Below are 72,089 nucleotides of genomic sequence, written 5' to 3' on the forward strand. Positions count from 1 at the left end.
ATGTTTGCTAAATGAAAGAAAATAATCTGAAAAGATGGCTTATACTGTATGCTTCCAACAATATGACATTCTGGAAAAGGCAAAATCACAGAGACAAAAATGATCAGGGTTGTCAGGTGTTCGGGGATGATGAATAGGTAGACCACAAGGAATTTTTATGGCAGTGAAACTATTCTCTACAGCAATGTAATGGTAGCGCATAATATTATTTGTCAAAACCCGTAGAAGTGCCCAACACAAAGAGTGAAACTTTATGTAAACTATGGACTTTATTTAAAAATAACATATCAGTTAAGTTTCTCAGGATCCACATAAGAGTGAAAACATATGGTATCTGTCTTTCTCTGTATGACTTATTTCACTTAGCATGACACTGTCCAGTTCCATCCACGTTGCTACAAAAGGCCATATTTCATTCTTTCTCATTGCCAAGTAGTATTCCATTGTGGTATATAAACCACAATTTCTTTATCCATTCATCCCATGGGGGAGGGGAAGGAAAAAAAAAAAGTTAGAAAGGGAGAGAGCCAAACCATAAAAGACTCTTAAAAACTGAGAATAAACTTAGGGTTGGTAGGGGGTGGGAGGGAGGGGAGGATGGGTGATGGGCATTGAGGAGGGCACCTGTTGGGATGAGCACTGGGTGTTGTATGGAAACCAATTTGACAATAAATTTCATATTAAAAACAAATAAATAAAAGTAAATAAAATGAAAACATTCACTAAAAAAAATTTACAACTGGCTACTACATCATTTACCACCCCTTCTAAATTTGCATGTAAATAAAAGCATAGACTAGAAAAAAAAACATATATAATGTAATGGGGGTAAACAGTAAAATTGGTATTTAGGTCACATATAAAAAAATGAGAATAAAATAAAAATAAAAATAATGTATCAATATTGGTTCATCAATTGTAACAAATGTGACTCACTCATACAAGACTTTGATAATAAGGGAAGCAGTGTGTGTAGGGAGGGATGTATATAGAACTCTCTGTACTATATGCTCAGTTTTTCTGTTAATCCATAACTGCTCTAAAAGCTAAAGTCTATTAATCCTTAAAGTCACTTTTTTCATATCACACTTTCTAATATTTTTGTCCGAGGATGCACTTTTTTCCTTCAAAATAGTTGCCTCTGAAGCCTGGCAGTTATTCCAGTGTTCACGTGAGCTGCTGTCAGACTTACAGGGTGTTCTTTTCTACCTCCTGCATTGGTATGTCTCCTGGGAAGTTTTGACTTGAAGAGCAGTCACCAGTTTTTCTGAACTGAAACTGACGAACAGCATAGCTGATTGGATATATTTGTTTTTCTTTTTGTAAGGCCTGATTTTCTTAGTTGGCATGTAAAGTAAATCTGCAATTTGCCAAGTTGAGATGAGACAGAAGACCATTTCAAAGATGGGCTACATCACTGGAATATGGTTGTCGCCTCTACATCTGGATTTTCCCCTAAATACAAATACCTTCATATTATATTTCTGCCTATCATTTTAAAACTATACAGACAAAAGGAACATCCATTTAAATATTTAAATCCATTTAAATGTGCTTCCTCTTTGCCAATAGGGGGAAAAAAGTCAATTTTCAGTCTAAGTATTATTCTTTTGAAGGTAAGATGCCCTTTTTCTCTAGCTGCCTTTAGGATTCTCTCTGCCTTTTTCTCACCAGTTTTCCTGTGATGTGTTTAAACATAGGTTTATTTATGGCATTTATTTTGCTTAAGGTTTAAAACACTTGTGGAAATTGTGACTTGATGTCTTTTTTCATTTGGGGAAATTATTGGCCATGATGTTTTCAAGTATAGCTTCTACTCCGTTTCATTCTCTTCTACCTCTGGGACCCCAGTAACTCTGTGTCATATATTTTCACCATGTTCCATCTGTCTCGTATTCTTTTCCTGTATTTTGTGTTTTTTCTCTCCGTGCTTCAGTCTATTTATTTTCTACTGACCAGATTTCCAGCTTACTAATTCTGTTGTAAGTCTATCCAATCTGTTATGAAATTCATCTATTGAGCTCTAAATTAATATAGGTTCTTGTATTTTTTTTTATTTCTAGACTGTTCATATAAACTTTTTTATAGTTTCCTTATCAAAGTCTTCATTTTGTCAGCTAACTCCTTGAATATATGAGTATAGAGTTCACGTCTAATAAATCCAATACCTGAATTTTCTGTGGGTCTGTTTCTATTGTCTGATATATATTGTCTGAATATATCTATATATATATATATATATATATTCTGTAACCCCCACCAGATTGAGATACAATAGTGATTAACAATATATAAAGAGTTCTAACAAATCATTAAGATTAGAGAAAATCACCACAAGGAAAAATGGACAAAAGTTCTAAACGGGCAATTCACAAGAATACACAAATAAGCTATAAAAGAATAAATCTGACAGATGTGCAGGCTCACTTTTAATCAAAAATTGCAAGTTAAAATAGCAATCAGATGCTATTTTTCATACATTTCATTGAAAGTAATACAATACATCATTGATCTATGGTGGTAAAGCTGGAACTTTCATGTCTTAGGGAAGTGGAAATGACAAGTTTTGGTTACCAAGTACCTCTCTGTGTTTTAAGTTTATTGCTCTTTCAGCATTTCCATTGTTAAGGCTCTATCATTTCAGAAATTTTCATAGAAGCACACGAAGATATATTAGCTAATAATAATGTCAACATTTTTTCAGAGCTCACTATTTGCTAGACTCTTAGTGCTTTTTGAGTATTAAGATATAATTCTCAAAATGACATAGAGGCAATAGATATTTCCCGGTGTGAATGGTAAGTTGAATAGGACACTAAAGCTGAAAAGGGAATGTAGGGCTTGCTTTTGCCTCACTCACTAGGTAGAAGAAGCGAATGTCTTAAAAGGAATGGATGAGTGGTGGCTATTAGGCACAGATCAGAATGTCGCCCAGGTGGGTCACAGGGTAATGGCATGGAACCACGTAAATAAAGCCATAGGACTGGGCTAGCCAGGTCCCTAAATTTTGATAACTGTGGGAGAAGATTTCACTACCTCCACATCAAATAATGTCCATCACCTGCCGTCTCTGTGTGCTCCACTGTGCCAACTGCTGTGGGACTTACAAAAGAATGACAGGGCTTAATCTGTGTCTAAAAGTCTGGACGTGATGTAAGAATAGCGTGTACTCTGCTCCAGACTCTCAGAGAAGGAGCCCTGCCCAGATATCTAGCAGCATCGACAGCACACTGTGGGGATGTTCTGACACGTGTTTCTCTCCAGTGCTTGTCTATGTTCTTCCTGATGGTAACTCTCTATTGGATTCATCTCTGTTATCTTCTACACCTAGTACAGTGTCTGGCAGACAGTGGGCAATCAGTTCAATAAATGAATGATTGGATCCAGGGATAGGCAGATGAAAAGCTGAGTGGATGGGTGGAGGGGAGGGTAAGCGAATACCTCCTACCAAGTATCAACCCTTTCCTCATGACAAGAAGATGAGAGGGTCACCCTAGATAATGTCTAAAGTCTACTATAAATAGTTCTATATTCTGATCTAACTTGTGTCCATACTTCAGGATTCCAGTTTTGTGGAATTTATTTCCACCCTGTAAGTTTCATCATCAGCACAGAGAAAACTATAATTAAATCGGTGCTGTTTCCTTTAGCTGTTTTTTTTTTTCTCTTTTCCAAGCAGAAAGCTCTTTGTATTTATTGTTTCCTGTTTCTGAGAAAACAAGCACTAACAGCTTCAGGGATGAATATGAGAGTATCTGTCCACTGTCATATTAATTCCTCTCTGCAAAGAAAGTCTATTTCATGTTTATTATTTTTTATTGTTGCCATATACAATGAAATTCTGATATGTTTCAGACAGTCATCATTGTGAGCAAATCTCAACACAGGCATTCACAGCTGAATCAAGGCATCAAAATGGCATAGTAAGAGCCAGTGGGGCTTCCAAAGCGTGACTCAGGCTGAAGAGTCATCAGCTACCAGGGGCACGCTCTTCCCATGGTGGAGGGCTCGAGGACAAGAGGTCAGGCCAAACCATGCAAACTTATTCCAAGCCTCCACTGGGATGCGGCTTAGGTCATGTCCACTCACATTCCATTGGCCAAAATAAATCTCAGGACCAATCCCAATATCCATAGGGCAGGACAGCATACTGGGCTCTTGCTGGGGAAGGGAAGAGTAAATATTTGCTGAATAGTAATACAAGCTATCACAGGGGGTCATTCAAAAGTTAACTCTCAAACTCCCTGCTGCTTCCTTACAGTATCCTGGAGCTCTGCCCACTTTTTATGCTTTGGTGACTTTTAATTCAATGAGTAAAAATAACAACATAAAGAGTCATTATTTCTGGAGTACCCACTATGCTTCAGCCACTTCACATGTATCATTTGTAATTCTCACCACAGATCTACAAAGAAAGAGTTGTTATGCGTATGCTATGTGTATCGCATATGAGAAACCTACAGATCCAAGAGAGAAAGTATCACATCCAATGTCACGAAGTGCATGCCAGAGATAGACACCAAGACCATTCTAGCAGCCCAACTCACGGACCATGGGCCCTTTAAAATTTCTTGGGACGCTCAACCTCACTGATCATCTTATCTGATTTATTTATTTGTGTCATTTAAGACCACAATGAAATACTCCTACACACCCAACTGAGTAAGTAAATTTAAAGGACTGAAAATACCAAGTGTTTGGAAGACAGAGTATCAACAGCTCCCTACACTGTTGGCGGCAATGGAAATTGGCACTTTAGGGATCAATTTGACATTATCTATTAGAGTCAAATGCATATTGTGTTAATACCCAGCAAGCCCGCTCCTCCTAAATACACTATGTAATATGTAGACATATAGATGTAGGCGTATAGATATAAATATAGAAGTAGGTATTGATGTATGTGTGTGTGTGTGCAAGCAAACAATAATTAAAGAAAAGAATCCTCACTTAAAAGGACAAAAGAGGAAGAAATGCCCTTAAAGAAAGCCACGCTCCTGAAAGAGCAAGAACAGAAAAGTAACATCTGACAAAAAGTTGCAGAATACAAGGAAATCTGCTGCTAGGAATGTGAGTGTTGGAGCACCAGTAGAAGGGCTGGGAGAGTCAGAGGAATGGGCAATGGGCTCCCAGTAAGGATTTAAGAGCTGGGTAGGTGAAGAGCCTGGGAAGCTTGAACTTGAGGAAACAAGAATGCACAATGATACTGATCTGGGTGATCCACTGGGAGGAGGAAAAGGTTTCTGCTTTAGAGCCTCAGCTGGAATTGATTGGTGGTGGGGCAGCGGGGAGGGGGGGCGTTGAGGGGCTCAGGGCCAGTCCTTTAAGGAGACCACAGAGATTGAGACACCGCCCTTAGCACACACCCTGTAAATCATGCCGCGAGCAGAATTGAGGCTGAGGACTGAGCTAAATTATGTTTCCGTGGTACCATCCATGTGCATGATTTTGAAGCAAGGTCAGGGACTTAAATTAATTTGCTGCTAAATTTCATCTTTCCAGGTTAAGCCCATTTTCTAAGCCGCCTGAAGGATTTTTGGTTTTGGGTGGGTTTTGTTTTGTTTTGTTTTGATGTTTTAGGTTTTTCCTGTGGTTTACAAGTGTTTTTCAAAATTTAATAAATAAATAAATAAATAAATAAATAAATAAATAAATAAATAAATACATGATTCAAATAGCACAGAGGGCTTTTGTCTTAAAAGCAACCGCCTCCCACCCCATGCCCCTACCCACAGGCCTGTTCTCCAAATGCTCTTTTTACCATCACAGATAGCGGGTCTCCAGTTGGCCACATCATTTTTCTAGATAATATGCTCATTATCCTGGTTTGTGACTTGCCAACTTCAGACAATGCATTGACTTCTTGTAATGGTTACTGTCCATTTACCCATCTCCCAGACCCATTCTCCCCTACTCACACCCAGAGGAGGGACTTGGGGTGTAAAGGAGTAATCTTTTCTTGTCCTCCATCAACAGTCCCCCAAAATGCCATATTTTAGCAAGCTTTGTATTTGGCTTACTTGTACAGCTTTTTGTTTGTTATTCTGGGTTTTTAGCCAACATTTTTTTTTCCTCTGTGGAAAAGCAAAGTATGCATTCTTAGTTCATTTTCAGTTATATCCAGCTGCTCAATCATCTCATCTCCTACAGCATTCTCCCTCCTGAATGTCACCATTTTCCAGAACTCAGCAAAAGCCCTGGAACCTCACTGTCCTCCCTCCAGCCACACCTACTGTCCTCTGCATCCTGGGACTCCTCTGCCTGGTCATTCTCCCTTGGTCTGACAGATCTTATTTTCCAACAGCTTTCTTCTGCATAAGAACTAAACTTGTTGAGCCTTTAGATATCCAAAGACCTCTTATTCTTCTCTCATGATAATTTATTTATTTCTTTTTACTTAAACAAAATTTTAATGTTTATTTTTGGGAGAGAGAGAGAGAGAGAGCAGGCCAGGGTAGGGTAGAGAGAGGGAGACACAGAAGCAGAAGCAGGCTCCAGGCTCTGAGCGTCAGCACAGAGCCCAACACAGGGTTCGAACCCATGAACAGTGAGATCATGACCTGAGCCCAAGTTGGATGTTTACCTGACTGAGCCACCCAGGTGCCCAGGCATGACAGTTGATTTTTTGACCAGGTGTAAGATATAAGGTGTGAAGTCATCTTTGCCTCTTAACTTCTACATTCTGTATTTTTGATAGGCGTCCTGATGCCAGTCTGACTTGAATCTTCTGCAGAAGATGCCAGCTACCCTCCCCCACCCACCTGTCTGTGGAAGCTTTTAAATCTCTTCTCCATATCATTGCTGTTCTGAAATTATATAACACATAGTTATATATAATTTTTTAAATGCAGTCCTTTCTATTTGAAAACCTGTATACTCCTTTAGCTCCTCATGATTTCCTCCTCCTTTCCCCGCTCATTCTTCTCTGTCTTCCTTATACATATTTACATGTAAATTCCTCTCTTTCATTTTCTCTGCTGTTCTTTGAGAAATTCATATAAGTTGGACCTCCTGATCTCATCACTCATTTTTTCTCCAATTTTCTCTTGTTTTGTTCTTAGTCTAAAATTACAATTGCACCAAGAAGAATAGAATACCCAGAAGTAAACTTAGCCAAGGAGGTAAAAGATCTGTACTCTGAAAACTATAAAACATTGATGAAAGAAATGGAAGATGATGCAAACAAATAGATATTCCATGCTGATGGAATATAAGCATATATTTAACAATATCAGTATTGTGAAAATGTCCACACTACCCAAAACGATCTACACATTCAGTACAATCTCTATCAAAATACCAACAGCATCTTCACAGAACTAGAACAAATAATACTAAAATTAGTGTACAAGGGCAAAACACCCCAAATAGCCAACGCAATCTTGAAAACCAAACTAGAGGTATCATAATTTCAGATTTCAAACTAAACTGCAAAGTTGTAATAATCAAAATAGTATGGTATAAGCACAAAAGTAGACACATAGATCCAACAGAACAGAATTAGAGAGTCCAGAAATAAATAACTCCACACTTACGTGGCAAATTAATCTTTGACAAGGAGGCAAGAATATCAAATGCACACACACAAAAAAAAAAAGACAATCTCTTCAACAAATAGTGCTGGGCAAACAGGATAGCAACATGCAAAAGAATAAAACTGGATCCTTTCTCACAATATATCCAAAAATAAAATCAAAATGGATGAAAGACCTCATTGTGAGACCTAAAATCATAAAAATCCCAGAAGGGAGCACAGATAGTAATTTCTCTCACACCAGCCATCACAACATTTTTAAGGCCAGAGAAACAAAAGCAAACACAAACTATCAGTTATTCCTTCAGCTTTCACCTTCTTGATTGGATTTTCATTTTAGCCATTACCAATGGTCTCCAACCCATCATGGTTCAACCTAGGATTTTTGGACTTTATGATGGTGCAAGTAATACACATTCAGTATACAGAATTTTGAATTTTGATCTCTTCCCCGGGTGATGCTGTCTCATGATTCTGGGCAGTGATAGCTCCTAGTCAGTCACATGATCACAAGGCCAAACAACCCCCACACTTACCACCATTCCGTTTTTCACCTTCTGTACAGTAGTCAATGAATTATATGAGATATTCAATATTTTATGAAAAAATAGGCTTTGTGTGAGATGATTTCACCCAACCATAGGCCGGGTAAGTGTTCTGAGCATGTGTAAGGTAGACTAGGCTGAGTTATGATGCTCAGGAAGTTAAGTGGATTAAATGCATTGACAACTTATATTTTCATCTTACCATGGGTTTACGGGGATGTAGCCCCATTAAGTGGAGGAAGATCTATACATCGTTAATTGTATAATTAATCTATATGTTGTTACTGCTAATTGTCAAAAATTCCTTTCTCATTATTTGCTTTTTATTTTACATAGAACACCTCTCTTATTTTATGGTTTTATTATTTTCCCAAATTTCTGAGTATTAAAGTTCTGCCTTGTCCCTTGGTTTTCTTTAGATCCTCGTCTTATTTATTTCTGTTTCTTTATTGAAGTTAGCTTTTTTCTTTTGTTTGGCTTGGCCATGTTCTGGCTCTTGTATGTGACTTGGTTGTCATATACAGCTGTCTATCGATGCTTAAAAAGCAAAGGCCAGGTCGATCATTCTAAAGCGTTGTTAAGGATTCTCTCTTCCATTGTCTGAATATGTTTCCTGATTAGTCTTCCTTCTGGGAGGGAGAAATCTGGCTGGGAGATCTGTGTTTCTGGACTAAATGGTCTCTGCTTTAGGGTGTGTGGAAAAGACCTTCTTGACAAATCCCAGAAAGAGGAGGGTTTCACCAAAAGAGGCTCCTTCCCACACTAGTAGCCTTAACTCACTTACACAGTTTCTTAATTTTCTTAGGGACATTCACACGCTTTTGTCCCCAGGGGCAAACCTTTGTGGTTGGCCTGACATTTTGTACCCAAAGGTAGGGAAGCAGGGAGGAGTTGCTTCCACAAGGAATAAACTTTTAACCAATGTCCTTGTCTGTATTCTCACTTCCAAACCCCATGCTCCAACCTGCCACTCTGAGCCCCGGCCCCTGCGGCTCTGACAGGCTGAGCCCAACCCCCCTGCCCGCACGCACCATTGCGCATGCACACACACACACACACACACACACACACACACACACACACCGGCCACCCTGCAGCCTCCCCTGGGCTTCCCCTGTGCTGGAACCTCTATCTCTCTATTTCCTTCCTTGACATACTCCATACCCCATCTTCCTGGAATTCTGGAAATCTCATACACTCTGAAGGATCCCCTTAGAGCCCCTTCACTTTATGAGCTTATTTCTTTACTATACCTATAATGTAATTGTCATGTGCTGTAAAAAGAGTACAAAATACACTAATTCTGTTGTCTTGAGACTTACACTTGAAGGGACTTAAGATGAGAGAAATAGGTATACAGTCACCTGCATCCCTGTGGCCTGGACAGAAGACATGGTTATGCCTAGTTGTGTTCATGGCGTACTATGTCTCTCTGTGTATTACACATGATTTATTTTAATTTTTTTTTCTACAGTGCTACAACACTGTACATACATTTACATCTTGGTAAATGTGTGAGCTTCTGGGGGGAATCTGCACCAACCCCTTCAGAGCACATCGGATGTAGGGGTCATTAACCCCCTTTTGCACGTGAGAAATTTTGGAGGCAAAGTCACTGAGCAAAGTCGCACATGGTGAGCCAAGAATGAGAAGCCATTTCTGCCACATTCCAAACGCTGTTCTTTCTTTGTTCATGAGATTGTTTGGGGTATTACAAGAGATAAAATATGCAGAGCTCGTAGCAAAAGTTTGGCAAATGTAATTACCATTCTGGTTCCCTCTTCTTAGTCACAGCTACATACCCCAAATCCCTCTGTCTTCTTGGCCAAAGGGAATAAAAGCCACAGCAAAGACTCTAAGGAGGAAACTGCCTCCTCTCTTAGTGGGCCCCAGACCTCAGCTGGAAGCAGCTAGAGTACAATTTTTTAGTTCAGGTTCACACCAACAACTTACTCACAAAGGGAAAGGGCTGTGACCCAAACAGGACTCTCTGAAAGTTAGTAATTCATTCTCTACCTCCTGGGAGATAATAATTTCCTTATGTGCTGGTGGGAACCGTTGGAGACTCATTTAGCAACTCCTTGCCTCCTTCCCTTGTGTCTCAGGGTTGCCAGCATGAAGAGTGCCATCAAGCTGGGCAGTAACACCAGGGAGTCCACCAGGGGCACTTGGATCCTCCAGGGACACTTGGATTCTCCAGGGACATTGGGATCCACCAGGGACACTTGGATCCTCCAGGGACAGTGGGGTCCTCCAGGGGCACTGGGGTCCACCAGGGACACTGGATACATGGATACAGGAGGGGTGCCAAGGAGACTGAACTGGTAGAATTTCCCCCACAGCAGAGCTTTAGGGTTGGACAGTCCTTGTTCCAATTCTAGCTGTCACTGAGTAGCTGTGTGAGCATGAGTAGTTACCTCTCCTCTCTGGTCCTCAGTTTCCTTTTCTGTAAAAGGAAGAAAAGGGAAAAGGAAGAAAAAAAAAGTCAGAAACAAAATGCCACCTACCCTGTAAGGATACTGTGACATATCAGTAACTTCACATGGGAGGGCCCAACACAGCACCAGGCCTGGCACGTTCTAGGTCCTCAGGAAATTGTTACTATCTGTATATTCCTATGTCTGCTGGGATGTGTTTTTCTGGAAAAATCACACTTGCTTAAGTGTTAGAACCACCCAGACTGACTTATGTGCTGGCTGTGTCCTTTTCACTGATTCTTCCCTGCCTGAGATTCAAACCAACCCCATCCTGACATTTCTCTATGTGGTTTTTCTTTCTTTCTTTCTTTCTTTCTTTCTTTCTTTCTTTCTTTCTTCTTTCTTCTTTCTTTTCTTCTTTCCTTCTTTCTTCCCTCCCTCCTTCCTTCCCTCCCTCCTTCCTTCCCTCCCTCCTTCCTTCACTGACTCCTTTCTTCCTTTCTTTCTTCCTTTTTTTTCTTCCTTTCTTCCTTTCTTTCTTCCTCTTCTTTTCTTCCCCCACTACCAGTCTGAAGCCTCTTCATGTGTCTCAATCCTAGTCTGTACTAGGTGGACTCTCAGAGCTGTCACCAATGCATAAGATTTTGCTTATGGTCACTTCCAACTACCCCAGCCCACCCAGTGTTCCTGCCGGGTTTCTGTGCTACTCTTCCACTCTTAAAGATACTGTTAGAAAGTTACCAGAGTCAGACCATTCTGGATGCTTACGACCTATCTACTCCCGGATGAGGTGCTGCTATAAGCTAGGGGCCTAGGCTGCAGCTCTGGGTCTAGCATGAGTCCCACAGCCTCACTGACCTTGGGCACCCTCTGCTCTGCCTGGCATGGCCAGAGCCAGCCTTTAGTAAAGTCTAGACAGAAGACAGCCTAGCAGCTCAATCGTAGCAGACAGCCTTAGACCTTCTTTCTCTCAGCCTTCAAACATCCTCACTCATGGATTCTTCTCAGAAAGATGTGTGTCCTGAGGGGAAAAGGGAGAGGCTCTTGGCCAAGGCTGCAGCCATTGATGTCTCTGTGTTCCTCTAGACCCCACCCTCCCACCTCCCAGCCCATGTTCCTCATTACTCACAGCTCCCCCTGCTTCTTCTCTCCACGCCTCTTAAAATATGCAGAGCCACAGTGTGGTTTTCTTAAAAGCTGCCAACTTGCCAATCAGATAAGTCAAGCTATGTTTCTGTGCTAATCAGAAAGAACCAGAAAAGGGCCCAAGGAGAAAATGTTCGCAATACACATGAAAAGACGTTGTTGTCTTTTGTGTATAAAGAGTTCAAGGAAATCAATAAAAAAAAAAAAAACATAAAACACCTTTCTGAATGAGAAACAGCATGAACAAAACATTCAGCCAAAAGAACATGCACTTTGTAAATAAGCATGACAGTATATTCAGCCTCACTAGTAATCAAGAAAATGCAAAGTCGAATAATTACATATTTCCTGTCCACAGAATTATCAATGATTTAAAATCTAATGCTTGATTCTGTCAAGAGGCTCTGAGAGGAACGCTTGACTGGGGAGAAGGTAAATTGTCACAGCCACAACTCATGAATGTATCAAAACCCTAAAACATAGTCCTAGCCTTTGATCCAGCCATTCCACTTGCTGGAATACAAGCTAAGGAGAAATATATGAAAAGTAGATATTTATGTGCATATGGTTTATCCCAGCAAAGAAAAGGAAACAACTTAGTAATTAAATCAAAGAGCTTTTATACTTGTATATGGGAAAATGGTCATGGCATAATGTTTGGTAGTGAAAACACAGCACTTAAAATCACACATTCAGTAAAATCTCAGTAATATAAAGCAAATGCCCACAAATGTGTAAAAGAGATTAGCACTTAATGTGCTAGACATTATGAGCAATTGTTAGAGTTTTTTTTTTTAACCTCTCCATTACATTTTTTTTAAACAAAGAACATCTTTTAATTTGATACAGGGCAAAAATTTTAATTAGAAATTTTAAAGGACCCAAGTAAAATCCGCCTGCCTCTACCTGTAAGAGCTCACAGACAAGGACTGCAGTAGGTCCCCTCCAAGAGGAAACCAGCACTATGCATGTGTGTGCATGTGTGTGTGGGCATTTGGGTGTACGTGTGTGTGCATGTATGTGTGTGTTTGGGTATATGTGTGTGTGTGTGCATGTGTGTATGTGTGTGTGCGTGTGTGTATGCGTGTGTGTGTGTGCGTGTGTATGCGTGTATTTGGGTGTGTTTGGGTGGGGATAAGTCAGGCAGGAATCCCCCTCATATGCACAACTCCCACCCTATGTAGTTCTGGGAAGGAAGTGAAAGTTCCCCTCTGGGGCCCCATCACACCCTCTCTGTCTGTGGTGAGCTCAGCAGGGTATCCCAACCACGTCCTGCACACATTACAGAGGCTGCCAGAGCTGAGTCCCAATCCTGGCTGCACTCCGTCAAACAAGTTCTTGTCACTGCTGCCAACCTCAATTTTCTCACTTTCAAATGGGCCGTTGGCAATATTCTCTTCGATGGTGCTTATGTGAATTAGATAACTGTTTTATTGTTATAAGATATAGCTGAGTTCTTGCTACTCCATTAATAAGCACCCAACACATCAAGATACACTGCATTTCTGTGACTTAGTATCAGACCCTTACCATAGAGTCTAATTTTTCATGTTATGATTTTACCTTCTCAAAATACTCCTCATTTCTTTAAAATTAGACACTTTTAGGATTAAACCTTCTAAACTATATCAAATGTTTCTCTGCTAGCTAAATGACTACTCACTATTAAACACTATTTATCTTCTTTTCAGAATGGCCTGAAGTCCTTACTATAAAGTGTGTCCATCAGGGGACAGGACCAATGTCTTCGATAACTTACACTTAATGTCTTTAACTTATTTGTTGAGTAAGATATTGTATTATTACATTATTATCTAATGCATCAGTCACAGCGACCTCACTTTGCAGATTGTTCCAGTTTCACAGATGAGAAAACTGAGGCTCAGAGTATTTGAGTAAAATGTTGAAGGTCAGCCACATAGAAGGCAATGAGGACTCAAACCCAGATGGAGTCCCAAAGCCTCAGTTCCTTGACGGTCCATGGTGCAGTCACATCCTCCACTTATGGCTGGATCCAAGAAGCTTTCGTTGTATAATAAATGCTACTCTGTTTTTGTATCCGACCTTAGAGTTTGTGGAGCTACCTTTCTTTAGTTTTTTGGCTTCCTCTCTGTAAAGGATTCTTGTTACATTTTCGTGCTTTAAATTTTTTTTTAACATTTATTCGCTTTTGAGAGTGAGAGAGACGGAGCATGAGTGGGGGAGGGGAAGAGAGAGTGGGAGACACAGAATCCGAAGCAGGCTCCAGGCTCTGAGCTGTCAGCACAGAGCCTGATGCGGGGCTCGCACTCACAGAAGGGGAGATCATGACCTGAGCCAAAGTCAGACGCATAACCAACTGAGCCCCCCAGGTGCCCCATTTTGGTGCTTTTAACCTGTCCTACTTTGGGAAATGACATAAGCAAATGTCTTATGATTATATCTAAAGGCCAGTTGGCTGTCAGTGAGGATCTAAAAGTCTCCCCACAGGTGTTCTCACAAGTGAGATGCAATGACCTGGGGACTTGTTCTTTGGTTACCTAGTGGCTCTTTTGGCCTCCTTTGGGCTCCCCAGCTGCATTTCAGATCATTGAAGTTCTTTAAATTATGAACTCTGAATACAGGGGATTCTATCATCTAACAAGGACTTATATGCTAAATTGTTGCTAGTTTCTAGTAAATGCCTTTTCTGTCCCACTGTTATTTATAGACATTGCTTCTGCAACTTTGAAATGCAAGTGCTCCTGTCTGCATTTTCTAGGCGAAGAAATGGAGACTCCAAAGTTTCCACACCTGGCCCAAAGCATTCCGTTGAATAGTTCCCTTCACATCAACATGTATATGTAGCATGGGAGTCTCACTAAGGATTTACAAGCAGTGTGAGTTTCTTCATCATCTAACTAATGAGAATTATGAACATTTGCCCACTGTGTCAAACAGGCCGTCCTCATCTTAATGCCTGGAGTTGGTCTAGCCCACATAGAGCTGGGCAAGGAGTCTGCTCTGCACACCTCCAGGGGGCAGCCTTACATTGTGTTCAACCTGGTTGGTACTCCCAAGGGCATATACATCGTGCAGACATCTGAAATGGTGCCCCGGGACTGCAGCAGAGCATCCTTACCTGGGAGAAGGGGAGAAGGTGTCACAGCTGGTGCATTGGAGGACCATCAAGTAAACAACATGAAAAGCCCCACAGGAAGGACCATCAGACATGAGGACAGGATGTGTCTTGGATCTGAGATTTAAAACCAGGCTGACATGGTCTCAAACTCCCTTGCCCTTCTCCCTGGTGGGGAGAGGGGAGAGATCAAATTTTGCATATAACATAGCATTCCTTCTCTGTGAGGTAGGCAGACTCCATTTAACTAACCAGAGTGTCAAAATCCATCTCAAAGTTTTTAACTGTCCAAGTAAAGTGAATTCTTTACAAACTCAACTATGTCTGGAAGCCTCAGACAAAAGTGATCCAAATAAATCATACGACCTTTGTCCAAGCAATCCCTTTTTCTAAGAATCTTTTCCAAACATCAGCCCACGGATGGGGACAGCGCCCTTGAGGAGAGCCAGCCAGGCAGGGACTTCCCAGGCCAACGGTGCCCCTCAGCCCTGAGTGGCCACACAGCCATCGAGTGGCCAAGCAGCCTGCCAAGATTCAAACACAGGTCTGTCCCTATTTGGTCACTGGCCCTAACAGTGCCCTGCAGGCCATCCTGTCACATCTGGGAGTTTTTCAGTCCTCACCCAGGGGAATTCTCCACCACAACCTCTGAGTCTGATAGCTGCAGATGGAAACAGAAACACAGAAAATGTGATTCTTGCGCAGGAAAGTTGGAACAGAGAAGAGTTCAGACGTGGGCGGGTGTGTGTGTGTTTAAAAAAAAAAAAAAAAAAAAAAAGGGTGGAAACCCCACCAGCCAAGTCTGCAGAAAAAAAATAAATGCAGTCTGCCTATCTGGGGCCGGAGCCCCTCCCCTCGGGCCGCCGGAGACCGTGACACAGGTGCCGCTTCCTCCCGGCTGCTGAGGGTCAGAAGCAGGCCCGCGCGCCCCTCGCCACCGCTCGGCTTCTCAGTGCCCCTGGCCCGACCGGCGCCCCGCACCCGCTGGCGATGAGCAGTCTCAACAGCACGTCGCCGCCCGACCAAGGTGAGTGCCCGCCGACGCCCCGCGGGGTTGCGCCCCAAGCCCCCGGGTCCTGGCGCTCCGTTCGTGCCTCTGTGCGGTGGCCGCGCGTATCCGCCGCGGGAACTTGCCCCAGGCCGGGAAGTAAGGAACCCCTGCGCGGAGGGAGGGGACAACGCCCGCCATGTGGCTCGGCCGCCCCGGGACGTGGGGGCAGATTCCGAGTAAACTTCAGGAAACTCAGCCGGTGCCCTGACTCCTCTCTGGGGCGGCGGGAGGGACGTGCACGCGGCGGGGGCATCTCTGGCCTTGACCCCCAGGGCGTTGTAATTCCTCTTTCTTGTTAAGAAGGCACATGCTTTCCTGCTGACGGGAAAGAGAAATCGGATACCCCGAGCTTCTCTGTAAGGGTGTTGGGGGACCTGGCCTGGCCTCCCCCACCCCTCCTCTGCCAATGGGCTTTTGCAGTAACAATATCAACAACAACAAAAACTTAAAATTTTCTTCTTAAAAAAGTGAATGTTTATTCCTCTTATCCCCAACTCTGCCCAGGTCTGCTCATTAGAAACTGTCAGAGGAGAGACATTCTGAGTCAGTGGTGTCATCCTGTTAAATAATTAATGTGATAATAGGGGTACTGGGGACACCCGCTCCTTTACAAGTCTTTAACATCCAGGTGGTTCTGTGGCCTCACCAGCGGAACTGGAGCATAGTGTACTGTGGCTAGGTCTGTGGTTGTGCACTATGTGCCTGTGTGTGTGTGGCCACTGGCATGCTTGTTTGGGGGTGAGTGGGGACAGGAGTCCTGGGGGGAGGGCCCCTCCGCCTACATTGGCATCAGGCGTGCCACTGATTAGCCAGGGGCCTGAGGCAAGCCAGCCTCTGTCTTAGCTCCAGCACCGTCCTCATCATCCGTGAAATGGGAACATAGGATATTCTTCTTTGGGTCCTGGGAAGGAAGCTCTGTGTAAAGGTCCCAGCATGGAGATGGACCGCTAAGGGCCCCATAAATGTCAGTCATCTTCATTTTTCATTTTACAGGAGACTGGATCTGGGAGCTCATGTTGGCTCCTGTTTACGTGTGTCCGTGAGTGTGAGAGTCAGACACTAGTGTGTGTGTGTGTGTGTGTGTGTGTGTGTGTGTGTGTGTGTGTGTTGGGGCCAGGGGTGAAGGGCAAAGCCACTGAGGAAGTGCAGGCAGGCTGCCACTCCCCCTTCTGGAGAGGCTGGCTCCCTCCCCAGGAGCCCTGCCCCGCCCCCTCCCTTAAGCAGTTCTCTAGGCTTCAAGTTTCAGACCATGACCAATGGCTGCAAACACTTCCCTTCTGGAGCTCAGAAGGATGCAGCCATCACTTGCATGCCATTCTAGATTACCCTTAGGACTCCATTTATGGCAGGCTCTTTGCCGTGAGAGAACTGTGGGGCCCTCTCTCTTGCTGCTAACTCAGGCAGGATGTGTCTATATCCTGTGTCAGTTTACATCACTGCTTCTCAGAACCAGAGGTTAGGAGAGGACCGCTTGGGCTCTGCCAGGCCTGTCCCCTACCCTCTGGCCTCAGCCAACTCCCGTAAGCCAGAGTGCCACAGTTACTGCGTAGGAGTCATGTGCAGAAATCCATTGCCTTGCCCTTGGATGGAAGGGGTGATTGCTCAGTGAGGAGATGGTCAGGTTTGTAGACTTTATTCAGAATTCACTGCCTCCGGCAGAAGCGGAAAGGGTTGCGTTAAGTGCCAAGTGAAATTCCATCTCAGACGTTGCCCAACGGCTCCAGATATATCCATGGCAGGAGGAGTCACAAGGCATTGGCACAATCAGCAGCTGGACCTTTCCAAGGGTGTCTGGGGTTGGGCAATTATTCCTGGGTGTTTGGGCAACAGAGGGGTGTGGGGTAAGAGGCATTCTGTGTTTGCAATGGAAACACGTGAGCCCATCGATAACGAGGAGGAAGAGGCAGTGCAGGGAGGTTGGCACCCCAGATCAGTTTCCCTCTTTGCATGGCAGATATTCATATATCAAATGGCCTTCTGCAGCCCCAACCAAAACACCTTCCAGAGACTGTGTGGCCACAGTGAGTCCAGCAAGCTCAAACTAAGAACAAATTTGAACAATAAATCAAGAGTAAATAATAGGAAAGAGAAAGATACCATCCCACCTCCAGAGCAATTTATCAATTTGTGAGAATCCTTCTAAAGTGTTATGTGTATACACAGCTACTTTCTGTTTTACAAAATAAAACTCACTTTATATATTCTCCTTCATCTTGCTTTTTTCTCATAAGAATATATGTCATCGTCAAATATAGACTAACTCATTCTTCTCAGGGCGTTGTATGAATATATAAATAAATTGGTTATTTTATTTAACCAGTTCCTACACCAATGGGCATTTAGGTTATGGACAATCTTTATTTGATTAAAAAAAAAAAAAAAAAAACAGACACAGTGCAGCCATGACAAGCCTTGTAAGCAGGCTTTATGTATTTACACCAATAGGTATAAATACATGTGTTTGTATAAATTTCGGGCAAATGCCCTCACACACAAATTTGATTTCTGGGACAAAGAGTGTGAACATTCAAAATGTTGAAGATACTAAAAAAAAAATGCCCTCTAAAAAGTCACATGAATTTCTAATACTCACCAGTAGCCCATGAAAGTCATTATTCCCCGCCCCCCATTCACCCTGTGTGGTTTACCTCTTAGCCAATCTAGTAAGTGAAACAGGTTGCCATTTTTGAACGTGCCTCTGTAATTCTAAGTGAGGTTCTGCATGTTTTCATATCTCCATACTGGATTTGATCCCACCTCCAATACCTGTGGGCTTTGAGGAGGTACACACTATAGCAGAACCTCAGTTTTCTCATCTGTGAGTGGGAATAATAACAGTGGCTTCGCAGGGGTCACGTGATGAATGAGAGAATAAGGGTTTGGCATCATGCCCAAGAATGGTGGTGACTGTGGCTGCTGTTGTGAACAGAATTTATCACAGTAGACCTGACCTGCGAGTGCTGGTAATCTCCAAAGTCTCCTTTACAGACAGTTGCTGTTTTGGCTTCTGATAACATAACAAGGATATCAGTACCCACGTGCTGAGCCTTGTGGTAGGGCCTTACGTGGGTCACCTTTCCATAGCCTGGTCTCATGGGCATTTTCTTACCTGTTTTGCAGATGAAACACTGTAGGCTTGGGGGACGATGTACCCCAGGCCCCCCAGGCACTGAGGAGGGCACAGCCAGGCTATGGACACAGGCTTTCAGACCCGAGAGCCAGCAGGGTCCAGCCTGAGGGGTGTGTGCAGGCAGGGCACTGTGGGGGCTGTGCCTGGGAAGTCACCACTGTAGCTTTGCACACAGAGGAACTGCGTGTGGCACGGGCGCTGAGAACCTGCCAACCAGGCACAGTTCCTCGGCCGAGCCTGTGTTCTAACCACAGTCTATGACCTCAGTCTACCACTGCCTACTGTAGTTCCCTGTTCTGTGGTTGGGCCCGACCCACACCAGGCCAGCTGCTGCCCTTCACCCTGCCTTCCACAGCCTGCTGAGGCTGTCCCCTGGAGCCTTTTCCTGTGGACTATCCTGATGCCCAGACTGCCCTGCCTCTCTAGCTTCATTTCCAGGGCTCTCTGGGTATCCCCACCACACATGTACCCATGCCCATGCACACGCACATTCACACCCACATACACACACACAGCCTGCCTGCCTCACTCCTGTTCATCCCATAAAGCCAAGTTTATGACCCCCAACCTCCCTGGGCCTTCCCTGAACACTAGAAGACCACCCACCGTGGCCCTGGGGACACTGTAGCCACCCCCCAGATTCCTGGATCTGTCCTGGAAATTCTGACCTCCTAAGGGGCTCCATGACCTTACCCACTCCCTCCTTGAGGCCTGGTCCAGAGAGGTGAATGCTCCCAGGTCTGCATCCATTCCACACGCTGAAATTGCCTTTTAAAAATCATAGGGGCTCCTGGGTGGCTCAATCAGTTATGTGACAGACTTTGGCTCAGGTCATGATCTCACCTTCTGTGAGTTCAAGCCCCGCGTCGGGCTCTATGCTGACGGCTCTGAGGCTGGAGCCTGCTTCTGATTCTCTGTCTCCCTCTCTCTCTGCCCCTCCCCCACTCATGTTCTGTCTCTCTCAAAAATGAATAAACATTAAAAAAAAAAAATCATTCACTCAATAGCTCCTAGTCCAGCACTTGGCATATACATGGAGGTCAGTGACTAATAAGTTAAAATGGACAGAAAGTCAAAACGAAACAAACTCTAAGAACAGGACTGCTGGGCCCTGGCACTCACCGCCTGGCTCTTTCGCACTCCTGCACTGATTCTCACCTCCTGTTCTCCCCCAACACCCCAACACCTTGCCTAGGGTTTTCTCCACATCTCTCTGTCATCTGAACTTCCGAGGCAGTGCTGGTTCCTGCCTTTAGTTAGTATGCATTTTCACTCTTGCACATTCTTCCAGAACAAATAGCGTGCAAAAGTGTAGCCAATGGCAGATGCTGACAAGAGCGGTTTTCCTCTCGTGCCAGCAGGCGCTGAGCCCAGGACACTGGATTCCATCACAGGTCAGGCGGGCGTGGCAGGCTCTTTGCATGACTCCCTCAGAGAGCCTGCAAGGTTGTCACCACTGCACACACAGCCCCTGTGGCCCCAGCCACAGTGGCCCAGCGGCCCGGCACAGCGGTCTGAGCCCTTCCTCCCCGCCAGGCATCTTTACCCCTCTTGTTGGTAACTCTGACACTGACCGGTTGCTGGAGGCTCAGTGTGGACCACTCTGAGAAGTAGAAACTCCAGGGGGACCCGGTCAGAGGGAGCCCCCACAATTACCTCTGAGAGCGCGACCTGGTTCCCACAGGAAAGAGAGGAAACTTCCCTCAAGCTTCTTAGCCGGGGAAGGGAAAGGTTCACATTTTGATATCGACCAGAGCACCTGTTGTTAACAAGGCCTCCCTCAGCAGAAGCTACGGCTAACTCTTGAACACCAGGGCTTTGAACTGCGTGGGGCCACTGTTACGTGGATTTTTTTCGATAAATACAGTACACGCTGTAAATGCATTTTCTCCTACTTATGATTCTCTTAATAACCTTTTCCTTCCTCTAACTTTCTTTGTTGTGAGGAAACACTACATAAGCCATATAACATAACAAAATCTGTGTCAATGGACTGTTGAGGTTATTGGTAAGGCCTCTGGTGAACAGTTAAGTTTTGGGGGGAGTCCAAAGTTACATATGGATTTTCACCTGTGTGCGGGGTCAGCACCTCTCACCCCCTACGTTGTTCAAATGTCAGCTAACCCCCCAGAGGTATCATTAGAACCTATCTGACCTGGAGGAAGGGACATAACCAACACCAGCCCACCCCACCCATCCTGTCCCACCTGAAGGGTGAAAAAAGAATGAGAAACACTTGTGAAGTTCACGGTCCAGAGGCACAGGCTCCTACTCACAGAACCGTGGGCCACTTCCTCTGCCCCACCCCACCACGCTGTCACTGCGGTTCCTTCTACCCAATAGGTCATGCCCGACTGTCAACAAAATTACAAGACCCACTAAAAGGCAAATAATACAAATTGAAGAGACAGAACAAGCCTCAGAACCAGACGTGGCAGGGATGTTGGAAGCTGACCCGCACGTCACTTGCAGAGCCCGTGTCCCCTTTACCTGCACACAAAGCATGTTTTTAAGAGGGGTACAAGCATACAGCCGCCCAGCTGATCCCAGGCTGAGCCCTGCCATTTCTTCCCCTTGGAAAAATTTTCTCCTGGAATGGAGAAGCTTTGCGTTTTAGCCGTGGGCACATATATTCTCACCAGAGTCTTAGAGTGAAGGACATTACGGTTTGCTAAATCAAACCCAGATAATGCAGTCATGCCTGCCTGCCTTTTGTGTTGGGCCCCAGTCTGTGATTTCTGCATTCACCAGGCAGCATGGCCCACTGGCTATGACATGGTACTTGCTCCTGAGAGGCTCACCAGACTCCAGGACCTTGCACGCCACCTTCAGCCAGCGGAGGCTTCGCGTTCAGGTCCCCCTTCTGCACTTTTGAAAACCGTTTGACTAAATTCACTTTGTACCAATTTGCTGGTGATGAAGAGGTCAGACTGAAGAGGTCAGAGGTTTGAATCTGAACCCGTTCTGACCTGCCTGTGGCCTTGAACGTGTCGCTGGGCTCCCTGCGTCCAAGTTCTTCCTCCAGGACAGTGCTGGCTTTGTCCTAGACAGTCGCACAGGACCCCCACCCTCAGAGGGCCCCACACTCTCAATGCTCTGCAGTCACTCCCTTGAAATTCTTCGCTTTTGTAAAGGGGCCCCTGTTTTCAATTCGCACTGGGCCCCACAAATTCTATAGCCAGTCTTGAGCCACTAAATGGGGATAATAATAATTTCTACCTCAGGCGTTTGTTCTGAGGATTAAATGTATTAGCCTAGATAAAATTCCTCCCGTAGCACCTGGTGTATGTTAATCACTGCCACTTACTGAGTGCTTGAGTGTGTTGTAAATGAATGCTGGCTCACTCCCCCTGCCCAGCTCCCTCCACGCTCCTCAGTCTCTGTCCAGGTTTGCCCATTTGCTGTTGAAAATAGTACCTGAGGCCAAGATGGCAGAGTCTGCCCAGGTCTGTAGGGCCTGGTCGAGGACCTCTCCAATAGCTCTGGCAAGCTGCTCCCTCCCGAGCTGTGAGTGAATCAGAGGGGGTGCAGTAGGGGGAAGGTAGCCCAGAGAGGGTGTGCAGACCACTGTGACCTCAACACCAGCTGTGGCCTCAGCAATGGGTTTCCTTACATGGTGCCTGGTGGACCCTCCTTGTTCCATTATCCTCATCTGAACACCAGCCCCTGAACAGTAGGGGCTCAGCTGTCCTGTTCTCCATGGGGAAGAGTAGACTCCTAAAAACACTGAATGAATGAATGAATGAATGAATGAATGAAAAGGTCTAGCCCATGCAGGCCAAGCCTGATGTACACAAAGTGCAGTGGGTCCCAGTACTCACCTCCCCACCCCCATCCCCTAAAGTGGCCTCCGAGCTCCTCTTGGTTGAGCCCACCAGCTTGTCCCAGCCCTGCACTCCTTACGCACCATAACCTGTGTTACCCCCCTACCCATCTCACCCACCACCTCTCAGTGCCTTCTCTCCTGGCTCCCTTCTCTTTTTCTTCAACGCTGCCAATTGTGTGGGTTCACAGCCAGGACTCTGCCAGGTGCTCCTTAATGCCCGGGCTCCCCTCTCTCCTGGAAGGGCTCCCCTTGTCCAGCCTACAGCCCACCCCTGAACTCCTGCAGGGGACCTGAGCCTTGTTTCCTCTGAGACTGGCTTGTCATTTGAATTGCCATCCTTCCACTTCTACCAAAATTCTCGTTTTAGTGAATTAATTTCAGCTATGGTTGACAATCCCGAGTGATCTTTTTTTTTTTTTTTAATTTCACAATCTCTTTTTTTTTCCCTCTTGTTACAAACTCTAAATTATCCTTACTCACTGTCCTCTTATGGTGATGGTCTCCCTGACTCAAAGGACAGAAAGTAGACTTCACTTCCCATATGCTATCTCATTTTGCCTTGTAGCCACCCTAACTAAGGGAGGTATTTTTATCTCCATCTTGCATATGATGGCACTGAAACCTAAGAGGCAACCAGCGTGGCTTGCGGAGAGAGCCACAGCCAACCCCTCACACTCAGGCTCACATACGGTGGATTCAGGCTCACGTTCAGCGAGTTTTTCTAGGAAGGCTCAGCCAGGATTAACCCACATAGCAGGCAAGTGCTTAGAACCCAGGGTGCTTTTAGATATCCACAAAAATGTACATTTCTTTTACAATGAAAAGGAAGAAAGGGGTGCCTGGGTGGTTCAGTCAGTTAAGCATCTGACTCTTGATTTTGGCTCTGATCATGCATGATCTCCCAGTTCATGAGTTTGAACCCTGCATCAGGCTCTGGGCTGACAGTGCTGAGCCTGCTTGGGATTCTGTCTCCCTTTCTCTCTTCCCCTCCCCTACTTGCTCTCTCTCTCTCTCTCTCTCTCTCTCTCTCAAAATAAATAAACATTTAAGAAATTTTAAAAAGAAAAGGAAAAAATGAACTTTTGAGACTAAACATTACATTTGTCTTTATACCTATGCCACTGTAAAATACAGCTTTTGGTATTTTGGGGGAGAAGGGACCCATAAACATAAAGCACCGAGGTCCAAAACGGTCACCCTGCAGCCCTGCCTGGCTCAGCACAGCTGAGGCCAAGGGACCGGGTGCCTGCCTGCTGCTCCCTGCACTGCCGTTCCCCCCGCCGGACTCTGCCCTGCTCCCAGCACTGTGACCCCTGCTCCCAGCACTGTGACCCCTCTGCGCATCTGTCCTGCCTCAAATCCTCACACTTTTTTCCCCTGGCAGTCCTGCCTAACCCAGCAGAGCCCTGGGGGCTGCGCAGCGGTAGTGGCTGCTTCTGGGCCTGCCCTGTACCCCAGCCTTCAGGAGATTTAGAGTCAAAAGTAAATGCTTGAGAGAACCTAGGTCTCTCTCTCTCTGTCTCTCTTTCCCACCCCACCCCCCATCTCTCTATCTTTCTCTTACTCTCTTGGCTATTTAAGCCATGAAATTAGGTTGTTCTCCACTTTAAAAAGTTTTGAAAAGAATAAGTTTTCTTTGCCCTGTTTCACTATAACAGAAACAATCACGTTCGCTGGAGAACTATGTGTATGACCAAGAGGAAAGGTATAGGATGACTGTTTCTAGAGCGGAGGTGACTTGGAGATGCATGTGTGTCAGGCAGGTGACAGCTGGAAGGCAGTTTCAGAGAGAGATCTGGGCAAAGATAAAGACGGCCTGGGGGCCCCAGTAAGGAGCTGGGGGCTGTGAAGAGCCTGCTGGGGCTGCACGGATCACCCCAGACAACGTGGGTCTTCACACAGGCACAAAGGGGCCGCGGGGGGGGGGAGGGGGGGGAGGGGGGCGGAGAGTACTTTGCTCCATGCTGTCTCTGTTCCCCTCCAGACCCAGCGACCATATACGGGATACCTTGTTTCATCCTGAAGGCGTTGCACACACGTAGATGTTGTTTGTTCCAGTTTAGGAATACGGAAACTGAGTTTTAAAAAGTCGTGTCCCCAGGCCCTCGCCATGCACCACAGGCACTGTCCAGCCTTGAGCTCCGTGTGTCTCCCTCTGCCTCTTGGATGTGGCTCCCCGCCAGGGCAGAAGGGGGGCTGCCCGTGACCCCGTGCCCTTCTGCTCAGCTCTATGCAGCTCCGAGGTCACTATCAGAAAAAAAAGGCCTTTTTTTTTTTATCCACCCACCCCAGGCCACTTGTGCTCAGCTCTAACCTCCTCTGCCGGCCCACACCTGCCAGCCCAGCAGCTGCTAATGAAATGCCCGCAGTGGCACACAAGGGCCGGGCTGTGGCTGTGAGTGCCTTGCCAGCCAAGGCCAGCCCACACATAGGTCTCGCTTTCCCCCAGGGAAGCAGTGGGCAGCTGCCTCTCAGGTTCACCGCAAGGACACTGGGAGAGAATGAAGCCCCCACCAATTCCTCACCAATTCCTGGGATGCCTCCACCACAGAACCACCCCTGGGCTGGCAGCTTTGTCTTCTGTTAAGATACTGTTAAGATACTAGCAGCCGCAGGACCTTTCCTGCATTGTGCGGTACTTTGCCAGGCACTTTCAAATCTGTTCCCCTTCTTCATTCAAGAGAGACTGTTCTCCCTCTCTATGAGGAAACAAAGTAAACCTCGGAGAAGTCAAGTGACTTTTAAGAGTTCCCACAGCCAAGGGTAGTAGATGGAACAAGGCTGTGACGCAGGCTGAATCTTCTGGGGGTGTGTTGTTTGTGCCACAGAAACTCATTCATCAGGTTCTGAAGGGGGTGATAGGATGCAAGGACTGCAGGGTCACCAAAAGGGAGACACTTTGACACTGACCCTACATTCTCCTGTATATCCACATGTACACACATGCACAAGCACACACACACACACACACACACACACACACACACGCATACTCACGTACACACGTGCATGAACAGGTGCACACACATACACACACACACACAGTCCTTACCACTTCCTTACAGTCATCAGCAACAGACTGGTGTCACCCCCAGGTTCAAGGTGGGGAGGAGCTCTTTTGGGTTCTAGTTTGGCCTGGGGCAGCGTGGACAGGCGTTTAGTCTATGGGTCCTATGACCTCACAGAGACAGCTGGAGACAAATGTGAGAAGTGCTGTCTACAAGCATCTTTGGCCTTAGGCATGCTTTTGAAACTATTTCCTCTTCCACTAGTTTTCAGACAGCATCCCATTTCTCTGCCTTGGTCTGGTATCCCTGCAATACATCTGACTATCAGCGGTCTGTTCTGTCTGTGATCTCTTTTGAGGTCAGTGTGATGTCCAGGCCAGATCCCCTTTACCACCACCCACCCCCCATTGTGGCAGACAGGGACACACAGGTCTGAAGAAGGCAGCAAGGTTGTTTTGGTTATTTGGGATTTGGACTCAGCATTGCCTCTCCCCATTGAACCCATCCCAAGTCTATTAACAAAGGCAACAGTCTATTAGTAAGTCCATTAATAAAGACAGCCTTCTCTCTGGTGGGTTATCTATGCAGCCCATACATGTACCAGTAGTTAAATTTAGGGCTGGTTTCCAGATTTGATCTTTACACACACCCTCTTCACCCCCAGTCTATCACATGATCTGGATCATGTCTTCAGGGATCCCTTGGGTAGCCGGTGACACAAGCCATGAGCCTTCTGGTGAATCCAGTCCAGAGCACAATCTTCAGATCACCATAATCAAATCTGATGCACTTTGATTCTGATCCAATGAGCACCACCGTGCAAGGGGCCACACAGGAGACATAGGGGACCCTGTCTTCAAACGGTCTTCAGCCTCACTGGGGAAGCAAGACCCAGGAATATCAGAGGGCAAAGGAATTCAGAACACCCTTCAGGTTCATGCAACTGTGCAAGTCCCCTCTGGAATAAAGGCCATGTATCCCTGAAATTCCAAAAGAAGTAGCTTCTCACCTCGGGTCTCCACTCCAAACACACACACACAGAGACACACACAAAATGGTGTCACAACTATAAATCTCCATTGCAGTTATTTTCAGCAGAAAGGACATTCCCCCAAAATAAATTATCAGATAAAGTCTAGAAATACAAAAGAGATAAAAGTTTATTTGATGTCTGTTGACTTGAGGAGAAGAAGTGAGTGACCACACTTCAGGGGCCCCTTGTAATGGTTCACTCTCAAGTTATCACTGGACACCAAGGGCTTTGTGAAACCCAGTCTGCAAATTCCTCCTGCCTGGTGCCAAAGCCATAATGGTTCACTGATGTCCAGTCACTGTTGGTTGTCAGTGATGATACCTGGGAGCTTGGATCTCAGAGGATCTTTCCATCGTGGATGTTTCCATCACATAAAGCCAGAAAATGCTCTCACTGTGGTTAAATGTTTGCCTATGGCCAGATTGTAATGGATGCCTAGCGGTCAATCACTTTACCAATGAATTCCATGGGGACAGTTCTTACCAACTTCAGGACCACTATGCTCAGACTCCATGAAAACCTGAAAAGTGGGAAGGGAAATTGGATGGAAGTGTCCATTATGAAAGCAATTTATGCACAAATTTTTACCAACCACCATATACATTCCTGGTTCTTCAATAGAAACACACATCTTGTCATCTGTCCTAGGGATTAAGGAGGAAACAGATAAAGTATAAGACAATATCCCTGCCCTCAAAGTATTTTTGGGTTTGTTGGAGCAAACAGACACACATCATAATAGGAATAAAAAGCGACCCATCCTCCTAGGGGGAAATTTCTTATCACATAAATTCAGGTTGCAAACCAAATTGCCTATATCTTGTGATTATTCACTGAAATAGCTAAATAGATATCGAGATATTTAAAGAGTAACTTAAAGTAATATAGCCCTCAGATGTAAATTATGACCTAATATTAGCTAATATTGGTAGGTAATATTAAATTATGATGAATTTCTACTTTAACCAGATAGAGTTTTATCTCAGGTTAAGATTTTGTGCTTGAAAAAACAAGTTGTCAATGATCAACATTGATTCTTGAGAATGTTCTAACTTCGGGGAATGACTTCGGGAAAGATACATTGCAAGGATGTAAAAAGGAAAACTGGTGCAAATGTATGCGGTCCCCACGATGTGCAGGGATGATCTGACCTGTCAGAAGAGCTGAGAAAATGTTCACTGGTCATACTCACCAGTAGCCATCATCCTCACCATCACTGTGAGGTGGGTGCTGTGGGTGACACCCCCATCTTCAGGATGCAAGACATTGCCGTGAGTGGTAGGGCTGTGATTTGAACGCGAGGGGTGGACCCCTGGGCTGTCTTTTAACCCATGCGCACTGCCACCATCGGTGGGTGCAGAAAATGGGGAGTTTGCAAGGAGAACAAAGTTTTCTTTCATAGGAGGAGGGAAAGAAAGTTGGTTCCAAAGGATTTTTTAATTACATTTCTGGATGTGGGTCTCTGGTAATTACCCCAGGTCATCTCCTATTTAAGAATCATGGAGCTTCCGAAAAGACCTTTCAGAATGTGCTATTTTTAAACAACTCATTTGAGTGAAGTGACGTTTGTCACTCACTGAAAAAGCAAACAACTCTGGGAAAAGTCAAAATATGTCTTGGAGGACAGGGCAGTCAAAGGGGGAGGAATCCACAGTTTTCCTTCAAATTTCAGAGCTCTGAGGCTGTGTTTCCCATTCTTGAGCCCTTCTGGGCCATTTGTTTCCTGAGGCTTTGGTCTCGCCTATTTTCCCTGTTCTTCCTTTTGTTTCCAGGGTGGTGCTTCTGGGGCAAGCCAACTCTGAGATTCCACTGCCTTGGAGGCACAATTATCTGAGTTCCTGGCTTTATCTTGCCCTCCTTGTCTAGGGGCTGTGGAAACAGAAGGCTGACTGTCTAGGCAGATAAAAGGCTGACCTCCCACTGCCCTGCCTCCTGCCCACCCCCACCCCCACCAGGGTCCCTCATGGTTTTCCTTTGAGCTCCTATGAGAGGGCCCTCCCCAAGGGGGAATGAGTGCTTGGCAGCATTCTCCTCTGCTCAGGTTCATGATGTCTCTGAGCCGACAACCCCCTACTCAGGGATGTTCGGACTGCAGCAGGCCACTGCCTGGGCCTCCTCTGGCCTCCCTCGACCCAGCCCTTAGAATGTAGCCAGGCTGTGGCCATTTCTCTTCTTCTGGGACCCAACACCCTGGGGGCTCAGGACTCCCTGGAGAGTCCCTATGTGACAGGGCTGGGACAATCAGTGCAGTTGACCAGAGAAGGTACACAGGGCCAAATCAGAGAGGCCCAGGCCACTGCCCTCACCAGCAATGATGGCTTCAACCCCATGCAACGTTTAACTCAGAGGCAGGACCCCACCCCACCCATGCCACCTTGTCAGCTACTGTCGGCTCCACCACTAAGCAGTGAGGATGACTTTGGGATAGTCACCTCGCCCCCTTTGGCTTCCGTGTCCCTGATGCTTATGTCCTCACAACTTCATGGGATGTCCGGGATGCAATGAGCCCCAGGTGCCACCAAACTCTGCAATCTGTGGAAGCAGCCATGGCAGTGGACAGAGGGCCTGCATTCGAACAGCTGAGCATTGCACAGGTTAAAGTTCACGCCTCAGGTGTGACAGACCTGGGTTCAAGGTGGAACTGGGTCACTCGATAGCTTCCTCCCTGTGGGCACCTTAAATGAGAAGATGTGGGTAAAGGCCCAGGCCAAGGGTGGGACAAATTCTTGATAAATATTAGCCTGAGTGGAAAGAGAGAGACTTAGTGATACAGACTTTAAACCAAGGGTCTGCAAATTAAGGCCCATGGCGCAAATCCAGCCTGCCACCTGCTTTTATAATTAAAGTTTTATTGGAACACAGCTGCATCCATTCATTGATATAGTGTCCATAGCTGCTTTGTTGTAACAGAGACCATATGGCCCTCAAACCCTGAACTGTTTACTACCTGGCCCTTTATCAAAAAAAAAGTTTGCTGACTCCTGACTTAAACCAACAGAAAAATCTCTAATGGCTCAACTTCCAGGCCTAGAGCCCACCTGGGCCCCATTGCCCCTCTTTCTGACAAGAACCCATGGAAGAAAGACCAGTGCTGAAGGTCAAGGACCAGACATCAGCCAGGAAGGCTCAAATGGGCCAGGCTGGGGACACACAAAGTGCCTTGGTTCCCATCACTTGATCTACCAATGCCCAGGCCACCAAGGAGAGGGCCTTTGTTATAGTCTTTACTTTCTCTTGTCCTCCAATCATCTACCTGTCAGTACAGGCACTCAGAGCTCTGCTGCTGCCCTGCAGAAAATCCTCACCTTACCTTGACAGGGATGAGAGGAAAGGCAATATATCAGACAGGGCCCCCTGGACCTACAGCGAAGGAGGGCCAGCCAGCTCACCTCCTGAGTTCAGAAAACAGTGCTTCTCACCCAGGGCCCAGGCAAGGGAGAGGGACACCTCTCAATTTGGGCAGGAGTTGGGCCAAGTACATTGCCTCCTGACCTTACTGAAACCTCCTACCCCTTTGGGGGGTTATCCTGTCACCCCTCTTTTCAGATTTGGAGCTGGATGCTCAGAAGCGTGTCCACATTTGACCAGTTATAAAATGGTGGATCCCTGAGTCTTCACCCATCTTCTCCTGTGCCACCTACACTAGTTAGCTAGTAGGCCAGGAGTCACATTCCATGACCATATAGTGAGGACCAACTGTGTGCCAGGCCCTACTTGAGGTTCTGGGGAAATGACAGTGAACAAACCAGCAGTAATCCCAAAAGGGAGTTCATATTCTATTGGCGTTGGACAGGTAGATACCAGACACATGGGGATAATGCCCAGTACATCAGATAGTGCTGAGTGCTAGAGAGGACAACCAAGCCAAGAAGGGATATAAGGAAGACCAAGGGATGAGGGAGGTACCATTTTAAAGACCATGGCCAGAGAAGTCTTCACTGGGAAAGATGATGTTTGAGAAAGACCTAAAGGAAAGCCAGTGAGTCAAACGGGAATATCTGAGAGAGGACATAATAGGCAGAGAGCACAGCAAGTGCAAAGGCCCTGAGGTAGGAGGAGGGCTGGTCTGATCAAGGAATAGCCAGGAGACAGTGTGACTGGGTAGGGGGAGGGGAGGGCAGGAAGTGGTCAGAAGGAGATGAAGTCAGACAGGTGAGGTGGCAGAGAGACAGTGGGACCATCTGTCAGCACCTGTTGTAGCAGCTGGAAGCCCACCATCCTCCTGAGTCTTGGGGCCTGCAAACCTCCTGATAGAATGTTCCAGACCCTAGGAAAGGAGCCATTGAGCACCTCAGCTAATGCTCCAGCAAAAGACTAAGGAGCAAGGCCCTGGGCGAGCCCTGGCAAGTGGTGAGAGTGAGCAGGAGGGAAGAAGGAGGTAAGGAACTTCTAAGGGGTGCCTGAAATACAAGAAAGTGGGAGACAGGAGGGACTGTACCAAGAGCTGCATTTGTCCTCAGCCGTCCTGAGAGGTGCCTTAGTGGAGTGCACAGGCACACGCACACCCAGGCCAGCTTCCAGAAGCCTCTCTGAAATTGCTAGTTGCGTCTGCTGGGTCTGAAGGTTTTCTGCTGGATTGTGCTGGGCCCTACAGGGACTGAGTGTGAGTGCGGGGTGGCAGTGGGGGGCAGGCCCCATGCACCTGCAGTTCCCAGGGCACTAGGACCCCAGAGGAGCAGCTCAGAGCAGAAGGATGTGGATCAGCCCCACACCTGCAGCTCTGGGTCCACAGAAGCCCTGGGGGCAGCCACCCAGCAGAGAGCACAGAGCAGCAACCTTCTCCCCTGGGGTGGAGGGTCTGGCCTGGAAGGGGGTAGAGAAGACGACCCTGAAGGGGTGTGGACAAGGGTGGTCTGCCCTGCTGCTCCTGGGGTCCAGGCTGCCACCTTGCTGGGGAAGGACGTCGCTGCGCCCTGTTCAGCCTCATCCAGTCTTTCCTGGCAGAATGAGAGCACAGCCCAGAATACAGGCTCCTTCTCCCTGAAATCAGAGAACTGAAGAGACAGCTCAGGCTCAGACAGCTCAGGTTAGAGCCCAGGATTCCACCACCTCAGGTTCTCCCAAGCACACCCCCACCACCCATGTGCAAGGTGCAAATTCATACAACTCCCTGCACCCCCGGAGGTCCGGTTCATAAGACCAGGAAAGATGTTGAGAGGCTATTTACACCTGCTTTATATTTGCACGCTTCTCTGTTGAGTCTGATGAGCAGTCCAGACAGCAGTTCAGTTAAGTGACCAAAGCCACTTGAACACGGACACAGGAGCTCATCCTGTGTGCCTCCTCTCCTCAGATAATATGATCCCAGTGGGAGAATCCAGTTTCTTTCTTTTTTTCTTTTTTTTAAGTTTATTTCTGAGACAGAGAGAGATAGAGCATGAGTCGAGGGAGGGGGATAAGAGAGGGAGACACAGAATCCAAATCAGTCTCCAGGCTCTGAGCTGTCAGCACAGAGCCCCAGGCAGGGCTCAAACTCATAGACTGCGAGATCATGACCTGAGCCGAAGCCAGATGCTCAACTGACTGAGCCACCCAGGTGCCCCTGAGAATCCAGTTTCTGCTGGAGTGACTGACTTCTCACTTGCTCCACCCGAGGGCCTGTTGGAAGTCAGGCCACCTGGGCTGTACCTGGGCTGTACTCAGGATGGCTGGCACACACCAAAGCCATTCACATTTCCTACCTCACTCTGTCCTCACCCAACCTGGAACAGCGGAGCGGGGAGGGCCAGAGAGGCTGTTGGCATTTACCAAGCTCTCTGTATGCCAGGGTGCCAGGGCGGACCATCCACGTGCCCACCGGGAAGGACAGTGCTGTTACACACTGCTCAGAAGAGAAGCCCGGAGTCCCCATAGAAGTTGGTATCCTGAGTGTTCCTGGAAAAGATATAAAGTCTGTCCCAAGGACGCACGGATAGCACAGAGCACAGCCAGCACTGTGATTCAGGTGTTACCTGATCCGCTAACCTCCTCCCTGGCCAGGCTCATGGGCGGGCAGGCAGTGTGCCGTCCTTATGACACCATGCACTTTATGTGCTACAGTTTCAAAGGGATAAATGCTTCATGCTTAAGCACTGTCTGCTCCCCCAACACATACACACACACACACACACACACACACACACACACACAAGTCCAGGAGACCTGAAAGGCAGCACACACACCAGTACTGAGCTCAGGTCTCTGTGAGCTTGAGACCCGGTGTGCAGGAGGGTCCCCACTCACTCCAGCATGGGGAAGCCTGTGGTGCCTTGTCCTGAGTCCCCCTCCACCTGCACTTGACTGCATCTGAGTGTGAGCACATTATATTTCTTCCAGGGGCCTTTTTCTCTCCCCTTCACTCGCATGGCATGGAGGAGAATGGGGCCTCCACCCAGGCCTGCCTCAGATAGGACTCTGGGCGGGAAGAAAGCAGAGTTGAGCCTCTTATCAGGCAGCTGCAGCTAGAGGAGATCCGGTGCCCCGCCTGGCAGGCCTGGGGCTGATAAAGTGCATCTGGGCCCAGGCACTCACCAGCTGCTCTCTCAGACCTGTCCCCAGGGCCTAACCGCTCAGAAACAGGGCCAGTGAGACCCAGGAAGCTTCTTTCCGTTCTTCCCCAAAGCAGACTTCTGGTGGCCACAGGCAACAGGACCCGATAGGAAGCAATTGGGGGCAAAGGTTTGGCAAGGAGGGTCGATGGAGAAGGGGATGCTGGAGAGTTCTTGGGGACTTGGACATGGCAGCGGGAGTGGACACCTCTCCTGGACATACTCAGAGGACTTCTGTGGTTTGAGCCCCCTCAGGACCCCCTGGGAGGCACACAAGGGTTCCCATTTCTTTAATGTTTTGTTTATTTTTGAGAGAGAGAGAGAATGCGCAGGGGAGGGACAGAGAGGAGGACACAGGATCTGAAGCAGGCTCCACGCTGACAGCAGAGAGCCTGAGATGGGGCTCAAACTCACAAACCATGAGTTCATGACCTGAGCCAAAGTCGGACACTCAACCAACTGAGACACCCAGGCGCTCTCTGTTCCCATTTTTTGGATCAGACACTGAACCTAGGAGAGGGAAGGTGTTCAGGTACTTCGTTGACTGTGGTGTGGTCAGGTTGAAAGCCGGTTGGCTGACCCCAAAACCTCAGGTAGCCTCCCTCTTTCCTGGGAGCTCTGGTTTGAAGGAGATCAAAGACTCATCCCACCACCCCTCACACACATACACACACATGCGTGCACACACACACACACACACACACACGTGCGCACGCACGCACATACACACACCTTCTGGATGACAGCCAATTTTACCTTCAAAAGTTAACTACTTTTCCTTTAGGCTGTTAAACTTCTCATCGTTGGGATAGGGCAGACTGGGTTAGCAGACTGTGATGTTCACCAAATTGTCTCTCTGGCCTTAGTTGTCCTGTCTGTAAAATGGGCTGGTCACCCCTGCCTCACAGAGCAGCTGTGTCCAGTGCCCTGCCAGGAGCACACAGGCTCCAGAGATGAAGGGCATATTGTGTCACTGGCTGCCAGGGTCCCATCCCCAGACTCAACACTACACTGGGAGACAGGGCCAGGGGCTTTCAGGGGTGGACAGCAGTAGACCTTTGGGCTTTGAATCCTGGTTCTGACTTCGGCAACTGAAAATGTCTCTGAGCCTCAGTCTTTTCATATATAAAGCAGGGATGGAATATAATAATATATATTTTGGGGGCACCTGGGTGGTTCAGCCGGTTAAGAGTCCAACATTGGCTCATGGTTTTCATGGTTTCGTGATTTCATGGTTCAAGAGTTCGAGCCCCGCATCAGGCTCTGTGCTGACAGCTCAGAGCCTGGAGCCTGCTTCGGATTCTGTGTCTCCCTCTCTCTGCCCCTCCCCCTCCTCCCTCTCTCAAAACTAAACATTAAAAAATGCTTTAATAATAAAAAAATTAAAAATTAAAAAATATATTTCATATGTAAAGCAGGTTGTTTGGGGGAGTTCAGCTAATGAGAGGTGCTCATGATTTATGTCTGTCCCATGACACAGTATTTTGAATGAGAGAAGCATCATGAGTAGCTGGAGGTACAGTTGAATTCCCAGCATGGAGCAGACCATACAAAGCAGTGGCATGGGCCCGGCTGACTTCTAGCTGCCCTTTGCCCCAGGCTCTGATGCACACGGATACAAACAGAGTCTGAAGGACCCTCCAAGACAAGGCAGACACAGCGGCCTCTGTGCAGGCAGGTCAGGCAGGGCCTCCTGGCACCCTGGCCCAGTGACTAGAGGCTTCCCTGGAGGGGGCGGCCACCCAGAGGGGGCGGGCGGAATGAGAGCCTTCAGACCACCTGCCAGGACGGTTCATCACAGCAGACCTGATAGGAAAAGTGCGTCTCCTGACTCAAATCCCCAAATTGGGACCATACAGGTGGTATGCCCTGACATGGAGACTGAGCTCAAGTCCTGGGATTATAGCTGGACTGTGGAGAAATTAGCAAGTTTCAGACCCCAAGGCTGACAAAGCCTGACGAGCTAGAGAAAGGGCAGATCAAGGGCAAGGGCAGAAGGACTGACAGCATAAGGGAGGAACAAGGCGGGGACTCCTCTGATCTCTACCCTGGAACGAGCCAAACCATCACCAGACATCACTAGTGCTGAAGGATTAGTGTATGTAAAAAGTTCTCTGCACTGTGGGGTGCCTGGGTAGTTAAGCGTCCCACTCTTGATTTCAGCTCAGGTCATGATCCGAGGGTGGTGGGATTGAGCTCACGGGATCTTGGTTGGGATTCTGTCTCTCCATCTCTCTCTGCCCCTCCCATGCTCGTTCTCTCCCTCTCTTTCTCTCTCTCTCTCTCAAAATAAATTTAAAAAAACATTTTAAAAAAGTTCTCTACAGTGTGGAAAGATAGATGCAAGAGATGGTTTTACCACCTGGTACCTAGTAGGTGCTCAGTTAAGTTGGTTTAGCACACTCCTGCTTCCATTGCCTGCTGCATTTCGATGTGGTCTGCTGAGAGGAGCTTGCTCTCAGTAAGCTTTTGATGACCACCTACTTACGATGTGCAAGCCACCTTGCAAAATGCCAGGATACCGAGATGAAGTGGCATGGCCCTTCCTGCACCCCCAGAGTTATTTTGACATGCTTTGCGAGTCTGTCTGTAGTAACAGGAGGTCACTTCCACTGGGAGGTCAGGACAGACATCCTCCTTGATGGGTAGACATCCATTCACCAGGTAAGCTGGGTGGAGTGGACATTTCAGGCAGAGGGAACAGCATGAGCCAAAGTCTGGAGGTGTGGAATAGAATTAGAATCCGTGTTATGTACAGTAGGCTCACCTGGGACAAGTAGGAGGGATGTGAGCGTGTGAGATAATAATGTAGGAATTCAGACTGGTTTGTGCCTGTTGTTTTGGGCTCAGGCCCAGGAGATCCCAGGGCTCTCCTCTGGGTGTATCCACCGTAGGAGACCCCCAGTCTACCTGGTAAGCTGACAAAGAACTAAACAGTCTGTGGAGCTGGCGTGCAATATTTGGGCCATAATTATTATACTAAAAAAATTGTTGCTTATCTAAAATTCAAATTTAACTGGTGCCCTGTATTTTGTCTGGCAACCCTAGGAGGGTGGGACCTGGACAAGAGAGTTTTTTAAAGGGTGTTGTGTGGTTCTAATGTGCAGCCAGAGTTTAGAACCACCAACACACACTCAGTGCCCCAACTCCCAGGCCAGGTTGCCTGGTTGCAAAACCTTCTATGTGGATGGAGCCATCGTAATCTTCAAAAGCATCCTCGTTTCAAGCAGTGTCGAGATCCCCTTGTCATTCATTCTTCCCATCCATACATGGATGCTTCGCGCAATAGTCAAAAACGTACTTTTTATGTAAATTTGAAAATCCGAAACACAGCCTAATATTTAATACTTTAAATGGTATATTTATTTGATAATAAGTTATGTTATGTAACTACAATATAATTATTGTGTGATTATGGAAGTTAGTCATTAAATGGATATATTTTAATACAAAATAATAAATCATTGTTCATAACCCTCCAACCTCTTCAATTACACTGTCTCCTTCATTTAACTTCTAATCATACTCCTGTCAGAATCTCAAACTCTCCAACCCTCAAGACTCCTAGCCTTGTCGACTGGGCCTTGCTAGCCCCTCATTTCACCTCCGTACCTCTCCGCTCATGTCCACTTCTCTCAGCCTTGTTGGTCTCTCATTGTGTCATGCTGATTCTTTCTTGTCTTCCAACTGCTCTTCTAAACTTGGAAGAGAGAATGCTCTCCCTCTCTCCATCCCTGTACTACTTCAGGATTTCTAGAGAATCCCTTTTTTTCATAATCTCTCATTTGCTCATGGCCTACAGTAGTAGACACAGCTTCTTTAGCCTGATATTTAGGACTCTCTACTTCCCATAATGAGTTGAATAATGAATAATGAAGTTTATTAACAATACTAAATGTGGTAGTGATGGTGGAAGAAGTAATAAGACACGGAAAAGGAAGAGAGGAAAATAAACCCAAGATATATACTGGATTTAGCCATTCATCTCTCTCCTTCCTTCCTAAACCATAGCTTTTATATTTCCCCCTCAAAAGTTAAAAATAGATATTTGGAAGGCACAGAATTACAATTTGACAATTTGCATTGGTTTACATATGAAACCATCCCTGCTAAAAAAAAGGGATAAAATTATTTGAAATCTGCGCTTGGACCATCTGGCATATCTGGGAGCCCTAATCCTAACCACTCAAACAGATCCAAGTCTATAAGTGGCTGATGTCTCTTTTGGTAACTCCATTTTCACTCTGTTACTTGGTTTGCTTAAGAAAGTAGTACATCAGTTTGACGGAATAGTAAATTGTGTCTGTACCTACCCTTTTCCCCTAAGGTTACATGTTAGATTTCAACCCCACATTTTGAAATGCTAAAAACCTTGATAAGGAAAGATGCACAAAGTCTGCTTTCCATCTCAGCTGTATTAAAACATCCAATTCACCAGTCCTGTTGGTCATGCGATGTAACCAGTTGTTGGACTTTAACCACACCACCTGCAAAATTCCGAAGTGAAACAAAGTCTAACTTTGTTGGCTTTCTTGATTGGTCTCCAGGGCATTTATCACTTTCTGTGAAAGAAACATTTAATTTAGATGGCAGTTGATTTGTGTCATGGGATTTCAACTGACGGGAGGAAGAATTATGTATGTGTTTATAGCTTCTTTGCTTTTAAAAGATTAATGTTGGAGAAATATAAATCACAAGACCTTAACGGGGGGCTGGGAAGATAGAACAGGAGTGTGCCCGCGTGATGGATTGAGACATATTATAAAGTGTCTCCATCAGTCAGAAACACAGTGGGAGGATGGGGTGGTGGGGTGGTGGGGAGTGTGCAGTGAAGGGAAATGTTTTTTCCTCCCCAAGCACAAAAACAGTGCAGTGGCCTGACTGGGGGCAGTCAGCCTCCTGGCTCTGGTGCTGGATACAAAATGAGGTGAATTGGTGCCTTCCTAAAGTTCCTTTCCTGCCCTGATACCCAGAGGACAAAGGAGGAGTAAAAGCAAAGTGGGAAGCATTGGGAAGCCCATTTATCCCAGGAGATAAACAAGCACTCCCTGCCCCCCAAGTCACAGGAACTGGGCCCCTCTGCTTCCCCACAGGGGCCCTGCATCCAGGGGCCATGTGGGCCTGTACACACATGCAGGAACCATGCTCAAATAAATGGGGATTATGAGAAGAGCTTGCATGTGTTGGAGACCGCCTCTCTTGGAGCCATGCAGGTGCATCGTTCTGTTCTGGCAAGTGAGCTGAGGGTTAGAGAGGGTCACATGCCAGTGGGACTCAGAAGCCAGGACCCACAGCTCTGGCATCACTACCCACATGACAGTGCCCCCGTCAAGGGCTGTAAGATGGTTTCTATAGATGGCGTATTGATATGCATTTGCCCTTTTCTTCATTACCACCCCAGGATTACGCTTCCTATATATATATGTCAAAATGAACCTTCCCTTTCAAACACTGGTCCAGCCTAAAAAACAAACCACAGAAGTATCACTCACAATACTAGCTAACAGGTATCATGTAGCAAATCATACCTCGCCATCGACATGCATCATCTCATGCCATCCTCATAGCTGCCCTCCGAGGCAGGTTCTCTTATGGTCCCATTGCACATGGAAGAACAGTGAGTATCAGCACACCTCCATCCAGTGTGGAAAGAAAGCAGCATCCCTCAGTGTGGGTGCCCTCACTGGCTTAGGAGGAGGAGAAATATTCCAGGGAATGGGGGAGGAACTACTCATGCCTCTTACTCCTGTGGCTTGCCTTCTTTCCAAAACCCTTACCACATCTCTACCCTTCTGGTCCATAACCTGGAGGTCCAGCTGTCTCTGGATCACTTTGGCTTCCCTTAGCACGTCCTGGGGGGGAAGTGACCTTGTCTGGCTTTAGAATGTGGGTACTTTGACAGGCTCTACCTGAGGCTTTGAACCAAGATCCCCAGGCAACAGGAATCCCCCCAGCTCCCATTCCCCTCTCCACCCTGCTCCCCTCCTGCCACTCCTGCCTGTCAAACCTGGGGAGGGAAGGAGAAAAACATTCTCCACATCCTGTTCACCAACTGATGAGCCTTCTGGAAAGCCAATAACAAAGCACGGCTAACTAAATCATCATTATTTACACATGCAGCCTGATCGAGGACATTTAGTCATGTAATTAGGTACCTAATTATGCTGAAAATGCAATTATATGATTTTTTAAGTGAATTAAGTCCTCCAGAGAAGTGGGAAGGATTAGCACACGTGATCCAGCTAGAGTGCAGGGAGCATGGAGGGCATGTCAGCGTGACCCTGAGCTGCACAGCGACCCAGTGATCTGTACCTAAGTCACATGCATGAGCACATGCACGTACATGCACACACACACGCACGCACGCACGCACGCACACACATGCACACGCACAGTATGGTGGCTTCACTTTTGTGTCCATAGGACTCTACATTGGCCTGCTGCATACCGGGGACTTAATAAATGACATCCATTAATATCACTGAAAGCTTGGTATGCATCTGTGGAGGGACTGTTTAATGGCTGACTTAGAGACTCTTAGGGAGGTTGTTTATTTAACATGTGAGAGGCAGGTGTGCAGAAAAATGATAAAAGAGTCAGCTGGGACACGTCAGAGGATATTTTATGCAACATCAGTTATTCATTCACGTAGCATTGTGTCAGATGTGGAGGTATATAAAATGTAGTCCTTGCCCTCTAGTAGTTAAAAGTCAGTGCAGAGACAGACAACTGCAAAGCATTTTAATGGCGATTTGAACGAGTTGTTCAGCAAACTGCAGCCTTCAGGCTAAACCCAGCCTGTGGCCTGCTTTGGTAGAGTCAACCAGCTAAGGATGTTTTTTACATTTTTAAAGTATTAAAAAAAAGCATACAAACCAACCAACCAATAAAATAAAGAAGAATATGTAATAGAGACCATATGTGGTCTGTAAAGCCTAAAATATTTATGAGGAAGTTTGCAGCCTTCTGCAGGGGTAGAGGAAAGGAGCGCACAAGCCATTTGCAGAAGTCAGGGAAGGCTTCCCGGAGGTGACGTGGTCTAAACTTGATGGCAGAGAGGAGTCTGCAAAGGCCCGCAATCACTGTGGCATAGTGCAGCACCTTGGCCTTCCAGAGCCTCCTGCCAGCCAGGCGGCCAGCAGCACATGAGAAAAAAGAAGAGGCAAATTTAGAAGACTTGCCCCTGAAATAAGAGCTGTAGGCACCCAGAGGTTCTGAAATGTCAGGCAATGGAACTTGGACTGGATCTTCAGCAGAAGGAGCACGAGGCATCCGGCCAGACACAGCTGGCCTGCCCCCAATGCCAGTCAGAGGGGAGGGACAGACGACTCAGCTTCTTAGGCCCCTTGTGGCCCAGATGCCACTGATTTAGCCCTTGAATCATCCGAGGGTCCCTTCTGGGGATGGAATGACAGGGAAGAGAAGAGCGGCTGAGTGGAAGAGACAGGCACACACAGATAACTCTGTGTGAGGGTCCCCGGCCCTCTCCCTGTGGCTCAGTGCTCCCCGCACAGGGACCCGGACTGCATCACCAAGCTTCACCTTTCAACCTCTTTGAGCACAGCCTCACCTCCTCCCCAGGGGAGGAAGCCTGGCTCCCCGAGGACACTGCGTTTCTGTCCCACACTCTTGTGCGCTGGGTGCAGGATAGAGACAGAGGCCTTTCCCAGGCACTGTTACCCTTCCTTCCCAAGTGCTCCTTCCTTCCACGAAGCACACCTCCTGTCCTCCTGGGTGAGACGGGCACCTCTGCCGTCCCTCGCACACATCGCCACCGCCATCCTTAGAACCGTGTGCACACACAGGTGACTTACTTCAACTCCTGCCTCTGGCACCCTGCTCCTGCACTCCCTCGTTGCCATGGGGGCAGTGCCAGGGACCCCAGTCTCCATTTTGGCCACCTCGCCCCCCGACGGCCCACAGCACTGCTAGCTCGTGCTGCTGTCCGTTCCACGTCTCCCCTCCCTCAGTTCCTCAGCCCAGGAACACCTCCCCTCCGTGGCCTGGCTGCCTCCCTTCCTTCCTCACCTCCTCCCTCTCACAGCTCAGATTCCATAGCCCACCATTGTGGTCCCTTGTTGTATGTCCTCAACTCCTGCCAGCACCACCTAGAAGGTATATTCAAGCCCACCACCTCTCACCTTTTCTGCTGGAGTCCAAGCCACCATCCTCTCTACCCTGGGTTTTACCACAGCCACCCCCGCCCCCCGCCCCACGTGGGTCCCTTCCCCTGCATAGTATAATCCTACCAACATGTCGGTCAGTTTGTGTCCCTCTTCTGCTCAGAATCCTCCCATGGCTCCCGTCTACCTCAGGGTGAGAGCTGACGCCCACACAGTGCTCTAAAGGCCCTATGTGGTCTGGCCTCCATTCATGCTCTGACTGTCTTCTACAACTCACTTCACTACGGCCACCCTTCTGGCTGTTCCTGAAATATGCAGAGCTGTTCCCACCTCAGTGCCTTTGCACTTGCTGCACCTCTGTGTGCAACACTGTTCCCCAGATACCCACATCTTCCCGCCATCACCTGGCTCAGGCCTTAGCCATATGCCGCCTTCTTCCTGACGCCCTCCCGGCCACATTTTTAAAATTGCAGCTCCCACCCAGAGCCCCATCCTTTTCTCTAGTTCATTTTTCCTCTTAGCACCATCTAGCACACTGCACACCTCATTATTTCTCCTTTGCATCATCTGTATCCCTTCCCTAGAATGTGCACTCCAGGAGGACAAGACCTCTGAGTTGGTTTTTCCCTGCTGTAACCCAGCTGGATTTGGTTGAATACACTCTTAGCCTTTTTTATTCTCTCTGTCTTGGCTCAGTCTAGATTCATCCAGCTCCTCCCTCCTGCATGCCTGCACCCAAACATGGCCATGGCTGGAAACTCACACACACACTTGCACACTCACACACATTCACACTGACCGGCCTCACCTCAGCGCCACAACCACAGCCCAAGTGCACTGTCCAGCAAACCACCACCTTTCTCTGGCCAAGGCCTCCCCCTGCCTCCACTCTCTCCAAGCCTCCCACATTCTGTAGAAGGCTCTGTTTCAGTTTATGTCACCAGAAGACAAAGAAAAAGAAGCACTTGAAACACCAAAAGTATGTAGAGAAGGCCTTTTGCAGAGCTTTGCTGTGAAGGGAACAGGAAAGAGGCCAGGAGCAGGAGGGAGACAGGCCATGGTGGGGGGCAGGGGGGTCCTTTTCCTAAGTTCGGGAACAGACATGCTGCCAGAGGTGATCTGGTGGAGGGGGAAGATTCTGTGATACATGGGAGAGGGCAGGATCTTAGCAGAGTTTGGGCAAAGTGAGAGGAAATGGGGCTAGTATAGACATGGAGGCCTGGAGCACAGGAAGCTCTGGGCAGCAGCAGAGGGAAGGCTGGGATCTTCCTGACATGGTGCTCCCTGCTTTCCTCCTGGCCCTCTGCCTGCTTCCCCCCGGGATGCCCTATGCAAGACCCCCGGCTCCTTTTCTTGTCCCTTCCCATGGCTGTCTGTGCCTTTGAGATGCTGGAGGTGCCAGCTGGGGCTCCAGCCCTCACCTGTCCCCTGAGCCCTAGACTCTGTGCCAGTGGCCTACCCTGCACCTGTGCTGCACATCTGACGGGATCCCTGGGCATAGTAGAGGTCACCCTACATCTTTGCTTGCCCTACAGCTAATTCAATAGCAACTCCTGTCAGCCTCAATTCCAGACATGTCCAAAATACCTCTGTTCCTCATCACCAGTGCCACCACTGTGCAGGCCTAAGCACTTGCCTGGACCGTGGCCAGAGTGGCTCCCAGCACAACAGCCATGGAGATGCTTCTCAAATAGACACAACCCAAAAGGCTCCTATGATGGACCCTCCCTGGCCTCTCAGATGGAGGCCACACTTCTTTCTATGGTTGAATGCTGCACCTTCTAGCCCCACGGTCTCTGGCTCACCATGGAGCTCACCCAGCCTGCCTGCCCCAGCCTTCACACTGGCCCATGTCTTCCTGGAACACTCCTCTTTCAGACTCAGAATGAGCAGGCCTCTTTCTGTCCCTGCTTCACCCTGTATGAGTCAGGCTGCTTCCACAGAGTACTGGTAGACTTCAATGACAGACATTTACCCAAGAGCAAGGCACTGACAGCACCTGCATCTGATGAGAGTCTGCTTCCTGGTCCATAGACGATTGTCTTCTCTGTGGGCCCTCACAGGGCAGAAGGGGTGAGGGAGCTCTTGGAGTCTTTCTCTAAAGGCACTAATCCGAGGGCTCCACCGCCCAAAGGCCCCATATCCTAATACCATCCAGTGAGGGCTTTCAACCTAGGAGTTTTGGGAGGACACAAACATTCATTCAGTCTCTACCACAGCCCAAAAACACCTCTTCTGAGAGGCCTCCCTGATCACTCCCTCTCTTCTCCTTTCTTTATGTCTTATAGCATCTATCACCACCTGGCCTAACAACATGGGTCCACATTTTTTATGAGCTGTTGACTGTTCCCTCCCCTAGAATAGAAGGCTCTGTACTGTGCACTGTTGGATCCTTGGGCTCCAAAACAGGAACACAGTAGCTTCTCAGAGACTTTTGTTAGACAGATGATTCTGGAAGGAGTTTTGGAATCAACAGACCTGGGTTTCAGTCCCACTCTTACCCATTATGTAACCTCGGGCAAGTGACCCAACCTCTCTGAGCCTCAGTTTCCTCAACTCTAAAGTGATAGGCATTATAACACCCTCCTCAATGACTTTGGTGAGAAATTGGAACAATACAGGCAATTATAAAGTGAGCCCACAAAATGATGGCAATGGCATCATTATCCATATCAGGAAAGGAGGGTTTCAAGTAGAAAAAGAGAGACTCGGGCAACCTGGATCAGTAGGCAATCGGGATCCCAGGGGAAGTAGAGGGTGTGGAGGCCAGAGGGGTGGTCCAGGCTTCAGGCCATGAAGGGGAGAGCAAACAGAGGCCAAATAGACCTCTGGAGGTCTGGGCAAGCCTGGAGAAGGTGACATCCTCTTCAGAAAAGCTTCAGATGTAGCCAGATGCCCTGGGTTGCTGTAGAGAGAAGCTTTATAACACCGACCTCTGTTGTACCCTAAGCTGGAGACGTCAGGCGCTCCCTACGTCCCCTTGCCTGAAATCAGGATTGGGGAGAGTCTCACTGGCCCACTTCCTTGGTGAGCACTGTCATTCTGAGCCTCACACCTCACTGAGAGGCACAACTGCTCCTTACAGAATTATCTTCCCCATACATGGCTCTCGCTCATCATCCATGCACTTGACCTTGGGCTGGGACAGTCACATAGCTGGGAAGCTGACAACCTGCCAACGAGTGCCAGAGCCTGTGCCTCAGAGAAGCAGCTGCATCAGCCAAAGGAGGGGCCAGACAAGGCTGCAGGTCCCCGAAGGCTGTGTGTGTGTGTGTGTGCGCACGTGTGTGTACATGTGTGTCTGTGCCTGTGCACCTGCGTGTGTGATGTAATGCAGGAATTTCCATGAAGACTCAAAACTGAGGATGGGGAGCAGTAAGCACATTCACATGCCAAATGCGCACTAGGCATAGCCTGAGTGGAGTCCACACTGGTGCAAGCACGATTACCCACAAGCCATGCTCGCAGAGTGGATAGATAGCCACCCGGAGCATCCCTGAGGGCTGTTGCGGGAGAATCCCACATCATCCTCATCTGTCTGCATGGTGCTCAGCTTCTCTCTGCCTCAAGCCAAGTGAGGAGGGCCCAAGAGAGCCCCAGAGCAAGCAGGGCTGGCGCCACAGGGGAGCCAGCTCCCCGTCCGTCTGTCCATGCAGCATTGGAAGCAGCAGCACATCCTCGACACCCCCGCCTGTGCAGGACTAGGCCCAGAGGGGCTGGGTGTGAACCATCTTCAAAGCAGCCCACTCCCAAGAGCCCTGTCCAGGCCGCACAGCGGGTTGCTGAAGGGTCAGTCAGCTTGAGGCCCCCCAGGGTCAGGGGCAGTGCAGTGTGGACACACCTGCCTCAGTTCTCCCCAGAGGCTATCACTCTGTCCTCAGAAAGAGCCTGCCCAGCCTAGGGCTCCCCCCACCAAGACCAAGTAACCAGTGTCACCCATGAGGGTGAAAAATGGTTTCCCTTAGCCTCACATCCCTTTCCCACTGCAGCTCTGAGGGGCTGAGCTCAGAACTGGTGGGGAGAGAGGAATTAAGGATAGCAGGCCAGGCCCCCTATCTCACTGTGGCATGAACACTTACCACGAGATCTACTCCCTTAACAAATGGTCCAGTGTACCATGCATTATAACTGACCATGGGCACAATGTCCGAGGACACATCTCTAGAGCATCCTGCCTTCCTGTTCCGAAACTGTGCTCACTGATCCGCAAGCCCCCATTTCCCCCCAGGCCCTGACACCCGCCATTCCCTGCTTGGATTCTATGAATTGGACTCTTTCAGATTCCTCACATAAGTGGAATCATGTAGCATCTGTGTTTCTATGACTTGCTTATTTCACTTAGGAGCTTTAAAATAGATGTGAGACCCTAACTTTTGTTTCCGACTGGTTTTTTTCCCAGAAGGGACTGGAAAGTTATAGAATCTGCCCACAATGCAGTCCCAGGTTAAGAGCAGCCACATAGAGCCTGTTCTGACAACTCACAGGAAGGACATAAGCTGCGTCCCCATTGTAGGGCCCCATTCCTTTTCCTGCCTGCCTCTCCTGCACCACAGAACCCTCCTTCTCCCGAGGTCCCTGCTCAACTCAGGGCCTCCCTGCTGCAGCCATGACCTGGAGACCAGAATAAAAATTACATTGTGAATGAGTGGTTGCTTTGAATACCCATGTGCTTAACAGGGCGAGAGAATGTGTAAACTTGCTAACAAAGCATTGCCGTACCCCATATGTATCTCATTTTCTACCCAAAACAATGGGAAGTGGTGGCGACAGCCCCATGCCAGCTCATGAAACTCTCCCGGACACATCAGGTCACAAGACAAACGCCAGATGGAGGGTTGTGTCCTGAGGCCAAGGAGCCACCCAGCTCAGGTGGAAAGAGGAGGAATCCAGGACTGAGTTGATAACCCCAAGAAGTTGTGGACACAGTGTAAGCGTTGTGGTCAAGGAGGCTGTAGAGTGATGGAAGAACAAGACAGTCATAGCCAGAATGAGCATTCAAGGTCATTTCCAACCCATAGCTACTGTGATCCCAGCAACTGATGAGTACATGCTCACTGCATGCCCACAATAGATGATTTTAACTCCTCCAACACCCTCCCCACAGGCACTTTGAAAGACAAGACATTCTGTGACCTTAAGGCCCAGTCCTAACAATCCTGAGGTTCTAATGTTTGGCTTTCAGGGACTACAAAGATCTTTCCAGATTGAGCTCTCTGACACCCACACAGCTAAGTGCACCTCTCTGCAAGGCAAGCTAGTAGTCATTATTCCAGATGCTAAACTCTACTACTTCTTTATAAGTAAGAGAATAGACACAGCCTGCAAAAGTATAGGGGCAAAATCATTGATGGAAGATTCATTGTGCTTGAGAAAAAGAAGCAAGAGATATGGATGAGTGTGAAGTGACTGACATTGGCCACAAGGATAAGAAAAAAGGAAGAGATGCAGGAAAGAGGAGGCCAAGAGGGGAAACTGAGTCTGTGCATTTCCATTATAAGGTCCCTTCCCCTGAGACTGAAATTAAAGGGACAACTGAGGCCTCCCTTCAGAGAATCCTGTCCAGAGGGCTCTAACCAGTCCAGGAGGTGAGAGGGACCCTTCCAGGGTCTTTAAGAAGATACTCAAATCTGAGGATCCTTGGGAGCCCAGCTGAGTAGGACACCCACAATGACTCAAGGAGCTCCAGAAAAGCAAAACCTGGGCTCGAGCAGCCACAGGTTGCTAAAATCCAGGCTCTGACCCATTTCCTGAGAGGGCCAGAGCTTGCTCCATTTCCATCTGCAGAAACAAGGGTGTCTGTGAGCACTTTGGGACTCAAGCCACATCTGGAACTCCCCCATCCACAACTGCAGCCCAGGGAAAAGGCAGGGTGAGCTATGGGTGTCAAATGCACTTGCACTTGTCCCCGGCATGCACCTCTTTATTGGAAGGGAAAGTGTCTACACGGAGCTGTCCCTGACCAGGTCAGGCAAAAGGTATGTGAGAACAAGACTCAGATATTCGGGAAAGTGCAACCATAGTTGCACTGGGGTGGGGCGGGGGAGACCATAGCGGGGGATTTAGGGGGGAACTTCATGGACTTTCCAGTCTGAGGCTTTGAAGACTCTGTGACGAGAGCCAGTTCTGAAGATCCACTCCCATTTCTTGACCTGAAGAGTAACATGTTTGTTGGAGATGATTTGGAAAGTACAGAAACTGCATGTTAGAAGAAAGCAACACCACCCCAACCCCCACCCACCACCCAAAGCCACCACCTCAACATGCTATTTCCTTTTATTCTTTTATCCAAGAATTTTTTTTAATATTTAACAAAATTTATATTTACAGGGTCCTGGGTTTTTTTTTCCTTTAAATCACACTGTAAGCATTTCCTCCTGTCACTGAGAATTTCCACACATCACTTCAATAACTGCATACTATTCTATCACATAAGTGTATTGGAATTTACATAACCAATTCCCTAATGTGGAACATTTAGATGGTTCTCTCTCTTTTATTTTCCATTTTACACCAAGTTGCAGTATACATTTCTGAGCATGAATTTTTGTTTCCTTTTCAGGTTATGTCTCTAGGGCCCATTGCTAGAAATGAGGTTTTTGATGCTCAGGGTGACACATTTGCCAAATAGCATATGAGAGAATTAAAGGTGCCGTTTTTGGAAATCACACTTGGAGGCCATTTTGGCATTGCTGACAACAGTCAGAATGGTGACAATGGTGTTACCAACAGTGAGAATCACACTGCTGCCCTGTGCTGGCCACTGCACTCTCCAGGATGGTCCCGTGTGGTCTAAGTGGGAGTTCAGTCATGCTGCGGGATGGCCCATTGCTCTGGACCTCACTCCCTCACCTGTTCACTCTCGCACCTGGCCGACTCAGCCAGTGTAGGCAGGCAGGCAGGCCCCCACCCCGAGCCCAGCAGGTGAAGGCTTCCTGCACCCTCACTCTCCCCCAGTCTGGACAGAGCTGGGGCTGGAAATAGGTGGATCTAGGGCCTTCTGTGCTCCAGTCACTTCTGCTGACTGGAGCTGGAAAGCCAAGCGAATGCTGATTGGGATACACTGTCCCCTCTTGACTCCACAAAATGTCCCCAAGCACCCATTTCCTTTGCCACTCTGGTGCCCTAGACACCTTTCTTTGGAGAAGCGCTTCCCTGGTGTGTCATCAGAGCCCAGGGATACTGAAAGAAATCAGCAGAGGTTACTTTTCCTTTCAGGGGATAGCTGAGACTTGGAGTTTCCAAAGAACGAGGCAAAAGAGACTACAGTCTCCTGATCAGGCATTCATCGGAGGCCAGTGCACCTACCAGACGCTGGCACAGGGCCTTCTGTCCTGTCTCCCAGCTCCAGTCGCTGGGGGCAGGCAAAGGAGCCAGCGCAGGGGACAAGTCCGCAGAGTAACCACTGTACCAGGTCTCAAACTACATCCACTGGTCCTCAAAGAAAGCACACAAAGCTCAGAGTTGTGGCCTGGGCAGCTGTGACTGTGTCTTCTTGTCTTCATCACTAAGAAAGTACGACCCATCCCCCATACTTTCATTTACTGGAGCCTGCTATCACCTCCTTGCAAACAAGAGCTGTGTGATAGCACTGGAACTGGGCACGTGACCTATAAGCCAGTCTCACCGTCATGAGCTCAGGGGTCCTCACAGGGCCAGCGGCATCAACAGCACATGGGAACATGTTGAGAAATGCAGATTCTGGGGCCCACACTAGGTGTCAAAATCTGGGGTGAGTGCAGGGATCTGTGGTGTCACAAAGCCCCCAGGAAATTGCGAGGCACACTCAGATTGAGACCCCACACCTTGCCGGCAACCCCCACTAACCCTATCAGGAGCAGGTTTCACTCCCTACTTTACAGAAATGGTAAGGAGGCTCCAAGAGGTGAGCTAACTTGCCTGAGAAGTTCTGCCTCCCGCAAAAGCACAGGAAGAGGGCCCTGCATCTCACATATGATGACCAGGTACCACAGCAGTTATGCCCACACAGAAGTCCTGGCCACTCCACTGCGAAGTTCCCTTCCGTGCTCTTCTCTCACCACTGCACGCAGGTCCCCCTGCTGGCCTGTCCATCCCACCATCTGAGCAGGCCAGTCTTGGGGGGGGTCTCCTCCTCCAGGAAGCCCTTCCTTAAACTACCCTTTCTGAACTTACCCACAGATGCATTTCTCTCAGTCTGTCACACAGCAAGCTCCCTAAAGGCAAGGGCCTGGACTCAAGTAGAGAGCTTGCTGCTGTAAAAGTAGGTGCTAGAGACACTTTGCTGAGGAAAGAAAGAACAAATAAAAGCATGAGCAAAATCAAAACCACTGTCACAGAATCTGGGAGTCCTGCAGCCCAGGGTCTGATGGGTGAGTGCCCTCTGTGACACCCCCAGGCATATCTTTATTGCTTGTTTTGACACCTTACGACAAAGACAGTGTCGCAGTCCCTTTTCACATAAATATGTCACGTGTCCTCAACCAAGTCCTGAGCTCCCTGTGGGCATGTGCCATTGGGGCTGGGTGAATGCCACCTACACAGCCAACATGGCTGCTGTGCGAGAGACATGGACAGACTGTGTAATTGTTGCTTTGTCACACTTCCATCCTGAGACCAACTCTTCCCCAGTTGTAGCTTCAGTGTTACAACCTTTCAGGCTGTGATAACAACAAAGCATCCAAGAAAAGGAAATATGATTGACCTGTTTCTCACCAAAAAAAAAAGGCAGTTCATAAACTTCAGCCGTCAACTGCTTTCTGCTTGACTGGCATGAGGACTTGGAGGCATGAATCTAGTGCAGGAAGAAGAAACCCCAGTGGGAGCCAAGGAGAACTTTCTGTAGCCACAAAGTTTCCTGTCCCTCCCCCCGTCGCTGGCCTCATCCTGAACCCAAATCAGACTCACACAAAGTCACAGCCAGGGGAGAGCAGCTCTTCTAACCAGATCCATAGTTTCCTTGAAATAGAAGTCTGGGTGAGTGGCACGGAACTTGGCAAACCGTAGGCGGTGGTGTGGCAGCCTCTGCACTGCTGTCCTTGACACGGTTGTCATGGGAGGAACTCTCCAAGGACTCTATGACTTCCCCTTCATGGTTTTAAAGCTGAAACAATCTCCTCTTCCCGGAACATGTAGGCCGCCTAGTCTGAAGGCATTCTCCCCCTTGACTCGAAGGAACTCACTCTCCCAGAGTCCTCTGCCCCAGTTGGGCAAGAGAAGCAGGGAGCAGGCATTTCCTCCATAACCTTGAGGCGCCAGGAAAACCATCTGAGGTGGGCGGGAGGTGGGAAGATAACACCTCTAGGGGAAGAAGATTGCCCTTGGCACAGCTTCATCAGAAAACACCAAAGAAGGGAGATTCTGGACCTATGTCCCTGGGGCCAGCACCTGACCTCTGCTCTCTGTCAACATCTGGGAAGCACCCCCAGCCCCCAGGGTCCAGCTGCGGCTAAAGTCCTGTGTCCTGTTGGCCGTGCCCAAGCTGCCAGCCAGAACCGGGAACATCACCTTCAGTGAGGGGCAGCACCTGTGTGCCCTGCTGCCTTTGACCAGAAGACAGGCAGCCAGCCACCCTGTGAACCGTATGGAGGGTCGACAGCCTTTGGCTGCAGCCAGATTGCAGACTGCACAGGAGAAAACCATTCCCAGCACTTCGGAGGGTGCACACTCTGGTTCTGGAGAATCCTCTGATTGAACACAGGCTCTGCCCTTGGTTGGCTGTGAGTTTCGCCCCATTATTTGACCTCTTTGGCACGCATGTCATTTTCTGTAACTTAGAGAAAGGGAAGGGAGTTCCCTTTTGCAGGCTTGCTGCAGGATGAAATGCGGGGACTTCCGTGGAGACCGTGCCCAGTGCCCAGTGCCTATGCCGGCCGAGTGGCCTTCCTCCTCCACACCCTCTCGAGGCTAAACCCCCAGGACACGTGGCCTCATCCCCATCATGAGGGAATGTTCCTCCCACTCACCACCCCACCCCTGCCTCCACAGAAGGGCAACTTCCCTGAACAGTTTAGGGCAGTAACAGCTCTTCCCTTTCCTCTCTCCGCAGAGACCCACCAGTTCAGCTCACAGGAAGCATCTGTTATCCCTGCACTTGGCTCATGGCCCAGGCCCTGGCCTTGTGGCGAGGACTCTGGCTGGCCACACTGGGGTTCAGAAGCCTGGAGCTGTCACACCCGTGGCCACCTTCCCACCTTGGCCCACGTCAGCTTTTGTCAGAGTGAAGCTGTGTTTTCTTCACCATCTGCCTGCTCAGAGTTGGGCTCCCTTGAGCCCAATGCTGCAGGACTAGGGATTTGTTTTTTTCCCTTTTATGGTGCTGTGGTCTAAGTCACGGCCTCCAAACAGTATGGTGAATGCATTTGGTGTGTGTGCCCAAATGAAACCAAAGCCCCACCAAACAGTATTTACCCTGGCTGAATGATAGAGCCTAATGCTTTCTGAGCTCTCCTCTCTCTCTCTCTCTCTCTCTCTTCCTCTCTCTCTCTCTCTCCCTCTCCCCTCTCTATTTCTCTCTCTCTAGTTAGGACCCACCAGTGGGTTGGGATTTACTGTTTGACAAACCCTGCCTTAAATAAGTTCTATGTCACAGTCGTATCTCCCAGAGAGAGACTCATTCTCTGTTTCCTGGAACTTCCTCTGTGCCGACGGGATCCCAGGAACACAGAGATACTCAGCACCTAGATGTTGATTTACTGTCCACCAGGCCTGTCCTAGGAATCCATGACCAGTGCCCATCCTCTGCATGGACTCCAAACATTTGCGAGTGGGTCACTTAGGTGATTGGCACTGAATTATGTGCAAACCAGAGTAGTAATGAGGATGAGATCAAAAGAGTGGAGACAGGATATGAGTACCATCTGGCTGCCACCTCTGTGACAGCAACCCATTGATGGCCCGGGTTGATTCAGCAAAACTGCCTGGCTAGGCGGGCATCCCCTTCCTCCCTCACTGCTCCCTGTGCGTCCCTCCGAAAGCTGCACACTCTGTTGAAGACGATGACCTTCCCCGATAGAGGAGGACTGCTCTTCAGTCAAGGGCATATGAGTGGCTGCACTGTCTTGCTAGAATCTCCAAACAAGGTCTCAAGGTCCATTTGTAGGAGAACATAGGCTCATCAAGCTTCCAAGAGAAGATACACCCAAATGAGGTGCTGCACATGGCAGTCTGCTTTTCTTTAAAAAAAAAAAATGATGACAACTTAGTAAATACCTATTCTGAGCTATGTGCCACGTAGGTCTTGTCTACACAACATACATAAAATATCATTATCATGCATATCTTTTCTAATCCCAACCACAGGGTGGGTATGGTTAATCTTGTTTTACATACACAGAAACTAAAGCCAGTCAATGTTAAATATTTTGCTGGATGCACTACTGTGAAACTGGTCGAGCCAAGACTTGAACCCAAAGCTTGTCTTCACAATGATGTGGACAGCTCAAAGGGCAGTTTGATTCTCAGTTCCTCCAAAGGGGCCAGGTTTCAAATAATATTCAACAACCGTTCTTGGGTGCCAGGTACACAGCCCGATGCTGGGCATAGAACTGTGAGCAGGGCTAATGTGGTTCTGGGGTTTGTAGAGCTTTCTCTCTGGCGAGGGCATTGCAGTCTTGAAGGGAGCCAAGAAAGAAAACCACAGGGTACCTGGGATCTCTGTGAAAAGGTTGAGGTCTCCAGTGCCTGTCCAATCTGAGGGCTACACAGTTACTTTTTTTCTGATCTCGGACCCCCACCTAGCCATAAATAACACCTACCTCTGCCATAAATGCACTTCCTAAGGCTTCCCATAAATCCCTCTGCCCCAAGTCCTGAACTCAGAATGATGCCATCTCCAATCACATACTCACCCTTCAACCCCAGCCGGGGGGGTGGGGGGGGGCAGCTTTTATTCCAGGGTCCTTATCTGCTTGCACACTAGCCCATCAACTTCCTTGGGCAGGATGGAGCTGGTTCCAGCTACTCTTCCAAATATCCCTTATCATCACCACCGGCTACAGGGACCCAGGGCAAGAGAGCATAGCCGATAAGCATTCTAACTCCATCTCCAGAGGCAAGAGATGAAAACGTAGGCTTCACAAGCCTCAGTGTCATGGATGGCAAACAGACATTTAGAGGGAAAGTGAGAGCTACAGAGAGGTGAGCATTGTTGTGGGTGCTGAGCTCTCTGCCTACAACACTTATGCTCCTGTCTGTGCAGCAAACTCCTATTCATCCTTCAAAGGCCAATCCTAACGACTTCCCTCGGGGAAGCCTTCTCATACACCAACAGTTCTCAGCACAGAGCATGCATCAGAACCACCTAGAGGCCTATCACCACAGATTGTGAGATCCGGGTCCTTGTTTCTGATACAGCAGGTCTGAGATGGGGCCCAACAATTTGCGTTTCTAGCAGGCTCGTAGGAAATGCTGTTGGTCCCAGGACCACGCTTTGAGGACCACTTCTCACACCATCTCCATCCTCCCAGACAGGCCTGAGCTTCCTCTGCTGTGCCAGTTCTGAGTTCTATAGCAGTTCTGGTCATGCTGAAGTGTCACCTCCCTGGGATCAATCACATTGTGCAAATTCAGTTCCACACACCCAGAGGGGTAGGGCATGGAGATGAGGCATGCCTGCCCACCTTGCTCCCGGGCACACATGAGCTCAGAGGGAGCCCTGTTGACCCCTCAGAGACCTTAGATCCCTCCTGTTCCCACCCCACTGGCCTGCAGGGAGAGCTTCCAGTGTTCCAGTATATAGGTTTGGGTGCAAGGTCCCTAAACACAAGCTAAGAAATTCACCCCAAGTGGTTCAAGCCAAATACCTCATCTAGCACTTAAGCAGTACTGGGCAGTGCCAGGCAGGGTTCAGCACACTGACCCAGAGCAGCCTGGGCTTGACTTGGTTGACCTCTGACTCTCTTTCAGCTATAAGATCCAGGGAATACAGTAACACTTTTCTGGCACTCCGATTCCAAATCTGTAAGATGGGAATAATAGTAACTTCTACCAAATGGGATGGCCATGGGGGCAAAGCCCGGTAAATGCTGAGGATGGTGCCTGTCACAGGCTAAGCCGTTGCTAAGTGTTTTTCAAAGAGGAAGAACCAGCAATCCCTTCTAACCCTGACTGGGTTGGACACACTGGCCTAAGAAATGCTGGTCTTCAACCTGGAAAATCCCAAGTGGCAATTCTAGGTATTTGAACTTCTATGGCCATCCGTGCCAACTTCAGGAGGGGGCCATTCTTTATTCTTCCTGAACTCTGAAGTTCTTGGTGATTGAATAAGGTCCGCAGTGCCAGCATCTGAATCCATTCACTCATATATGCCTGCATTTATGGATGCAGTCATGCATTCAGCAGATGGTTATTGAGGACCTACTATGTGCTACATGCTGAAATCCAGGCTGTTGTTGTCCACCCTGAATCTCAGAGTCAGATGCCACTTGCACTTCCTGCCCCTCCTGCCTCAGTTCTCAGTACTATGAAGCACTTAGAAGGCTGAACTGAGCTCTCCTCCTGCCTCCCCCTCCCTCCCCTGCCCTGACTCCTGCTGTGTGCTTGCTCTGTCTCTTTGCTGACTTGAGGGACCACTTTTACCCTCTTCACCACCTCCAAACTCTAGGCGGGCTCTCCTCCTCCTCTGCCTCCAGCCTGGAGCCTTCCCTTTACTCACCACACTCTCCTTTCTCGCACCACGGCCAGTCCCTTCTCAGAAAGAGGCGTCTGGAAGCTGGGGAGAATGACCTCATCCCACTATAATTAAAGTGATTATCTGAGCTGAAAGGACTATTACGAAGTAGCCTTCTCTGCTTTAATATGCGTAGCCATTATAATGGGAACATAGATTTCCATGTTAACACTGAGATTTCTGTGGTCTAATAAATCCTTCTCCTCACTCATCTCCCAGAGGAGAGAGGAGACACTCTGTGAAGCAGCTGGAGGTGATGTACAGCTTCCTATTCCAATTGAGATGCTATCCCTGTGGCCAGACCAACCGGTCAGTAACTCTGAGAGTGCCCCAGTGCGGCCCTTCCCACAAGAGAGCCAATCAGAGACCACAGAGGGGACTCGGGGAGGAGCCACCAGACAGGAGCCCTCCTGGGAGGGCGGCTTCAACAGAGAAAGGAGAAAGTTGCCCCCCAGATGCAGGAGTGTGGGCTGACCGTCCTGCCAGTGTGACCTGGGCACGTTACTCCCTCACTCTCAGGGTCCCACCTGTGAAATAGGCTAGTAATACCATCCACCTCATGGGACTGCTGGGAAGACCACATGATATGATGGGTGAGAGGCAACTGAACCAACACCTGGCATGTTTGGACCCTCCACGTGTGGGGACACTTCACAAATGGTCTGTTTTGACCATTATTGTGAGAAAGCTGAGGCCCAAAGGCAGATGCTGCTGGTACCGGGCACATGACTGCCTACCTTCATGCGCACTACTGAGCTAGCCTACCTAACGTGTCTACCAAGCACCTGCCCGATGCAAGGAGTCCGCCCCTCACCCCACTCAGAGACGCGGGAACCAGGTCAGCCTCCACTGTGGTTCCCACGTCCTCTCCAGGCTGGTCAGTGGCCAGGCAGAGCCAGAAGCCTGTCCACACACACACTGCCCTCTGTCCACTTGGCCCATTCACAGTGCTGTGCACCTGTGAGCGGGGGGGTGCAGATGCGCTGCTGAGCATGGGAAGATTTCCTCTCCCCACTTAGGCTCTTCTCTTCTGTTCACAGAAATGGTCGACTCTGACCACATTTTCATGACGTTGGGTGTGAACATCGCCATCATTGCAGGTGAGCTGTCCTGGGCTTCCAAGCAGGAGAATCAGAGGGAGTGCCCAGGGGAGAATCCACCCAAGGCTTCAGAGCAAATGCCTGAATGAGGGTGAGGCTGCATAAGCCCATCTAAAACTCACTGGTGTCCCCTCACCCCATCACTCCCAGACCCTGACACTCAGAGACCCTGAGTGACCTGGCCCTTACTGCCCAGCCTCCAAGCTTCACCTCCCAACCGCTCCTGAGTCCAAACAGAAATGAGGGGCTGACTGCTGTTCACACTCCACGCCTTTACTGGGTGTCCTGCAGAACCCCCTCCCTCTCCAGTCCTCTGCTTGGCTGCCCCTGCTCCTCTGGCAAACCCATGCAGCCTTCACCTCCGGAGAGCGTGCCAGAGCTAAGGTAGGGTGATGAACAGTGAGCCACACTCCCCCCAACCTGTCCCAAGTGCTTCCCATGGCCCTGTCTTGTTCCTCCTAACAGTGCACAAGCGGGGGCAGCCACCAGGGCCCAGCCTTCGGGGCACTTTCCTAGATTTAGTACCAAGTCTCACGCCCTGGGGAACTTCTCAGTTGAGATCGTTCTGGATTTAAAACTGCAAGTCCTGAGGCCATAAACCTCTCAGTTTTAGGTAAACTCATGTAGTTGATTCTGCAGGGTATGCACAGAAGTCTGTCTTCCTCAGTAGACTGAGTGACCCTGAGCAAGGGTCAGTGCTGGAATCCTATCCCAGCCTCAGTCTGCACCAGTCTGAGTGGAAGGAGGGGGAAAGAGGAAGGGAGATCAGAGTAACTCAGATGGGTGCGGATAAGGGTGAGCACATGCCAGGCAGGAAGGAGAAGGGCAGGAATGAGCCAGCCTGTCTGGGGTTGGTGCTGACTGTAGCAGTGTCTGTCCTGGCACAAGCCCTATGAGTCCTGACCCCAGTCCCAGGCGCCTGCCCCAGACAGAGCCATGCGTTTGTTTCCTCTGCAGGCGTGATCACCGCGATAGCCATCATCCTGATCTGCCTGCTTGTCATCACTCTACGCTACTTGTACGGGCACAAGGGCACCTACCACACCAATGAGGCCAAGGGCACAGAGTTTGCTGAAAGTGCAGACGCAGCCCTGCAGGATGACCTCTCCCTCCAGGACACAGGTGGGGACAGCAGCAGAAAGGAGTACTTTATCTGAGGGGCACCAGGTCCCCTCTCCCCCAATGCCTTCTTCACAAGAAAAGATACACCCCACAGCCCACTCTGCTACCTGGACCACCAGGCAGACCATGAGAGCACCCATCTCATCCCAAGATATGCACCTGACCTGAGAACTCTGGGTGCCGGCCTGGGAACAGGAAAGAAAGAAGGAGAAACTGAGCCAGGAGAAGCCTGTCCCAGGCACCCAGGGATGCAGTGGTCACCCAGGAGGCCCACCTTTGCTCTGCCAGAGGGAGAAAATCTGGGTCCTCCTGGTCAGTGTGGTTTGTCATCAGCATGATGTGAAAGTCCTTGCTGGGTGGGTGGGCCTGAGGGCTGGGGAAGCAAGGAAGTGAGTCATCTGTAAGCTGACTGGGGATAATGGCATCAAATGTCAGTCCTTGACATTTGGGGGGAACAGCAGGTGCCAGCGCTAAAAGGCACCTTTGTCTCCCATCGATCCAGTTCTAAATGATTGGAAATAAATTTGAAATGTAACCAAGCATTCAGAGTCAAACAGCATTACTGTAATTGGGGAAAGATAACTACCACCCAGGCCTTGCTTTTCACCAGTGTGACATTGTGTTCTCCACTACAGTCTGCGTGTGTGAGGCTGGGACCGTCCACTTCTGGCCCCATTGGCCTGTCCTCAGCATAGACAGTGCAGAGGGCTTCTGGGCCTCCCAGGAGAGGAGGGCCCAGTGACCAGCCTTCTTTTCCCCACAAAAGTACCAGCTTCATGAAACAAATGTAAACATGGAATGTTCCTCAAGATAGGTTGCCCTGGCTGTGAGGACACTGGCTGAAGTGATGGTTTTCTAAGGCACAGTTTTAGAGAAATCGGTCCCATTAAATAACTATGAGTGAACCCATCCTTCCCCTAATGACCATGGCTGGAGCACAGACTGCAGAGTGTCATTGTCTTGGGTTTGGGCCCTGGATCCTCCTTTCCTGATCCTAGGTCCTCAGTCAACTTGCTTGACATTTCTGGCTTCAATGTTCTCATCCCTCAAGTGGACATGGCTCCATGGTAGTGTTGAGGAGGAAAAAATTTTCTTCTATGTTTCAAGGTCCTTCTGGCTGGTCTAAGGATCAAGTTGGCATGAGACAGATTGGCCACAAAAATCACATTTAATTTTGTATGTCCTGGGAATCCACATAAACGTGGGATTCCAAAGACAGGCAAAATGAGATATATATGTCATCCTGAACTAAGAGGAAGGAGGTAGGGGTCTGGGACTTCAAAGGGAAGGAAGGCGATTCACTGGAAGGTGAAAAGGGTAATTATTTGGTAAACAAATGTGTACTGGGCCCCTCAGAAACAATGGGACAGGGAGAGGAATTTTAACAAAGATACTTTGCTAAACTCCTCCTTTTACTTCCTCTGGATAATGTAATTGTGATGATAGCTCCATTCCTGGAGTAGGTCCTCTATCTAAATTCTTAGAGATAGTTGGGGTAAGGTCAGAGTTTCTTCCTTGGTGTTTTGGGCACCAATTACTTTCAGCTCAAAATAATCTGCATGGCGAAGTGGCCCATCCTGAGGGACTCCTTCTGAAACCCTCTAGTACCAAGCGTCAGGGTTGATGGTGGGAACAGATGCATCAGGTGCTCAGTGCTGTCTTCTGATGTCAATTACTAGTGCTGCATAGGTAGTGCATATGTATTGGTTAATGAAACTTCCTCATTGTACCACTTCTAAACATTTCCTGAGGAGGAGTAACTGTCACTTAAACTGATGGGGACATCTGGGTGGTTCAGTCAGTTGAGCATCCGATTTCAGCTCAGGTCAGGATCTCATAGCTCATGAGTTCGAGCCCCATGTCAGGCTCACTGCTGTAGGTGTGGAGCCTGCTTCAGAACTTCTGTCCCTTTGTCTCTCTGCCCCCACTCCTCTCTTTCTCTCTCTCTCTCTCTCCCTCAAAAATAAATAAACATTTTATGGGGCACTTGGATGGCTCAGTTAAGCATCCAACTTCGGCTCAGGTCATGATCTCACAGTTTGTGAGTTCAAGCCCCACATTGGGCTCTGTGCTGACAGCTCAGAGCCTGGAGTCTGCTTCAGATGCTGTGTCTCTCTCTCTGCCCCTTTTCTGCTCATGCTCTGTCTCTCTCTGTTTCAAAAATAAATAAATAAATAAATAAATAAATAAACATTTTTAAAAGATAAAATGAACAACAGGGAGAGAAGATGAACTTACTAACCATCCTCTTTCATAAGTGTCTTTCTAGACTCCCCACAACTCAGCAGTCACTCAGAGACCAGCAGGTCCAAGTTTAAGCCTGCAGCCTGAGCTTCCCTGAACTCCCTACAACTCAGGTTTCTTGAGGCTGCACCATCTATGCCCAGGAGTCAGCAAAAAGGTCCCCCATCACTCTCCCTAGGGGATAACAGGATCCAAGCCCTGCCAGGAGTGGCCACCAAGAAAAAGAGCTGGAAGTTATAGGGTTGACATGGGAACAGGGGGAGAAATAGAAGGAAAGGAACTGGTATCTTCAAACGGTGAGACCTTCCGTGGAGTAACCCAAGTTCGCTGCCCCACCACTTTTTCATCTGTAAAACCAAGGGTTTGACTACACCCATGTGTCCCAAAGTGTGATCTATAAAATACCAGCCTGGAAAAATGGTGATAAACAGCCCAAACAAAAAGGGTGTTCCATGTGCAAATAGATGTGTAAAATGACATGTGAAGCAAATCTAAAGCCATGTGAGGCCTCTTGCCATCCTGTGTTCCAATGTGTGCCATGACTCTTGGGGTGTGGGCATAGGGGGATGAATTCAGCATTTCCCAAATGTATTTTTCCAGACACCCCATTGCTTCCCAGAATACCTGTTACAAACCTGGGGGCCAAGAGTCCCCGGAACACATTTGGGAAACAACTGTACCAACCAGCTACCCAACATCCCTTCCTGTTGTGACATCACTTCAGGATTTTGAGAACATACGGGCATATGTCCTCATGTTCAAGGATGATGAGCACTCATCACTGCCCAATGGGCACAGAGGAGGCACCCAGAATCCACATGCAGGCATGCCTTGCTTTACAAAAGTCTCCAGGGAGAGGGTCAGCCCAGAGGACCTGGGCCCCCTGATGCTGCCACTGGTGTCTGTGCTGGAAAAAGATGCTGGTGGCTCTTCCCCACTCTTTCTGCAGCAGCCCCAGGGACCCCCTACTCACTGCTCTCTGAGAACTGGTCCCTCCCTCCCCTGGTGCTTGCCCTCCATGTCCACCGAATGTCCTGGAAAACCGTACTGAAGCATAGCTCACTCCCAGCCCTCAGTCCCAACCAGAATCAGATGCAGAGGTGACATGGATGTTGCCAGGCTGGGTCATCCAAGGTGGCCTATCCAAATGTCCCCAGAAGGGAGCTGTCACAGGCTAACTGTAGAGGTGAGCGAGAGCATCCTACCAATGAGCATGCACATGCTCACCCCCCATGGGCATCCAGTGCACACTGGTGTGCAAATAATGGTGCTCCCTCTGGTAAGGGACTGCGCTTTCCTTATCTTTTATCCCTCCCCCAGCGATGTGTAGAGTCACCGTGTAGCATGTCTGCAACAAATGTGGATTGGGGCGAGTGTGCACTCCTATGCATGCGCCCATTCTCCAAAAGCCATTAAGGAGGAAGGAAGTGGAGAGGAAAGGCCGAAAGGGCAGATAAAACAGGAGAGGTGGAGAGAAGGAGGGCTGGAAGAAGAAGGAAGGGGAGCTAGCACATTCTGTATGCAATGCCCCCTTCCCCACGCATGTTCCTCTTAGCCTCACCACAATCCTCGCAAGCGAGTGGCCTCATTCACCCTTCACACCTGCAGAAACTGAGCCTCAGGAAGCTTGGAGGGCTTGCTGGAGATGACACAGCGCCTAATGGCCATGGGAGCATTTGAGCCCAGGCCTGTCTGACCAGAAGGCTGGAGAGAGGAGACTCTTTCCTTCTGTAGGCTGAGGTGAATCAGCGAGGACTCTTTCTGGGAACAGAGCAGGTGGCACCAGGACTCAGGGACCCTGGAATGACCCAGTGCTGGGGTCAGAGCACTCCAGGCCGGGGCTCCGTGCCAGCAATGACCTGGGCTCTTACACTAACATCCCCATCCCTGTCAAGGGCCGGCCTGGGACAGAGGCAGCCCTAGAGTCCTGGGCTGTTGGTGCTCTGCAGGATGATTAGCAAGATAAAGACAGCAAGTGTTTTCAGGTTGATCACACTTGATTCATGTGCTAGGACCCAAGAATCTTGCCATCCAGGTCACTCTTATCAAAGAGGAAAATGATTGGGTAGATTACATCTTGTCAGAATATCCATAAAACATCTGTACTAATCCTCCTTGGATGTTTTGTGCTTTTAAAAAGTGCTTAACCCCAAAATAAGAGTAATGGTAAAATTTCAGATAGAGAGATAGATCGTGTGTGTGTGTGTGTGTGTGTGTGTGTGTGTGTGTGAGTGTTTCTGAGTCTTTAACTGCAAGCCACAAATATGAGCAGCCCTGTTTCAAGAGCTCATGGCTTGGTGGGAAAGATAAACATATCAGTGTAGATAGCTCCAAAGTGTCACAGATTCTGTGAGAGAAGGGAAACAGACAAATGTGGAACACAAAGGAAGGACAGGCCGGTTCCACCTGAGGCATGGGATGGATTAGGAAGCCTTCAGAGGAGAAGGGAAGGTTGTGTTGGCCACGCAGTAGACTAGGGCTGGACCATGGAGGGTCTTAAGCCCCAGCTAAGAAATGGGGCTTTGTGTCACAGGCCACAGGAAGCCACCGGAAAAATAGGTCACTCTCTATCATAAAGATAAGACAATGATCAAATTAAACAGGATGAAAATGCATTGTGGAAATGTACAAGGTCATTCTGTCATCCTGGAGTAGTAGCCCATTACTCCGGCCACCCCATTGCCCCATCTGAAATTCACGTGACTCAGCCCATCCTGCTCATTGGGAAATGGATCCAATCCACTCACCAGAAGAAAGGACAGTAGGTCGGAGCTGCAAGCCAACTGTTACATAAATATCAGAGAAAAACTTCTTCAATGGAAGCAACTCCTGATGGTTTTATCTTGTTTATGTTCTTTTGGAAGAGATGCTGTTTAATTGTTTTCCATTTCTCACCTGAGCTTTCTTATCATCATAGCAACAGAGATGCCTCAGAGGTCAAGGGGTTTGGGGGAGGGGGAAGGAGCTGTGCCACAAATAGAACTACAAGCACTTGAACATCTGCGATCATGTCAACATGTTATGGAAAGTTGTGGTTCTGGAATTGGACAGAGTTGAACAAAAACCTCCCCACTAGCACTAACCACCTCTGTGACCTAGGAAGAGTTAACTTCTCTGATTCAGTTCTAATCCACAAAATGAAGATTAAACTATTTTAATTTATGGTGTTTTGAATGTGAAATTCAATAAGGATATAAGCTTGTCAGGAACTGTGAGGGCACTGAGATTTTACCTGCTTGTGAGGTAAGCCAAGGTTGTAACAGTTCCATGGGTGCTGACAGAAGACACAGGGCAGAGGGCTTTCTTACTCACAGCAAGGGCATAGACATTGGCATATTTGTGTGGGCACTTCCTGTTCCGTAGCCCCAGGTGGACAATGTGGGTGGTCCCCAATGGATACTTGTCCACATGGTAGGTTGAATTCCAGAAGAAGAACCCTGAACTAAGAGAACCAGAGTCTCTTCTGATGGGCAGTAAGCATGTCTGCCCCTCTGATCTGGAGGAATGTACTAGCTCAGTCTTCCAAAGCTGTTTGCTAAGCAAACTTCCTTGAAAAGATAGTCCAAAACAGCCAGGTCATACCTCACAAAATGTAAGAAATTTGAGAGACCCACAGAACATTTTTACCCCAACAAGGTAGGCACTGCCTAACAGTACCTGGTGGCCCATGAGTGTTCGGTACTTACTGAATAAGCGTGTACATACATTAAACTCTAGCAATGTGCTAAGTAGCTGGGCTCAGAGCCCATTGAAATATCCCCACCTTGTCACCAGCCAACCAAAAAGCATATTCTGTTTCCTAAGGCACGTGGGGGAGTTTCAAGGGGAAAACTTTTCTCCATCCTTCTGCTAATCCCTGAGAGATGTAGCTTCAAGTTTTGTGGGTTTTATTAGTTTGCTGTCACAGGAACAAATAGAGGTATACACCGTGGGAATGTCTCAGTTCATGGGTGAACTCATAAATCCAGAGCCCTGACAATGAGACTCAATAGAATTCTCCAGCTTCTATTTCTAAGGTCACCCAGTGATCAAGAGGTCTCTCTTACCAACATTATAGATCTCAGAGGATGCTTAAGATAGGCAAACCCCCCACCCAATCTTTAACTTTAAACCAAACACTTTGGCCACCTTTTATTTTTCAGATAGCTGAAATCGTTCTTCTTTTCCCCCCAAGTCAAAGAGTAGGAAAGTGTTCTACATTCAGCTCTCCAAAGATACAACACTCTGGGGGCTCCCTTGGCTGCCCCAAGAGCAGGCCGCCCCTTCCTCTGGAGCAGGACCATTTAGGTCACAGCCGCTGCTTGTCGGACATTGTCCTCTAAGGGTGACAAGTGGAGACATTAGGACAAAATGATGGTGAGCATCCAGAACTCAGCATCCAGGCAGTGACATACCTTCATTCAGTCCCCAAATGTCCCCTGAGTTTATACCACACAGTAGGCACCATGCCAGGGACTTAGGGCGAGCAAGGCACTGCCACTGCCTGGAGGACACTCATCACAATAGGAAATATGTTAAAACTGCTCAGGTTGCATGGGGTCCACACTGGAAGAAAACTGAAGAGCCTAATGGAGGCCAGGGAAGCCTTCTTGGAGGAGGAACTCTAAGCCTAGTTCTGAAGGAGTCAGCCAGTCACAGGGGTCAGAAATGCAAAGAAATAAAAGTGAGTCCAGAAACTGCCAGTGCCATGTTCTTCTGGAGCATGTGGTCTGAGCAGAAGTGAAGGATGAGGCTGGACCCAGAGACTGCAAAGAACCAAGTAATGAGGGGTCTGGCCATCATACTGTGGAGCCTAGATGTCATCTTGTAGGTGATGGAGAGCCCTTGGAGGGGCTTACAGGAGGAAATGGGGTGTAGATGTGGTCCGATTTGCACATTACATTGGTAGCCAGAGGTGAAGATGAATTAGAGGCCTGGGGAGAAAGATGGCTTAGAAATTGTTGAGGCCTGGATAAGGAAAAGCACCTTGTAACAGATCCCTTGGGATCAAAGTAAAATTCTCTTTTGACACAGTTGTGAATTCACCTGACTCTGTATTGGTTATGGCATGCCAGGCACACAGAAAACTACAGCCCCTGGAGCGGAAGTTCATACCAGATTTATTGGGTTTGTAGATGCAGACTGTTCATCAGCCATTGTCATTAAAATCTACAAAGAATGAATCAACGTCTTCTGGCATCTTACAGTCACATCTGCAACTCCTCTGGGACAAAAGATACTTGACTAGAACCCCAGAGGGGAAAGAAAAACAAAGGATTCAGAAGGGCTACCTCTTAAAGCCTGCCCATAGAGCACTTGAGATGCCCAGGGAAAGCATTCTACCCAAACTTCCCACCCCAAGGAAGTCAGAAATTCTGCTACTCAAGTTTTATTCTTTAGGATGAAAAGTTGCAAAGCCTTCTGCCACACACATCCTTCCAGGCACAGGAGAAATGGTGGGTAAGCCTCTGCACATCCTGTCTCTGACCAGAGGTATAGGGCATGAGAGCCTGGAGGTGGGAGAGCAGAATGGGGAGCTGAGGCGTGTTTGCGCGGTGCATGGTGGGATAGAGATGGGAGGGCAGAGAAGGAAGACATTTCTGACTTAATTACTTTGCAAAGGTTCAGCTCTGAAGCCTTTCTCGGGTCAGAACCTTGTCCTGGCCCACAGAGGACTATGATACAGAAAAGAGGCTGTGCCTTGAAGTCCAGCAAAATAGCTGCACATGTGCCAGACAAGGCCACAGAAACCAATCTGCATACTTATGTCCAACCTTCTAATTTCCCTTGGAGAGGAGAAATGGGGTATTGGAGCCTCCAAAGGGGGCAGGCTCCACATATTTTGTAAATACCAGCACCTGTGCCATACTAGGAGCTATGCATATACCAGCCTCTGGGCAATGCCCGGCACCTGTGCAATACTAGAATATATGCAATACTGATATCTGAGCAAAACTTGCAGCTGGGCACCACTGGGTACCTGGGCAGAAGTGGGCACTTGTGAAGCCTTCCCACTCCTTATGTCCCTGGCAATCATTGTTGACTGACTGTGTTGTTCTTCCACTGGAACCAGGCTGGGCTTCACCATCTTCCCCACACCTCACTCTCGGCAGCCTGAGCCAGACTGGAAGTGACCTTGCTGTCATCTTGCCACCATCTAAAGAAGATAAGCTGGTTCCTGAGAGTTGACGTGGAGCCGAATCAGGAGGCTCCCCTCTTTGAGTCTTCATTTTCTCATCAGTAAAAAGGGAATAAAAAGCCCTAGCTTCCCTGCTTCATGAAACTATTAGGAGTAGGCATAGCCAGTGCTGAGACAGCGTTGCTAATGTGTGATGGGTGGAAAGCCTCCACCACCGGTCCTCCTGTCCTTGCCAATACCCTGTTGAAACGTACCATGCAAAACATATGGAGGGTCCCCCCACCTACACACAGACATGTTCGATTTTCAAAATAACAAAGCTGGAGAGTTTCAACAGCCAAGCTGAACTGGAATTCTTGGCAGCCAACAGCAGCTCCCCGCCAAGGGAGGTAGAAGGAAGTTCTCTAACTTGTTTATCCCACTTATTATTAATCACCTGCCATTGAAAAATGATTCTAAGAGGAAAAAATGTGCCGCTGAGTTGCAAATCAAAGAAATATGTATATGCATTTTATTTTATTAATTAAGGCAGAGATTATCTAAAAGAAGCTTACTCAAAGCCACTAAGGGTACAAAGGGCCCACACTGGAAGGAGTAGACTTGGCAGTCCCTTTGGCAGTGTGCCAAGAATCTCATAAATGTTCACATTCTTTGACCCTGAAATTCTCTCTAGAAGTCTATCCTGAGAAACTATCTTGAAATGCAGACCAAGATTTCAGTTAAAAAGCATCTTTAATCGCTCTATTTACAGTAAGGGAAATATAAAACTGCTTAAGTGTTTATCATTAGGAGAATGTTAAGAAAATTATGATGTGAACTTGAAATTAGATATTCTGAAGCAATAAGATGATGTTACAGAGAATTGTTAATAAGTTCAAGAAATGCTTGTGATATAATGTTAAGAGGAACACATTAAAATACATGATACACCCCCCACCCTGCCCTGTGCAAACTCAGGCATGCTAAAAAGGCACAGAAAAGAGAGGAAAGCCCACCTGCATGCTAACAGTAACCACTCCGGGTGCTAAGACCATTGAGAGAAGTTTCCACAAGAATCAAGGAAGCTTTTCTGAGACTCCTCGTCCTTTGGAGGTGGAGACCAGAGCTTCACTGCGGCCTGTTCAGTCTTCGCCCTCGGGGTTCGGTACCTTCGTGGGCTCCCTCACCCTGCTGTGTGTCTCTTGTCAAGGGCTCCACACTGTCACATCATGAGTCCACACAGAGAGACTGCAAACTGGAAGTCTCCCTCTCTGTCTCAGTGACTGCAGAGGACTTTGGCTCCTCTGGACAAGCAGAGGTTCTGCTGCAGGCAGTTACAGGTATGAGTCATCATTTTCGGCTATTTCTTTCCTATCAAGTACATTTCCAAGTCTTCTATGAAAATTATATAATCAGGATAAAAAAAAGTAGTATAAATTAAATGAGCCTCAGCCAAGAATCGGCTCTGCTGTAAAATGCAGAGTATTCTACAGCCCACCTTCCTCCCTGAGCCCCGGGCAAATCCCTATGTGAATTCCCTCAGTGAAGGTTATCTACCCAGGAGAGGTGGTCTGTAGAGCCAAACAGAGAAACAGGGCAGGAGTATTGCCCAAACCACAAACAAGACCTTGTGAAAATTGATTTAGACCTATGCCCAGCCACACTATTCCATGAACACACCATCCATGTTTGGAAGTACTGTGCACCGAGGTGGCAAGACAGAAGACAATGGGGGCCCCTGCTGCTAAAAGGCACAGATGAGGTTATACAGCCCAGCTCTCTCACTGAACAGATGGGGACACCAAGGAGACGTAGGGTACAGGCTTGTCGGATACAACACAATGCCTTGGAACTGAGCTATGACTAACATTTATAAGCTTACTAATCACTGACTGTGTACCCATTGTGATCTACTGACTCACTTAACTCTCACAGCAGTTCTTTGAGGTAGGAACCCCTTTTACAGATGAGGAAACTGAGACACAGGGACATTCGGAAGGTCATCCAGATTGCATGACATGACATGGCAGAGAGCCAGGATTTGAACCCAGCCTTCAGCCCATGAACTTAATCAGCACACAGTTTCTCAGAAAGGGCTGATTCTGAAATGAAAGGGCTGAACTGAGTTTCTGGGAGCCTGATGTTTGTGGGCCTGCAGGAGAATTGATCTAAGAGTGTCTAAATACTCTTTTTGTCTGGCATGAGGAGAGTGGGCTCATCTGCAACCCTGACCCAACCAAGCCAGCATCTCTAGCCCCTGAACTAGCATTTATTCTGACTGATGTAAGTGTTTTCCCAAGCAGACTCCCAGAGGCTAGGCAAATAGATTCTCAGAGACACCCCACAAGGTATATGTTCCTTCAGGGTAGCCCTGCTTCCCCCAGGATGTCTGCATGGGATGGGGCACTAGAAGAGGGAAAGGTACTGCCTTCCAGAAATATCCTACCTGGATGCAGACACTCAGTTCTTTGAATAATGGAAAACCCTGATGATGGTGTTGAGCAAGAGGCAAGCTGAGGAGCTTTGTTCATCAGCCATGGCAAAGCAAACCTGAGACCCTGAGAGAACACAGCAGCACTTGTACACCATAGTAGAACAGGCCTTCATTTTGAGTCACACAGCATGTACAGAGAACCTTCTGTGGCCTGCTCTTATGTGGACATTTGGTCTACAGAGATGAATGAGGGAGGTCACAAAGACCAATAGTGATAGAAAGGAACTCAAAAACTTCAATACATCTTGCTAAATACAGAGACAGAGGAGACCACAGGATGTTTCCGTATGTGACCCAGGAGACAGTGGGATGTGGGAGAGAAGCAAGGGGAAGGAAGGAGAAGGGATAGAAGAGAAGAGAGGGATTGGTCAAGCAAAGGTCCCTGGGAGAAGAACTCTGCTTGTCAGTCTGAAAAAAAAAGTAGGAATTACTGAGTTACCATCATTTGAATGAACAAAAGAGAATCTTGAAAAGAGGTGGGTGACAGACAGAAATGGGTCTGGTATGCCTAAAGTGCTAGAAGAATGTTCAATAACAGCCTTGAGGGCCAAGCTATGAAGTATGCATTTCACTCAATAATCATTGGGACACCCTGGAAGATTCTGGACAGGAGGAGTCTTAATCAGTCTTGAAATTTAAAAACATCACTTTTAGTGTCATGACAGATGGGCTAGAAGGACTCTTCTCCTTCCACAGGCCAAAGTCATGGAAATTGCCACTACTTCTTAAAATCCCTAATTGAGAAGAATATGTTCTCTTCAGAAAAGAACTTAATAGCACACAAATATGTTCCCTGGGTGCCTCACCATATTTCCCTAGGTATTTCTTAATATTCAGTGATTAATACATTAGCATCCACCAATACAAAAACACCTATAGCATATTAGCCTGTATCCCATTTTCAGGTTAAATGACAAAGCAAATGAAGGCCCTAAAACCATGAAGCAACGAAAGTACATTTAATGTATTTTTAATTTTATTTTCATGTACTTTTAGTACATAATGGCTGACTGAATGGCTCCAGTCAAGATGGTGTAAATAAATTCCCTCTTTAGGTGCATCATATCGTAGTTTGAATAAAGCCCAAAAGAGAGAAAGCAGCCTCAAAAGTAAGGAAGGTATTTATTTCTGTGGAGTCAGAAAGGAATAGATATGCAGAGAGGCACCAGCTTGCTGGCTCAGAGATGGTTCTGGCTGGGTGGTAAGAAGTAAAAGTATTCACCTGGAAAGGGAGATCCAGAGTTTAGAAAGTCTGACTTTCAGAGAAAACTGGCCCTCGGAGAACCAAGAAGCATGAACAAAAGTAAGCTCACACCTTGACACATCCTAGTAAAACCACAGAGAACATGGGGATAGAGACCCCCTCCAACAGAATAACAATTGAGCTAATGGAAAGTGTCTTAACAACAAAGAAAATCAGAAAGCAATGAATTACCTACAATGTACTGAGTAGAAATTATCCAGGAAATGAAAAATGTGAACAATAATATGGAAAAGAAGTTTTAAGAGATGAAATATATATAAAGCATTCAGGAAGGATATCTAATATACATCTAGTCAGATTTCTAGAAAGAGAAGAGAGAAACTGAAGGAGACAAATTTTTAGAATTATTAAAAGACACCAATCTTCAGAATATAGAAATCTTAAAGATTCTCAAGTAGGAAAATACAAGGAGCCCACAACTAGGCAAATCAGCAAAATGGCTAAACAGTGAAGACAACAAGACTATATTTGAAATAATGATAGAAAAAATAAAGATTAAATTCAAAAGTATCAGCAATTATTTTGACAGATAACTTCTCAACAGAAAAAAAAGCATCCTTGAAAACTGAAATAATACTTTCAAAGAGAAAGTAGAGAAAACTGTCAAAATTGGATACTTATCAAAACTACCCTTCAAGAACATGATGAAAGAAAGACATTTTCAGATGAACAAGAAACTCTCACTAAAGGACATTCTAAAATAATTCAGGCAGAGAACAGAATCCCAGATGGAAAGTATAAGATGCAAAATAAAATAATAAGCAAAATATGTGGCAAATATATAAGTAAATCTAAACAAATTCAGACTTTATAAAACAATAATAATAATGTCTTGTGAGATTAGAAATATGGTATGACTAAAATATTGAACATCAACCCCATATTTAGAAAGGGAAGTTAAAATTAAATGTTCTTGAGGTTTTATTGTTTAGGAAAATTACAATGATATTAATTAAATTTTGACTCATAAGTTAAATATGCATATTAAATAACATTACATAAAAATGTATAAATTCCAAATTGTAAGCAAAATATGGAATGAGAAAAAATAAGCAATCAATTCAAAAGAAGGCAAGAAAAACACAGAAAAGATTAGACAGAAAGCAAAAAGGAGGTTACTGGAAGTCAATCTTATTCTGTCAGAAATATAAAAATGTAAATTTATTAAGGTCTCCATTAAAAAAAAAAGATTGTCAAAATAGAAAAGTAAAAACAGCTATAAACAACACACAAGATGAAAGTAAAACAGGACAAAAAAACCTAACCATTTAAATAACTGATTTCCCCCAAAACTAATAAAATACTTAGAAACTTGTATGCATCTAAAAATATGGTCTCTAAATATATAAAACAAAAGTTGACAGAACTGCAAGAAAACATAGACAAATCCAGCACTATTTTAGGAGATATTGACACAACTGTCTTGGGAATAGCTAGACTAAGCAAGCAAAAAATAAAACAAAAAAAACAAAAAATAGAGACATTAAAGATCTGAAAAGCACAGCAATCTTGACATAACCAAGATTAGATAGATGATAGATAGATAGATAGATAAATAGATAGACAATTAATATTCATAGCATTCAACAGTTTTGAAATGCACATTCTATTCAAGTGTACATGGAATATTTACAAACTTGTCCCAGTATTAAGACCAAAAACAAACAAACAAAAATGTCTCAAATACTTGTAAAGAATTGGTATCCTGGTATCTTCAAACTACATTCTCTGACCACAATGTAATTAAATTAGAAATGAATAATAAAGACAATTATTGGATGTAAATTCAACAACATACTTCTGAATAACAAGGGTCAAATAAGAAATCATAATGGATACTAGAAAACACTTCAAACTGGAAGAATGTAGAAGAATGCACATCAACATGTAATGGAATGCTAATTTGATATATAGATGGAAATCTATCACCTTAAATACTCATATTAAGAACAAGAAAGGTTAATGAGCTAAATATATGACTTAAAAAAAAACAATAAAACATACCTAAAGAAAATGAAAGGAAGAGTATACTAAAGATGAAAGCAAAAATAACTGAAAAATAATCAAAACAGTATGGTATTGGCACAAAAATAGATACATAGATCAAAGGAACGGAGTAGAAACCCAGAAATGAACCCACAACTTAATCTTCAACAAAGCAGGAAAGGATATTCAATGGGAAAAAGACAGTCTCTTCAACAACGGTGTTAGGAAAACTGGACAGAAACATACAAAAGAATGAAACCGGACCACTTTCTTACACCATACACAAAAATAAATTCAGAATGAATTAAAGATCTAAGTGTGAGACAGGAAACTATAAAAATCCTGGAAGAGAAAAAGGCCATAACTTCTTAGACATCAACAGTAACAACTTCTTTCTAGATGTGTCTCCTGAGGCAAAGGAAACACAAGCAAAAATAAATATAGGGACTTCACCAAAATAAAAATCTTCTGTACAGCGAAGGAAACAATCAACATAACTAAAAGGCAAACCACAGAATGGGAGAAGATATTTACAAATGACACCTGAGAGAAGGTTAGTATCCAAAATATACAAGGAACTTACAAAACTCCACACCCAAAAAATGAATAATCCAATTCTTCTGGGCAGAATAGGCAGAAGACATGAATAGACATTTTTCCAAAGAACACATGTGTCCAACAGACACACAGAAAGATGCTC

At 47.3% G+C, this 72,089-nt stretch overlaps 1 protein-coding gene across 2 annotated transcripts; it reads left to right on the forward strand.

The window, feature by feature from the left end:
- The first annotated feature begins 15,338 nt into the window (after positions 1–15,338).
- Positions 15,339–57,844, forward strand: GYPC (glycophorin C (Gerbich blood group)). 2 transcript variants are annotated; one of them, XM_060625005.3, is made up of 3 exons: positions 15,339–15,766; positions 56,123–56,182; positions 57,140–57,844. In XM_060625005.3, exons 1-3 carry the CDS (start codon positions 15,730–15,732, stop codon positions 57,337–57,339), a joined length of 297 nt encoding a protein of 98 aa, XP_060480988.1. In that variant the 5' UTR covers positions 15,339–15,729; the 3' UTR covers positions 57,340–57,844. The 2 variants fall into 2 exon arrangements, with proteins under 2 accessions (XP_060480988.1, XP_060480989.1); XM_060625006.3 differs by lacking the exon at positions 15,339–15,766 and adding an exon at positions 53,354–53,551.
- The last annotated feature ends 14,245 nt before the right edge of the window (positions 57,845–72,089 follow it).

Source organism: Panthera onca, chromosome C1 (genome assembly GCF_046562875.1).
Source record: "Panthera onca isolate mPanOnc1 chromosome C1, mPanOnc1 haplotype 2, whole genome shotgun sequence".
Taxonomy (NCBI): domain Eukaryota; kingdom Metazoa; phylum Chordata; class Mammalia; order Carnivora; family Felidae; genus Panthera; species Panthera onca.

Excerpts from the sequence above, each read along its gene's own strand:
- GYPC (XM_060625005.3), top strand. The coding sequence starts at position 15,730 with ATGAGCAGTCTCAACAGCACGTCGCCGCCCGACCAAG. Across the intron at positions 15,767-56,122 it reads CACGTCGCCGCCCGACCAAG|AAATGGTCGACTCTGACCAC; the intron begins GTGAGTGCCCGC and ends TTCTGTTCACAG. Across the intron at positions 56,183-57,139 it reads GAACATCGCCATCATTGCAG|GCGTGATCACCGCGATAGCC; the intron begins GTGAGCTGTCCT and ends TTTCCTCTGCAG.